Below are 72,089 nucleotides of genomic sequence, written 5' to 3'. Positions count from 1 at the left end.
GATCGCTCGCTAACTTTCGCAACTCGAGTGGGATTGCTCGAGGGTGTGTGAGAGTGAGTTTTGCCTCAGAATCGATCGATCCACTCCCCTTAATAACGGATCTTTTGCGTCGGCGCACCGTCTTTTTCTTATTCTTCTGTACTAAATGCCATGCATTATCATTGAGTGGTCCCGAGCAGTCGATGACATAACCGGATTCGGTTGGATGCGTGGACTCTGGCTGATCCTCCACATTGTTGTTGACAGCTACTTGTTCCGGAGATTTTGTGGCCCCACCGCGATTCGGTAAACGGCGGCTCAGGTCGGGAGTGCTCACTGGTGACTTGGTATCACTAACTACCCTCTCGCCGATTGCTTTCTTAGGCTTAGAATTAGAAGTAGAATGTTTAGTGGTAAATGCAGCACTCGCCTTCAAACGAGCTTGTCGAACGGGTCGCTGAATCGCTGGTGGAATGTCAGTTATCGCCGTCGTAACTTTAGTGTTGGTGGAAGTTGGTGTGTCAGCGACTAACGGACACAACTTTTGAATTACGGATGTTTGGTTGTTGATTAGTGCAGTTTGCTCACTTATTTGTTTCTCTAGGAGATCCACTTTATCGGTAAGCACTTTCACTGACTTTAACACATTATTTAGAACACTTTCTAGGGCTTTTTGAGCCATATTTGGATTTTTAAAATGCCAATTACTACGGGGTAGCTTGAAACACGTCCGTTTACATGTTATAGTTTACAAACATCTTTCATGATTACTGAAATGAATTCTGTACCTCTATCAGTTGCTATTTCGCAAGGTATACCGTATCGTAAAATAAAATTGTCAACAAATGATCGTGCTACAGTTTCGGCTTCCTTGTTTGGAATTGGGTAAGCTTCGACATATTTAGTTAGTTCACATTGTAGAGTCAAAATGTATACATATCCATTTGCATCTTTATTAAAAGGTCCTACTATGTCTAAATAAACTTTTTCAAATGCCGTAGATGCTGTAGTTGTGATACACATTGGTTGTTTGATATTCTTATGATATTTTTGTATTTGACATTTTTCACACTTCTTTACAAATTTCGCTATATCATTATCCATGTTTGTCCAATAATAATGTCTCTTAATATTGTTCGTCATTCGCCTAATACCTGCATGGCCACTGCTAGGTAAAATATGAAAATCATTCAGTATAACTTTCTGGTCATCTGTATTATCTACTTTTTTAACACCTTGTATAATACACAATCGTGGTCCCTGCCACTTACTTTCTTCTTTTATTTTCTTAGCTAGCTCTTTTATAATTTTCTTATTATCTTCACTGCGAATTATGCATAATTCCTTTATTTCTAATTTGTTACAAAATTCCTCTAGTTCTTTCACGACGAAAACTCGTTTCAGCCATGATCCAGAACTGGGATTTATAGTAACCATTGAGTTCATAGGTGTGTACATAAATGTATCATTTCCGCTACGTATTCCTTTGCCACATAATGCATTCTTTTTATATTCATTTTTATCAAAACTTAGTTCTATATATTTTTTAGGCTTTCTTGTTAATTCTACGACTCTTGGGTGATCAGTCCAATCGTCTGTATCATTGCCTTTTATTTTTTCGGTAGTTTCCTTGTTTCTTCCATTTTCTATCATTTGTCGCCGTCTTCGTGTCATGACCATTATAGTATTGATTTTGTTGTTCATTGATTTTAACTCTGAAAATTTGAAAATCCTGCCTGTAAGGAGCGATTTTGATTTTTAGAGTTAGTTTGATAATTTGGTTTTCCACGAGTTGCAAAGTTATGAAATCCTCGTTTTAAAGGTCTTCCCCTAGTCCAAAACAACTGTCCTGTTGATGAGGAACCCGTGTTTACTTCTGCATCTTTTGCCCCTTGAATTGCGTCTTTTAACGTTTGGTAATTACGTGCTGCTATGATTGTTCTTAATTTTTCATCTTTCAGCCCTTCTGCAAATTTATTAATTGCCTGTTTTTCATTTAGTGGTTTCAGAATATTATAAGCGTCAGCTTTCCCATCAGCTTGTGAAATAGTTAGGTCAACAAACATCTGTTCAAGCTGTGAGCCAAATTTTTCAATAGTCCAATTTCCTTGATAACAAGTTTGCATTTTCTTCTGTAGCGCGACATCTGATTTAGTTGTTAAGAGATGTTTTTTCATATCAGCAATCATTTCTTTAACACTTTTATAGTTACTTCCTAGCCTTAACTTTGCTACTTGGGACAATCGTGTCTTTAACACGAATTGTACAAGGTTTGATTTACTTTCTTCAGTAATCATTGTAGAATACAATTCTATAGCATCTATCAATTGTTTCGTAACTGTTTCTGAACCATCCATTACTGGTAGTAATGAAACTGCTGTTTTTAATTCAAATTCAGCGGCCATGTTTGTCTTATTCATTAACCTTTCTATCTCTAAATATTTTATGTTTATTTCCTCTATTAACTTAACGGCGTCCTCTGACTATTTTACCTTTTCGTATAATTTTAATGCTATTTCAAAGTTTGCAAATGTTTTCCTAGCTTCTTCTAGTTTACTTTTAGCAGCATCACTTGTTACACGTTTTTTACCAAATTTAATTAGGTATTGTCTTATATCATGCAATTCCGTGTGAAACTTATAAAAAATGTTTTCTGCCATGTGACATTAAGTACTTGCTAACCATAGTAATATATATTATTTATATGCTTTGACTTATTACCACTAAAACAATTATCTCAAAACCAAATTTAAGTATGTGATTAAATATAAAGTAATAGAAATTATTTAATTACACTTACAGTACATTTTACTCTGCTCTGCTCACTACTTCTTCACTTTTATAACACTTTAACCAACACTTTACTTACTGATCACTCACTCACGTTTACTGTTGATGTTGTCACACTGATAAACGTTGCGATCGTAGAACTGCTGCAGTGGATTGCCGCTCAATCTTCTTGGTTAATCGTTTATGCAATTTTTTGTAGATCATGTAAGCTAATATTATGGCACATATTACCACAATGGCAATGGTAAGATTGTAGGTATCTGCTGTTTTTTCAAAGCTTGGGATGCTGTTTGGAGCAAAGTTATTTTGACCACTTTGGGTGATAATCACTTCTTCTTTTTTCTCCTCCTTTGACTGCTGCTTACCCATTGCTATTACTTTACCAATCTGCATAAGTTGAATCTCTCTCCCACTTGATCTTCCATAACCACAAAAGTCTTCCTGCATTCACTAACTGAAGATCTGCTATGGCTTTCGTTCCCTTTGGAAAATCAATGTCCAATTGATTTTCTACTACCGCTTTATGAGCTGGTGTTATTGTTTTTGGACATAAGTTTACGTGCCCTATATGTCCCTCTATGTACGCCGAAATAACGTTTCGACCGTCTTCTGTTGTGAACTTCAAGTCCAGAAGTACTACTTCGTTTATCTTGCAGAACGTACGTAATCTCCTTTTAATAATGTCTAGGTACGAGAAAGTGTCCACCAAGTTGACGTTGATCTCGAACTCCATCTTGAAGCCTCGAATACGACTGACCGATTTCAATTTGTTTCTCCATTATTAGAGATCAATTAATAAACAATCTAAATTACCGACGCATTCCTACAGATCACTTAACTCAAACTCGACACTCTCGTGCCAAATATGGGAGGCGTTGGATAGCCGACACTTAACGCGAACGCGAACGCACTGGCAGGGTCGCCATGTGATGCGGTGGGTAGCGGTTCGAAATGAAAGGCCCAAGTGCAGATTAAATACTGAATTTATTTGAATAAATGCACCCTATTTATAATGGGTTGTATGACTAACATTCTTATGATAAATTTATATTGGGTTACAATGTTATGTTAAGGATCAAGTTTAAGGTATCTTATAACTAATCTCATTATCCGTAAATGGTCATAGAATATGGTCATATAATATTTCTTTCCTCTTGTTACGATCAAAACAAACCTTATATGGTATACACGTGTACCGACTCTTCTTTCTTTGTTTTTCTTATATATCTACCTACTCCTACACCACAGCGGGCAAGGGTCAGTATCGGGATTAATCGTTGTAACCTTCCTGTCGGTAGACTGACGATTACATTCTTTGTTTTGTAGTCGAATATCTGGGTGTGGTGAACGGTAGTCGTCAAGTGCACAAAGAAATGCCTCGTAAAGTTCATCCGGTCGTTCACATTGGAGTGCTCTCGCGTTTGGTTGTAATGATGGCGGTAGACCTCGAATGATGCAGGAAACGGTAGCGGCGTCAGATAACTTGCATCGAAAGCACATGGCGACTTTATCTTGATAGTATTTCGTCATAGTTTCATGGGGCAATTTTCTTCTTTGAATCATCTCTTCTAATAAGCTGCTGTAGTCACGATGTTTAGGAAATGTCCGTAAAAGCATTTGTTTCCATTCCTGCCAAGAATGGTCATAGTCTTCTAAGCGGCTGTACCATTTTCTTGCTTGACCTCGTAGTTTATCTTGCAGATGAAACGACTTTGTTTTGTCGTCCCAATTATGAATTTCACCAAGTTGGTCGATTTCTTAAGCCATGATGTCACTGTGCACTCTTCAGTATCGGGGTCAAACTCGGGAATCAAAGATGCAGCTCGATGTTCTTTATCTTTACTAATCGTAGGAGTTTCTTCGCTTAACTCGCGCAAAGCCTGATCGATTTGTTGCTCCAACAAGGATTTTAGCAGCTTCTTAGCAGGTGGTTGCGGCTCGTCGTCTTCCTCTTGAACACCGTCTTCGTTTTCCTCGTCGCTGCATGAAGAGTTTTGGTCGGACGCGGGTGGGCGTAGCCGATGTTTCCCGCTCTCGTAAAGTTTACGCTTCATGACTCTTCTGTTAATCCCACTTCTGATTGAAGCAAGGGATAACAAATAAACACGGTGAAAAGGGCAATTATTGTACTTTTAATCAGGGAATAGTTATTTCGATACACAATCGGGCAGAGCTTCGCCTTATCGAATGGTTGGTATCAAATGGCGTAAGAAAATGAGCTTGCAGGCGTTTATAAAGGCTCGGCAGCGAACCTCCACCCGTTAGCAATATGGCAGATTCGGAGTGGGGTGGTAGGGTGATGACGTAGTGGCTCGTGTTGATAATCATTGTAATAACATAGACAATGTCTAGCAGTCGCTCTCTATTATTTTTTGTCTGTGGTTTAATGGCGTTTGATAATTGTTAGTTAAAATATAGATACTTTAAGAGTACTGTGGGTTGGGTGTTTTTTACTTAATAAATAAAAGACTATTAATAATAAATAAGCCTATATTTCATTTATCTTCTGGTTATGGGCCCAGGCCACTAGCTGGATTGAGAGGTGAATGTAGGCTTATTGTGAGTGAAATACTGTGCACGTGTCGATCGACCTCTTTTGGTGGTTATACACATCTCGCCAGGAAGGAATTTTGAAATTACTTGTTCGGAGGCAAGGCAGGACAACCTACAGGAGGGATACTATTATGGATACACAGAATGTGATGAAGCTAGAGGGTTCCAAGAACTGGAATATTTGGAAATTTCAAACATCAGTATTGTTGCGTGGGCAAGGATTGTTTAAGTTAGTGGAAGGTACAACGGTAAAACCTGAAAATGAAACACTACACTCTCAATGGGAAGCTCAGGATGCGAAGGCCCAATCGCTGATAGTAACAAGAATGACGGAGGATGTCATGCTTCACATCATCACGTGTGATACTGCGGCAAAGATGTGGCAAAAGTTATTAAGTGTTTACGAACAAAAATCTGAAACTAGTATACACATTGTACAGCAACGGTTCTTTCAGTTCAAGTATGAGGAAGGGTCAGATATGTCTGTGTTTTTGTCTAAAATACAGGAGTTACAGAGTCAATTGAAACAGATGGGGGAAGAAATATCTGACAAATTTGTAATAACAAAGGTTTTAATGTCGTTGCCGGAAGATTATAAACATTTTATATCAGCTTGGGAATCTGCTCCAGACGAGAAACAAACTTTTGAAAACCTAGTTGCAAGATTGCTAATAGAACAGGAAAGAATTAAAGGAAAAGTGGAAAGTGTGCAAACATCTACAGCTTTCGTAGCTAAGAAAACAAACCAGAAAACTGTAAAGTGTTTCAATTGTAACAGAATAGGACATTATAAAAGTGAGTGTACGGACAAAACAGTGAAAGACAGTCGTCAAGATATGAGATGTTATTATTGTAAGAAACCAGGACATTTTAAATATCAGTGTCGTTTTAGAAAGAATAAAGAAAACAGTGAGCAAAAAGAAAGTAACGCTTTTGTAGTAGACAGTGCATTTGGTGAACATTTTCAAAAAACAAAATGGTTGGTGGATTCGGGTGCAAGCGAACATATGTGTTGTGATTACGAACTATTTACATCTTACTCTATGGTAAAAAATAAATCTGTAATTGTGGGAAACGGAACGCAAATTACTGTCCGAGGCTGTGGACAGGTGGTGGTATATGTTTGGAATGGTAGTGAATGGGTGGATACAACCATAGACAATGTACTTCATGTTCCGGAATTAAAAACAAACTTATTCTCTGTCAACTGTGCAATAGACAAAGGTTATGTTTTGGTAACTGGTGATAAAATGTGCAAATTTTATAAGCAAAATAAAGTGATGGCAGTGGCTGAGCGTTGCGGCAGCATGTATTACCTGGATTTTCGCTATAATAAGACAGGCGCCGCAAATGTCGCTGATGTTAGAACGACAGATTTGAATGAATGGCACGAAAAAATGGCACATCAAAACATGGGTTACGTGAAAGACGCGCTCAAGAAAAACAATATAATTCCGAGCAGTGCCCAATCCTCTACGTGCGAAAGTTGTTTAAAGGGCAAAATGCATCGTCTGCCCTACCCAAGGAGCGAAAACGTCTGCACAAAGACTGGTGAAATGATTCATGTTGATACTTGTGGACCAATGCAAACAATGTCTGTTGGAGGTTCTAGATACTTTGTCGCGTTTAAAGATGACTATTCAAAGTATAGAAAGGTGTATTTTGTGAAAGGAAAACATGAATTTTTTCAATAGTTCTTATCACGCGAATCAATTAGGTTGTACTTACTAGGGTAAATAAAACGGTATATAGAAATAAAACCAAGTTTATTGACATTAAATCCCTAGCAAGTACATAGATCGGATCTCTGGGTCGCAGGTAATTTGATACTGGCTGAGCACCCTTGGTGCAGTAGGAAAACTACCACTTCCCTGTAACTCTTCCCACGACGACACGGGGTACACCGGCGCGCGCAGCAGGGCAGCAGAAACGGTGGGGTAAGTACAGGACCGAAAGTGGATCCAGCGGGTTGTAGAACCCGAAAGGTGAAGCGGTAGAGGTAAGTACAGGACCGGTAGTGGGTCCTGCGGTTGTAGAACTCGAAGGGTGAACCCTGGAACCCGGAATTAGTCATTTCAAGAATTGTCCGAATTCCCAGTCTGACTGCCACATGCCGATTCCTTAGCTTGATTGAAGATGGGAAGTGGATAGCAAGCAAGCTTAGCAATCTAAGATGTGGCTGTCAGCAAATTACACACAATAAAAGTGAATTTAGCAAAATAAATTTAGAAAAAGAACAAGATAAATTTATGGTAGGTAGTTGTTTTTAAAAAGCTATCTAACAAAATAGTAAAATTGAATATTTTAAGCTGAATAATTTTAATAGTAACGATATTAAACGTATTTTGTACATTATTATTGTTCCATTTAAGAATTATTTAAACAAGGAAAGTACTTAGGTACAAAGATAACTTTACGTTGGTTAAGTAGAATTAATTTAGAAAAATTGACAATTTAAATGTTGTTTTGAACATAAAAGATTGCTAATTATGATATAAAATAAGCACTAAAGCGTGAAAATACATTTACCCGATGATTATGAAAAATTACAGTCATGCAATGAACAAAGAAAGCATGTACTAGTCTACGTTGATATTTAAACTAATAAAAATAGTAATTGCTACACTTACCCAATTAATGGGGATAACACAACACTATAAATTATTATATCGTAGACAAAATTAGTAAAAAAAAGTATTTAAAAAATATACGAGTAATCGAGGTGTTCTCGCTACAAAGGCAGAAAAGGATTGTGTCGAACATCCGATCGGAAGAGTAGCGGCTCGGCTGTGGAATGTAGGTACGGCTACCTACGCAATGTGATAATTATTAAAGTCGTACAATATTAACGGAATTATTTTGTAAATAGCTATGTTTTGTTAAATTAATTAGTATAAGTTTATTTATGTAATAATATTTTAGTTTTAAGCAGTAGTTTTTAAGTGTTTTCAATGATAACTTTTTGATAGTTCCTAACAGAAAAACAAGAGCAATTACACTCAGTAGTAAAACGCGGCAGGCGTTACATACCCCCCTTTTTTGGGTAGGATTTTCGCTAAGAAAATCCGCTGACTAAAATGTAAGCTAGTCTGTCCTTCTTACTATTGACCATTCTAAAAATTACGTGGTACACATTCATTTCAACCCTTCCATTCACCCCCCTACTTTCTTTCATCCCTTTCACACACAAACAGTTATCTTATTTCGTTTTAAGTGACTGCGTCCTTTCCAAAAAGAGTACTAGACTTTTAACCGCAGCTTAGTACTCACACGTAATCAATAGGAGATTTAAGGTAACCGTTTTTTTTTCTTTTTATAGTATAATTTTCTTATCTTCGGGGTAGGGCCGAAGATAAAATAAATAGAATGTCCTAGGGGTAGGGCCTGGAGATTCAATATTTTTTTTGTAAAAAAAAAAATTAGAAATACTATATATAAGTAAATATATTTAAGACGGTAGGTAGTTTTAGTAAGTAAGACATTGTTTTAGGCTAGTTTTGGATTTTTTAGTATAGTTTTAGTAAGTGTAGTTTTAGTTTTTTTTTTAAGGTAGTATTTAAGGTATTTTTAGAGAATATTAGAAGATATTAGAAGACGCATGCCATGCTCAAGATTTAAGTTTTTGGCAGGCCTAAGGCGTTTGATGGTATTACACATCAATCTCTTGACTGACTCTTACAGTCTGCTCGAGAATTAGTAAGCAGCTGGGGGATTCTATGTTTTTCTCTCACTTCCATCCCAGCAAGGAAGTTTTGTAAATATGGAAAGTTTTATTTTAGTTAGGTATTTTTTTGTTTATTAAGTTTAGATATAATCATTTAGAATAGTTTGTAAGTTTAATATCCTTGACATGCCATGTACCCAAACTTACTCCTCGTTCGTCCTCTAAATCATAGACCAACGGAGATCTTTTAGCAATAACTTTGCATTTTATGAATTTAGGTGCTAGTTTTTTGGAAAATCTATTGTCCTTGTCGCTCTGGTAATAGGTGCGTTTCCATACGGTGTCTCCCACATTGAATTCTACGTTTTTACGACGTAAATTATAGTAGCCACTATTTCTTGAGTGTGCTTTTATTAGAGAGGCTTGCACTTTTTCAAATATTTTACGAAGCGCACCTATGTTTTCGGCATACTCGTCTCTGGGGCTGAAAATCAAATCTTCCGCAACGACTGTGTCCAAGTAATGAGACCCGCAAGTGACGAGTTCTCGCCCGTATACCAGAAATGCAGGTGTGAATCTGGTAACTTCATTCACAGAACTATTTAGGGCAAATTGTATTTTTGCAATATTTAGGTCCCAATATCGATGGTCGTTTTCAATAAAGCTTGATACGGCAACCATAATCGTTTTATTGTACCGCTCGACAGAATTAACTTGAGCAGTATACTTAGGGCAGTACTGAACATTTGGTATCTTGTAATTAGTAAACAGTTGTTTCAAAGTATTGCTAACAAACTGTTTACCATTATCCATAAGGACAGTACTTGGAACTCCGTGAACCAGAAAGACCTGCTCCTCGAGAATCCGTGTTATAATATCAGCAGTAGCACGACGTATGGGGAAAATGAGTGTATATTTAGAGAAGCAGCACGTTACCACAAACAAGTAAGAGTTTTGACGTCTTGTTGGGGGTAGGGGTCCAACGAGATCCATGCTGATCATCTGAAAAGGTCTGGAACAATCTTTGGGTCGACCCATGACACCAAGGGTTGCGTGATTTGCATGTTTGTGAGAATTGCATGTATCGCACATGTTAACGAAGTTGGTGACGTCGCGGTGCATATTTGGCCAGAAATAGTTTAACGAGAGACGTTTGTTAGTCTTGAAGATACCGAAATGTCCAGATGTGGGTTCGCTATGATTTTTTGTAATGATGTCCTTACGCTGTTCCAGAGGAATAACCTCCTTCCACTCGAATTCTCTAGTCAAAGGGTTTAAACTCTTGACAAATCGAAACAGCTTGTTATCAGTTACTCTGTAATTTAGATAAGAAGATGGTGTATTTATGCAACCGTTGAAGATATTTAAGTACCAACTGTCCGATGTGGCAGGAACAAGGTCGTTGGAGCTGGAAGGATCCGTTGTTACCGCCGAAATGGGTACAGCACGGGAAAGAAAATCTGGAACGACATTGTCCTTGCCACGTCGATGCTTTATTTCAAAATTATAGGCCGATAAACGTACGCCCCAGCGAGCTAGTCTACCGGTAGGGTTATTTAGATTTAAAAACCATTTTAGGGCGGAATGGTCTGTGAAAACAGTAAACTTCATTCCGTTTTCCAGATAGCATCGCCAATGTTCTATGGCTATCAAGACAGCGAGCGCTTCTCTTTCAGTCGCGCTATAGTTGCGCTCCTGGTTAGATAAGGATTTGCTCATATAAGCTATGACTTTCTCCTCACCATCTTGTCTCTGAGTCAAGACAGCACCAATGCCGAAGTCGCTTGCGTCAGTATGGACCTCGAATGGCTTGGAGTAGTCAGGGCAGGTAAGTATAGGGGCAGATACTAAACTACCCTTTAGTTTTGAGAAAGCTGTATTGGCCTCCGAAGACCAAACAAAGGGCGGGACATTCTTTCCCTGCGAAGTCAATTTATTAAGAGGGGCTGCGAGAGTGCTGAAATCAGGGATGAACCTCCTGTACCAAGAAGAAGCACCTATAAATCGCCGAACTTCCTTGCGATTAGTAGGTGTTGGATGGTTCACAATGGCTTCGACCTTTTCTGGGTCAGGATGAAGGCCGTTAGAGTCCACTACGTAGCCCAAGTACTTAAGTTGGCTCCTGAAAAATTGGCTTTTCTTAAAATTTATCGTCAGATTAGCTGACTTAAGTTTCTCGAGAACTCTTAGCAGAAGAGAGATATGCTTCTCAAAGGTTGGTGAGACAATAATGATGTCATCTACAAAAACGAAGACCATATTTTCAAATTCAGGGCCATAGAAGAGTACGTCCACCAAACGTTGTTGGGTAGCTGGTGCATTTGTTAGGCCGAATGGCATAGATTTAAATTGAAAGGTTCCCCTGGATGGTATGTAGAATGCCGTCTTACACCTATCTTCCTCCTTTATTAAAATTTGCCAAAAGCTCTTGGACAAATCTAAACTAGTAAGATACTTCGCATCACGCAGGTTGTCCAAAATTTCGGAGATGTAGGGAAGTCTGTAAGCGTCTTTCTTGGTGACAGCGTTTAATTTCCTACTGTCGAGACAGAAACGCAGCTCTCCATTCTTTTTAGGAGTCAGTAAAACGGGAGACGACCAAGGGCTCTCACAAGGCTCGACAACATCCTCCCTCAGCATTTCATCAAGTTGCTCTGTTAAGAGCTTTTGCTTCTCAGGTGACATACGGTAATATCTTTGACGAATGGGGGCAGCATCCCCAGTATCAATAGTATGACAAATTAAAGAAGTACGACCTAGTCCTCGTTCCTCGTAAGATATGTTCTGAAACTGAGAGATGATGTTATCTGCAGTAACCCTCTGGGCGCCTGTGAGACTATCATAGGGGCAGATGTGTGCCTGGTTAGCGGCCACATTTGCAGAAGTCAAGTCCAATTCTTTAGATAGAATGACAGAATGTAGATGTTTGGGGAAGATTCCGAACACAGTCCAGAAGTCCATTCCAAGAATAAGCGTGTTTTGAATGCTTGGAACGACGTAGATTTGCAGTGTATGAAGTTGGTTTTGAAAAGTAATAGGAAGATACATGGTGCCAATAGCATTCAGTTTATGTCCACTTGCTGAGATGAAATGTAAGGGATTATTGTGTAAAGTTAATTTGAAGCCTAATTTCTGAAAATGTAAGTGGGAGTCGTGTCCTAATATAGAAACACACGATCCACTATCCAGTAAGCCAGTTATAGTAATATCAGATATAGTTACGGTCGCATAAGGCCGTGAGTTGATATTCATATTTCGGATCGAAGTGACAGTGCAGAAGGAAAAATATTTGGAAATGTAGTCCAACCATTTATCCCAATCTTCTTTAGATTGTTTCGAAGTTGCTCCGCGGTCACTACGATCCCAAGTATTTAGTTTTTTGAATTTCCGGTATATTTGTGGCAAACAGGGCATTCGGGATATCTAACATCTTTCTTGCCGCATTTAAAACATACTGGAAAATGTGGTTCCTTACATTGACGTAGACTATGAGTTGATTTACGGCACCTGGGACAGAACACGTTGCGGGGAGACACCGCGTCAACATCGATAGAAACTGCGTTAACCGATACCGCATTGTGCTTGTTTATTTCGTGTTTATTATTATTTGTAGCATAACAGTTGCGATAGTAGTTGTTGTTTGTTGGTGGATTTTGATTATTATACCTATTTTGATTATTATAATTATTCCTTATGTAGCTCCCAGGTGAAGTATTAGGCTGATCATAAGCAAACTCAGGTGCTAAAGTATTTGAATTTGGTTTTGGTGGTTCACGAAATTGTTTCAAACAAGATTGAACGTCTTCGTAGTTGCGACAACATTGTTTTAACGTCTCCAAATCAGTTATATTGGAAACTGCAGCAAGCGTGCTAGCGTAACAGGGACGAATGTTATGGCGAATTATTTCTAATTGGTCCTGTTGAGATAACGCTTTATCCAATCTAGCGAATAATCCATGCATTATTGATAAGTAAATTGTGATATTTTCATGTTCGCCTTGCGTACGAGCACGTATTTCAGCAAGAAGACGGTAATCGTAATCTTTTTGACCAAAGTCATTTTTCAATAGAACTACAAGTTCGTCCCATGACTCAACACGGTCTTTTACGCAACGAAACCAGTGCAGTGCATCTCCAGTAAAAATCTCGTAGGCAAATGTCAGTAATTTTTATTTGCTAATATTTCTGACCTGAATAAATTCGTTAACCTTTTGAATGAAGGAGCGGACACAGGTTTTTCCAGAGTATTTTAGATTTGCTAATTCTGCATTTGTGGTTTTATCACAAGTGACCACAACTGCACTAGATGTGGATTTAATTTCAGATACATCGGATGTAGTTGCAGATGCGAGAGTTTTAAATTCCGAGTACTGGACCAAAAGGTTTGAGTGACATAATTTATATATTTTATCGACTTCATCAGGCACATTTTGAATTCTATTAAGACGGTGGTAGATATGATTGAGCAGATTTTCTGTTCGTAGGTATAATGTTTTATCCATTTTAGCTTTCAGATTAGCCAAATACGTCTGCGACTTTATCATAGAAGCCTTGACACCAGCCAAATCCTCTGGAGCTTCCAAATGAGACTCCAAAATGTCTTCGGCGGCCTGCTCCTTCGCCAAATCCACGATTAGCCTGCGAAGTTCAACAACCGAACTGCCACTCTTACCGCGCAATTGAACTTCATAAAGGAGTTCATCTTTCTGAAGCGATAAATATTTAATTGGACGAGACATCTCTATTACTTTATGTTTAAATTGTAATTAGTTTAGTTTTATAGTTATTTTTTGAGTAAGTGTTGCAAGTACCTGAAGTCTTAATAACTAAAACACAGGAAACGGCAGAAGGAAAATAACAAGAAAACAAATGCTACTATCAAAAGTACACAACAATTAAAACACAGGGATAGACAGAGGTTGGCAGTGCAAAATCAAATATTTCCTTCTGTGCGATGTGGTAGGTTCGATTTTGAGTTTTTAATTGTATGCAATCACCTTGAAAGAGAAATAGTTAGGTATTCCCACAAAGCAACCACAGCACACAAAAGTTGCAGTTACAATTCACTTAAAGCTAGACAAAATAATCAGACCAACACCAAAGATGACCAAAAATGCTAAAACCAGCAAAAAGGATACTCAGCTCAGTATTTCCTTAGTTGGGCGCCATTGTCACGTTCTTATCACGCGAATCAATTAGGTTGTACTTACTAGGGTAAATAAAACGGTATATAGAAATAAAACCAAGTTTATTGACATTAAATCCCTAGCAAGTACATAGATCGGATCTCTGGGTCGCAGGTAATTTGATACTGGCTGAGCACCCTTGGTGCAGTAGGAAAACTACCACTTCCCTGTAACTCTTCCCACGACGACACGGGGTACACCGGCGCGCGCAGCAGGGCAGCAGAAACGGTGGGGTAAGTACAGGACCGAAAGTGGATCCAGCGGGTTGTAGAACCCGAAAGGTGAAGCGGTAGAGGTAAGTACAGGACCGGTAGTGGGTCCTGCGGTTGTAGAACTCGAAGGGTGAACCCTGGAACCCGGAATTAGTCATTTCAAGAATTGTCCGAATTCCCAGTCTGACTGCCACATGCCGATTCCTTAGCTTGATTGAAGATGGGAAGTGGATAGCAAGCAAGCTTAGCAATCTAAGATGTGGCTGTCAGCAAATTACACACAATAAAAGTGAATTTAGCAAAATAAATTTAGAAAAAGAACAAGATAAATTTATGGTAGGTAGTTGTTTTTAAAAAGCTATCTAACAAAATAGTAAAATTGAATATTTTAAGCTGAATAATTTTAATAGTAACGATATTAAACGTATTTTGTACATTATTATTGTTCCATTTAAGAATTATTTAAACAAGGAAAGTACTTAGGTACAAAGATAACTTTACGTTGGTTAAGTAGAATTAATTTAGAAAAATTGACAATTTAAATGTTGTTTTGAACATAAAAGATTGCTAATTATGATATAAAATAAGCACTAAAGCGTGAAAATACATTTACCCGATGATTATGAAAAATGACAGTCATGCAATGAACAAAGAAAGCATGTACTAGTCTACGTTGATATTTAAACTAATAAAAATAGTAATTGCTACACTTACCCAATTAATGGGGATAACACAACACTATAAATTATTATATCGTAGACAAAATTAGTAAAAAAAAGTATTTAAAAAATATACGAGTAATCGAGGTGTTCTCGCTACAAAGGCAGAAAAGGATTGTGTCGAACATCCGATCGGAAGAGTAGCGGCTCAGCTGTGGAATGTAGGTACGGCTACCTACGCAATGTGATAATTATTAAAGTCGTACAATATTAACGGAATTATTTTGTAAATAGCTATGTTTTGTTAAATTAATTAGTATAAGTTTATTTATGTAATAATATTATAGGTAAGTATACCTACTAAGTATAAGTAACTACGAATGTATGTGTGAAGTGTATCGATAATTGCTAGCTGTGGAGTTTGGAATAAAACAACTGATTGCGATGAGTGAACAGGAAAGACTGAAGTAATTTATTGTAAATATATTAACATTGATTGTGATCTCAATAAAGTTCATTGACATGAGCCCACATTAGTTCCCCCTTTTGAGAAAGAAAAATCATAATACGAAATTCAACTTAACTAACAATCGATAGGTATAAAACACTTTAAAATACGTAATTCTTATTTCTAAAACATTTTTTATAAAATTGTTCCTGGATTTTCTATGTTACTGTTCACTTTTTAGGTTAATTTCTTCATACGGTTTGATGGCCATGGTTGCTGCAACATTTCTTCATTGTTGGTGCTGGGGCGGTTTCCTGCGCCCTCCGGTTGTCCACGTGACGTAGTACCTTTTTGTAAAATCTCTTCCTGCACTGTTTGTATGAAAGGAATGCCAACACGATGATGAATATTACGAACATTATTCCAATGCCGATGTTGGTTATTGACGCGTTTGATCCGCCCGCTCCAGCGGCGGTTTGCGCCACGACGATCTCTTCCTTTCCACCCCAATTTCCCATTTTTCCTAGGATAGCAATGGTGGCAAAGTTAGTGCGAAGATAAACTTGTAGTCGCTAGGCTGGATTTTGTTGTAATGGTATTTTGCGCAGCCTTTTTTGTGGATTTGGTTCTATTGCGAAATGTACGACTGGGCGAACGACCCGGCCCGATCGCGTTGTCAGCGGTGGTGTCTTATTACAGCCTGTGTGTTCTACTTTCTGGTTGTTGTTTTCTCGAGTTTTGTTAATTTTTGTTGGTTCTAAAGGTTCATTTACCTCTTTTTCTGTAATAATGTATGCAGGTTTTAGTCTGTTGATGGTAATTATTGCAGTTTTCGTTGGTAGTTGTATTTTGTAGAACTTTTCGTGTTTCTCTAGAACTTTGTATGGGCCTTCGTATGTAGGTGTTAGAGGTTTTCTAACGGCGTCGGTTCTGACAAATACATGTTGACAATCTTTCATATGTGGATGTATGTACGGATTATGTTTGGTGGCGTTGTGTTCGCTGTTGAATGGAGTTGCTTTTGCCATAGTGTTTTGAAGTGTCTGGGCGTAACTATCTGGTGATAAATCTTGCTTTTTCGGCTCGATTATCATTCCTGGCAGACGAATATTTGCTCCGTATAACATTTGGGCTGGACTTATGTTTTCTTTTGAGCGTAGTGCTGCTCGTAATCCGAGTAGTACTATGGGCAATTCCTTTGACCAATTTCCGGTGTTTCCGCGAGCGATGAGCGCGGTTTTCATTGATCTGTGCCAACGTTCGACTAAACCGTTTGCTTGTGGATGATAGCTGGTTGTCCTTGTTCTTTTGATTCCTAGTACTTTGGTCAAATCGTTAAATAAGTCTGACTCAAACTGTCGTCCTTGGTCCGTTGTTATGGTACTTGGGCATCCAAATCTTGCTATCCATGTATTTAAGAAGACTTCTGCTACTGTTTTTGCGGTAATATCCGAAACTGGTACAGCTTCTGGCCATCTGGTTGATCTGTCTATCATTGTGACGATGTATTTATTTCCGTTTGATTCCGTTAGCGGGCCGACTATGTCTATGTGCACGTGATCTAGTCGTGTTGTCGGCGGAAACGTGCCGATGGGGAGTACGTTGTGCCTATTGGTTTTGCTTTTTTGACATGCCTCACATGCTTGTGCCCACTTTCCTATATCTGTGTTCATTCGTGGCCAGAAGTAATGTTCTGTAATCATCTTCTTAGATAGTCTGACGCCTGGATGCGTTATGTTGTGCATAGTGTCGAAAACTTGTTTTCGAAGTGTTTTCGGCACGTATGGTCGTGGGTTGATTTTTGTGTCTTCACAAAATAGTTGTTTTTTCTCATTCAATCTGATAGTTTTCCAGCTGAGGTTGTTTTTCTGTAACAGCTGAGTGAGTTCAATATCACTTTGTTGGCTATCTGCCATCTCGCTCCAATCTATGGGAGTCGGGCAATCTATCTGTTCCACTCGCGATAGTGCGTCGGCTACCGGGTTCAAGTTACCGGCTAGGTAACGTATGTCTGTCGTGAATTGCGCTATGAATTCGAGATGACGTAATCGTCGCGGGGATGCCGTTTTGCTGGTAGTGTTTTGCTTTGTTGTGAACGCATGACATAGTGGCTTATGATCGGTGTAGATTATCAATTCTCGCCCTTCTAAATACGGCTGGAAATGAGTTACTGCCATGTATATAGCTAGTAATTCTCGATCATATGTGCTGTAATTTGACTGTGTCTCGCTTAGTCCTTTTGAGAAAAATGAGAGTGGCTTCCAAGTTCTGTTTTCTTTCTGTTGCAATACAGCGCCCACGCAAGTCTGTGACGCGTCTGTCATAAGCGATAGTGGTGCATGTATTGATGGTGACGTCAGAGTGACGGCGTTACTTAGGCTTGCCTTGCACCCTTCGAATGCCTCGATTGCGTCAGGTGTCCAGTTTATTTCTGACTTGTCGTTTTTCTTTGAGCCGATTAGATATTTATTTAAGCGTGCTTGATATTGTGCTGCTTTGGGGATGTTTCTTCTGTAAAAATTTATCATGCCTAAAAATCTTCTCAATTCTTGTACAATTTTGGGTCTCGGATACTTGTTTATCGCTTCAACTTTCTCTGGTAGTGGTTTGATGCCGTCTTGTGTTATTTGATATCCAAGGAATTCTATTTCGTTTTTACCTAATTCGCACTTGGCTCGATTTATTGCGATACCGTGCTCGTCTAATCGCTTGAATACTTCGTGTAAATGACGTCGATGTTCTTCTTGCGATTTTGATGCTACTAATATGTCATCTATGTAGGTGAAGATGAAATCGAGTCCTGCTAATACTGCGTTCAGGAATCTCACGAACGTTTGTCCCGCGTTGCGTAAACCAAACGGCATTCTAGGAAATTCGAATAAGCCGAATGGTGTGATTACTGCGGTTTTTTCAACTTCTTGTACTGGGATTTGATTATAGGCCCGTTGTAGGTCGATTCTTGAATAAATAGTTGTTCCGGGTAGCAGGTTGACGAAGTCTAAAATTCTTGGTATCGGATAGCGATCTGGAACTGTTATGGTGTTTAGTCTCCTGTAGTCACCACATAATCGTAGTTCGCCATTTTTCTTTTTTGCAACGTGTAATGGGCTGGCCCACGGGCTCATTGATGGTCTACAAATGCCAGTTTGTAGCATGTGTTCTATCTCTTTTTTTACTCTCATGTATCTATCGGCTGGTAGTGGTCTTGACTTGCTAAATACAGGGTGTCCCTCAGTAATGATTTGATGAACCACGTTGTGTTTTGGCTGTATCAGTGCGTTTAGTGGCTTCAATATGTTTGGATAGTGCTCCAGTATGTCTGCGTATGGTTCAGTTAATTTCACAGTTCGGAGTGTCGGTGCACCTGAGTTCATTAACTTTGCGTTTGTGAGAAGCCCAGTTGTGCCGTCTATCAGTCGTTTGTTTCTAATATCCACTAAAATGTTGTGCTTTTCCAGAAAATCGGCTCCCAAAATTGGTTGTGTAATATCTGCGACGATGAAAGTCCAAGTATAAGGCCGTCTCAAATTCAAGTTTAGTGTCAGCGTTTTATCACCATATGTTTTGATTTGTGTACCGTTTGCCGCGTATACTTTGTACATATTATCGGCTAGTGATTTGTTTCCTTTTTTGGGTATTGCTGATATATTAGCGCCGGTATCAACCAAGAAACGGTACCCACTTTTGCGGTCGGTAACGCATAGGCGGTTTGATGGTAAAATAGCGCTGACGGCCGCCTCTGTCAACGCCGAACCTAGTTTTCCGACTGTTTTCTCCAATTGCACGGCGATTCGCAGTTGCGTGCACGATGTCTGTACCGCAGGTGATATTTACATAACCACTTGGGGTTGTCAGGCGTTATCCTTGGGCGGGAGATGGACCTAGGGCGTGAGCGACTTCGGTTGCGCCCGTAGTCTCGATGTTGCTCTCGTCGGTGCATGTTTGACTTTAGGGCTGCTACCTCCATGGTTAGTTTACTGATTTGATTCAGCAGCTCTGTCATAATCTGTGGTTGGCCGGCGGCTATTTCTGATACCTCGGCTGATCTTCCTTCCATTATCTTGTCGGCTATGGCTGCCAAATTGTCAAGTTTCTGATCTTGGCTTACCATCAAAACAGCTCGTACGTGATCTGGCAGTCTCGATATCCAGAGGTTATGTAGAGCTTTCTCAGTCACGTGACTATTTCTCGCCAGGTCTCTCATACGTCTCAACAGTTGTGACGGTTTCTGATCGCCTAGCTCTACTTCACTAACCAACCTCTGGAACTGCCGCTCAGCCGATTCTTCATACACAGCTAGGAGTCTTTCCTTTATGGCGTTATATTTATGTGTGGCCGGTGGGGAGACAATGATGTCCGTCACTTGCTTTACCGCATCCTTGCCGAGTTTGGATATGACAAGGCCGTACTTTGCTTCGTCACCTTGTTTTTGCGGAGCCATAATTGTTTCGAACTGCGCGAACCACACCCTTGGCATTTCCGTCCAAAACTCTGGGAGCTTCGACGTGATGCCTAGTGCTGCCAGTTCGGCGCCTGCACCGGGACAGCCACCGTTTCCTTCGCCGTCGCAATCTACTGGCATAGTGTCGTGAAGGAGACTATGTGCCTCTTGAAAACCAGATCAGGGATTTCCGCTTGTGGAAGGCTGATTAGGTTGTGCAGTGCAGTCTCCGCGACACTAAAATCACACGCAACGGTAACACGCGGCGCGAACAAAAATATCGGGGTCACCAGTTATAGGTAAGTATACCTACTAAGTATAAGTAACTACGAATGTATGTGTGAAGTGTATCGATAATTGCTAGCTGTGGAGTTTGGAATAAAACAACTGATTGCGATGAGTGAACAGGAAAGACTGAAGTAATTTATTGTAAATATATTAACATTGATTGTGATCTCAATAAAGTTCATTGACATGAGCCCACAATATTTTAGTTTTAAGCAGTAGTTTTTAAGTGTTTTCAATGATAACTTTTTGATAGTTCCTAACAGAAAAACAAGAGCAATTACACTCAGTAGTAAAACGCGGCAGGCGTTACACAAGTTGTGCATCAAGAAATTTATTGCCCTGGCCGAGAACGAGACTGGAAATAAGGTAAAGATTGTCAGAAGTGACAATGGCACAGAATTTATAAACAAAGAGGTTCAAGATATGTTCCAGGAAAAGGGAATAGTACATCAAACGTCGGTACCTTACACTCCAGAGCAAAACGGGAGAGCCGAGCGTGAAAACCGAATTTTAGTGGAGGCAGCCAGAACAATGCTTTGTGCTAAAAACCTACCGATCAATTTATGGGCTGAAGCTGTTAATACAGCGGCCTATGTCATCAATAGGACTGGGAAGAGCTCTGTTGAAGGAAAGACGCCCTATGAATTGTGGGCAAATAAGATTTATGATATTCATAACCTACAAATATTTGGTACCCCAGTATATGTTCATATCCCTAAAGAGAAGCGTATGAAATGGGATCCTAAGGGAGAAAAAGGAGTGATGGTGGGGTATGGTGAAACTACTAAAGGATACAGAGTGTATTTTCCAGATAAGAAAGAAGTGGAAATTAAAAGAGATATAGTATTTATTAAAGAAGAGAGGATGAGACCAAGAGAGACAAGTGAAGAGGAAGTTCTGACTGACACATGCGCTGAAAAAGAAGAGGCTGTTCAAGAAACCCAAGTATGTGAAGATCATCAGTCACCACACACCAATTCTACATCGGACTTGGAGTCTAGTGCTCATAGCGAGTCCGAAGGCAGTCTGTATGAACCAAGTGACAGCGACGAGCTTGTTGATATTGGAGAATGCTCTGTAAGTCCTAAGGAGAAGCGTGTAAGAAAACAAACAAAATTCTACAACTGCAACAATGTGATGGTGGATGACCAAGAGCCTAAGACATATGAGGAGGCCATGAGAAGCCCGAATGCCTGTAAGTGGCAAAAGGCCGTACAAAGGGAACTTCAAACTCTTCAAGAGACTGACACGTGGTATGTATGTGAACCACCATGTAATGAAAAAGTGATTAGTAGTAAGTGGGTGTTTAAGGTCAAACAAAGCAATGGTTCTATACAGTATAAAGCTAGATTAGTTGCCAGGGGATTTGAACAAAATGATATATTAAATGTTGACGAAATTTATGCACCTGTAGCAAAATTAGCAACTTTTAGACTATTTATGGCTGTAGCATCTAAATTAAACTTACCTGTTTTTCAGATGGATGTGACAGGGGCCTTTTTGTATGGAGATATAGATGAAAATGTGTACTTAGAACTACCAGAAGGGGCTTATAATGGGGACAAGAGAATTGTTAAATTGAATAAATCCTTGTATGGCTTAAAAAAGTCTCCCAAATATTGGAATGAAAAATTTAATTCTGTTATTACGAATTTAAAATGAAGGATATGGGATTAGTATCAATTTTCTTAGGTATACATGTAAAACAGGATTTTGAAAATAAAATTACTGAATTAAGTCAAAAGGAATATCTTGAAAATGTTTTACATAAATTTAAAATGTATAACTGTAAAGAAATGTGTACCCCTATGGATGTAAACTTTAATGCTAAAATATTGTTAGAGGTAAATAATGGGTCTGTAATTAACAAAGAAATTGAAAAGACATGTAGACAAATTATAGGTTGTCTGTCATATGCAGCATTAGGAACAAGACCAGATATCTGTGTTGTTTTATCTATTTTGAGCAGATATCAGAATAAAGCTAATAATATGTTATTAACAGCCTTAAAAAGAGTTTTAAGGTATGTTAAACACACTCTTAATTATAAATTAGTATATAGATGTAATAGTGACATGTTAATTGGTTTTTGTGATGCAAATTGGGGAGGAGACCTAAGTGATAGAAAGTCCACTACGGGCTATTGTTTTAAGTTTGCTAATTGTTTAATTTCTTGGTGTTCAAAAAGGCAGGCCAGTGTTAGTCTGTCTTCAACAGAATCTGAATATATAGCCGCTAGTATGGCGTCATGCGAAGCTTGTTGGCTTATTAATGTTTTAAAAGATTTTAACATTGAAAATGTTTGCCCGGTTACAATGTTTTGCGATAACCAGTGTGCAATAATAGTTGCAAATACTGATAGTGTTAAGCGTTTGAAGCATGTTGATATTAGATATCATTTCATTAAGGATTTAGTTAAGAAAGGAACTTTGTGTTTAAAATATTTAAAAACTGAAGATCAGACTGCAGATATGTTCACAAAGCCGTTAAATAAGCATTTACTGTTGAGATTTCTAACTAGTTGTGGTGTGTATGAAAAGTAATTTTGTAGTTCTGTATGTATTACTTAGGTATTTAAGTAACTATTGTTGTTTGGACTGTAGTAATAAGTTTTTTCCTGTTATTACATTGAGGCGGGGTGTTGATAATCATTGTAATAACATAGACAATGTCTAGCAGTCGCTCTCTATTATTTTTTGTCTGTGGTTTAATGGCGTTTGATAATTGTTAGTTAAAATATAGATACTTTAAGAGTACTGTGGGTTGGGTGTTTTTTACTTAATAAATAAAAGACTATTAATAATAAATAAGCCTATATTTCATTTATCTTCTGCTCGGCATTGGCTGGCTTTGGCTGAGATGACAGGCGCATGGCGGTGGGCTCTGGCGTAGCGTTACATTATATCTGTCATTTTCTTATCCGCCGAAAAGAAAAGGGACGGGTAATCGACAAGCATAAAATTTATGGAACACACGTCAATTTTAAGCACAAATCTAAACCAACCGTCTAAAAATTTTACATCAGTCAATAACCCGACACATTCATTTACTCATTCTTCCTAAAATTAAGAGCTGTGAATCATCCGTCCCTTTCCTTTTCGACGGATATGAAAATGACGGATATAACTTAAAATAAAATTAGGCGGTGTCTGCAGGAATCGGGGCCAATATCTCATTAAATTCTAAACTGATTCAGATAATTTTTGTAGTCCTGACAAGAACTATTTCCCCACACATGGATTTAAGTAATATAATTTAGTTTGATTACTGTTTGATAGTTGAAATTATCATAAGAAAATTTGGAACAAATGGTTGAAACAGTGACATTTTGCATTACGATTTTTCTATAAAATACTTAACGAATACAAAAGGTATTTATTAATTTCTTACCTGGCGAGTGAATATTTTATAGGATACATTATAAACATCGTCAAGAAGTCTTCAATCTTACTAATTATTGTAGCTAAAACCCGTACGTTGCATCTTATTTTGTCTTCCTTCCATTATGATTCCCACTATTCTGTAGTCATATTAAACACGATCTGAAAGGTTTCATAATTATATTTAACACAAAAAGTACACTAATTGTCCAAACAATACAAACCACACTACTTGATTCAAGTGTTTTGTTTAACTGTGAGAACGAATGAAGGATATGTTCAGTTTACGTCACAGGAATACATAGATTATAAAAAGGTATACGAAATTTTAGAGTTTGTTAATTAGGATTCGTAATAGGGTTGTTATTTTGAAAGAATATCTACGAATTTGTGGAATAAAATTATTTAAAATACAAAAATTGACATTAGGATAGTTTGAATTTTCGCGGGAGAAGCAAGCACCCATAGGGTGTAGATGTAAAAATATATGAATGAAGGGTTTTGAGCTGGTATATTTTACAAAATTGAAAATAATAGCTATATTACGTAGTATTTCTTGTTGAAATTGATTTATAAAGCATACGAAGTTCGTACCTATCGTTTAAAATATTATTCTAATTTTTTAGAACTGTAATTCGCGAAAATTGAAAAAAATCATGGAAAAAAAGTAAAACTAAAATAATGCCAAGTGTGAATCGCATTATTTTGAGGGGTTCCATACCTACAATTGAAGGAACATTTAGTGATTAAAAACATGAACGTGAGTTGCTCGTGAATTTTATATTGCTAGTATGTTGTCGTTGTTAATGACAAGTCAAAACATGCATTGGTGGATCGGGTTTGTAGAGTGGGGATCTTTTTAAATGTTTGATTTATTGTGTTTCTTTGAATTTGTAGTTGTGATGGCAATGGAGATGCATTGTTTTTGAAAGTTTCAGCTACCTAATTGTCACAGTTTAAGAGATATAGAGGAATTTAGGTATTATTCATGGATTTTGTCTCCAAAAACGGACCCGTTTTTGGATTGTTGACAAGATGTTGTATTGTACGCGTTCTAGACTCTAAAATAGGTGTTGTGCAGAAGTCACGCCACTTTCGCGCAAACAGAGAAACAGCCAATAAGGTTGAGGAGCTTGGTTTGTGTAGATTATGTAAATTAGAGATGTGTGCGAGAAACGTCAGGCAAATGCTCGAGCGAGTGTTTTGCTTTTTAGAAATTCTACAAAATTGGATATATTTTTTATATTATAATAAGAAAACATGTATTAATAAATAAATAATTATAATCATTTTTTATCTAAAATTCTGCAGTTCTGATTTGATAAATTAAATAGAATTTGATTAAATAAATAACATCATTAGTATTATAGTCTACTTAAGAATAAAAATAAAATTAAATTAATATTTTTATGTCAATAGGAAGTATGAGATTTTCAATATATACCTCGATTGTCAATGTCGGGTAAATGTCATTTTGATGTTTTTGGGGCGCTAGTGGTAGGAATATCGCGATTGCCTGAGAGATGAAACGGAGAATAACGGGTATAAAAGGGTTTTGCACGAATTTTTGAGGAACTTCGCTCGGAGCAAGAACAGCAGGAGGTGCTGCCGGTTTTAGAAAATTCAAGTCGGACTAGAGTTTCTGTAAGTCGGTAGGGATCCGTTCTGCTGGATTACCTGCTGTCGCGACTTTTGAGAGCTCCGTAGCTCAGGATTACAGTGCGCGATTGCTATTTTGTCAAATTATGTAAATTTGCTCTTTAATCAGCTATTCGAACCTTCTGTGGTGTAGCTGATCGTCTACCGCGTTAGAATAGGGATTAGAATTAGCTTCCGTGCGTAGATTACGTGAAATATTTAGAGTTTTGTCCGACAAAAGTCCGCGGAGTGCGCTGTAGGGACCCTGTTAGGTTTAAAATAGGAAGTGTGGTGTACTAATTACCTTTTTCTTACAGGCATCGTTGGAAACAGGTCTGAGCTCATCAGATCTCAGACGACAGGTACAATTTTACGCTAAAGATAGGGCCCGATAGGAGTAGGATGTGTCAAAAGTGTGTAGGGAAGCTTGCGAACGTAGGGACCGTGTGCTACTTGTGATTGTTTACCTTTGTTTGTGTTTTGTTATTATTTATGTTATTTTATGTAGTTTATGTATGTTTATCTATTTATCTTTTTGACTGACACTTTACTGACGCGTAGGGAATGACTGCTTGCGATATATTCTGACTGGATTTTATTATCTTATTGGTTATGTTTGGGCTGTGTGTCAATGTTTACAATGAAAATTGTACATATTGCCGCATAGACTGAACAAAAATGTTCTTCTTGTAGTTCTGTGTGTTGCGGTTCGCATTTCGAGGTAATATAATTATTGCCTGGAGATGGGGGGATCAGTATGCAGAATGAGGTATCCTTGTTTTAGAGGTAACCTCATGGATTTAGATTTTTACCTTATATTGTGAACCTAGACCGTTGGTCCAGGTTGGATTGTAATCTTGCTGTGTTTTATTGTAGTTAGAATTCCCCTGAGGATTCTATTCGAAAACCAATCTGACGTTACACTGGGTGAACCTTTATGGTTTACGGCCTGCTACCTCACTGTGTCAATGTAGAATAATTGTAGGAACAGTTGTTGTTACCACTGTAACATGGTTCTGGATTGTTCTATAGTGGTGCTTTGGGAGATACAGCTATCTACAGGAGTGGGGCGGTGAGATATTATAACCATGACCATCCATGACCTTCTTTCTGATATTGGGACAGGATGACCATCCGCCAATATGAGATGAAGCTACGTATAGATAATCAGTATCGAGCCAGCTCTGCGACTTGGATAGTCAGGTTGGATTGCCTCCTCCTGATGAGCGGTGGTGCGTGGCGATGCTTTCGAGTATGAAGACTCTAGCCGATGCCATATAATCAGTATTGTATGGTATGGGTCAACTTTGTCCTCTTGTGTTATAATGTAAATTTATTATGACCCACTCTGGACCTATCAGCTTATTGTGGCTTATTAAGCCATGTAAATAATATACTAAATTTCAAATTTGAATTGAATTATAAAAGTCTGGATACCATGAGATGAAGGTAATGGTATTGATAATGGCTTTTGAATAAACTTATATACTCTGAATCTGTGTTGTTATTTCACCTATGTGACTTTACATGACTTCTTATATACTTACTTACTTGTATTGTCCGGGCCTGCCTGGCTTGATTACACTGATATACAAACCAATTCAACACAATTTATTTGTGTTATTTTATTACTATTCTTCTACCTGATAACACCTTAATGTCACTGCTGCCAGTTAGTGACATACCTAACTTTACAACCTATACCTTGGCCTGATTTCACTATGCAACTTGTTTGCTTACTAACATGCAATATTATTGCAATAATGCATTTATGTAAAGGGTCAGGTGGCCCTTTGTCAGGTAGATCTGTCATCGTAAGACGTGGGCGTTTGTGGGTTAACGGGCAAGGAAGCAGAACAAAACCACTAAATTCAAATTGCAATGAACGTCACTTTAATCACTACAGTAATTGGGTAACTTAAACAACATGAACACTTCTCAACTCTTATCTAATTATACTAAGGACGCAAATTTAATCAACTACAGCACTCAATAACACTCGCTTAATAACTACACAATCTACACGGTGTATCTCGCATTAAAGAATAGAAACACGACGTTCCACCCGATACGTGGTGTTCTTTCGTGCCAAATCGACCAAAACAAAGTGAGTCCGTTGTCCACTTGACCGTTCGTCTTGCACATCATAAAAAGGGCGCGAACAAACACCAATACCTGGCGTTACGTCAGAATGAATCAAATGGCAACACTTCATTCTTTTTTTATAGATCGTCGGACTGTCGGGTGACTGATAGTTCGGTCGATCTATCGTTGGCGCCGTCACGGCCAGCCTGACTAGCGCACGTCCTCGTGCGAGCTCAGCAGCTCGCCTGACACGACGGTGATAGATCAGTCTGAAAAGAAACAATGTTTAATTATCAATGCCTACACACATATCACGCTCGGCCTTTTCTGACAAAGAATAAACTACAGAAGTATCTAAAGTCAGCTACTTAAACATAGTAACGTGGTTCTGTGTGATACTGTAGTTTCATACATTCCGTATACAGAACAGTAACATGGCACAGATATGTTATGCCCCATCAGCCAGCTACTTGCAGTCCCGGCGAATAGTTACATGCTACCGTACTACTACACCAGCAACCAGAACTCTCAAAGGGCAATAGGGAATAGTAACGTGGCCCGGACGCGAAGTCCCTTCGACCAGCTACTCACAACTACATAGCAATGGGGAATAGTAACGTGGCCCGGACGCGAAGTCCCTTCGACCAGCTACTCACAACTACATAGCAATGGAGAATAGTAACATGGCTCGGACGCTAAGTCCCTTCAACCAGCTACTCGCAGTCACAATAGCAATGGAGAATAGTAACATGGCTCGGACGCTAAGTCCCTTCAACCAGCTACTCGCAGTCACATATAGCAATGGAGAATAGTAACGTGGCTCGGACGCTGAGTTCAAATTCAAAAATATCTTTATTCAGTAGGTAACATAGTTACACTTTGAATCGTCAATTTTACATAACGAACGTCTCGTCCGCCTAAAACTACTGCAGCTTCTCACAACCTGTATAGCCGGGGAAAAGAAGCTGCAAGAAAAACCTCGGCACAGGGCCCTAGACGTTCTTTAAAAAAATAAAAATAAACATAAAATATTGGTATACAATTGAGTAATTTAGCTGCCTAATATCAGTTCTCAGACAGTTAATCCCATGCATTCATATCTTCTAAATAATCACTAACTTTATAATAACCTTTTTTGTAAAGTTTTTGTTTAACTACTGTCTTAAAACAGTTGAAAGGCAAATTCTGAATGTCAATGGGAATCTTATTGTAAAAACGTATACATTGCCCCTTAAAAGATTTAGTAATCTTATGTAATCGACTGACTTGTAAAGCAAGTTTATTTTTATTCCTGGTATTAACAATGTGCCGATCGCTATTTTTTGCAAATAATCCTATATGTTTTTTTACATATATTAGGTTTTCAAAGATATATTGTGATGCCAAAGTTAAAATATTAATTTCTTTAAATTTATTTCTAAGTGACATCTTGGGTCCCAATTTGTAAATCGCCCGAATGGCTCGCTTTTGCAGAACAAAAATGCTGTTCATATCTGCAGCATGACCCCACAGCAAGATGCCGTACGACATTAGACTGTGGAAGTAGGCAAAATAAACTAATCGCGCGGTTTCTACATCGGTTATTAAACGAATTTTTTTGACCGCGAATGCTGCTGAGCTGAGCCTTTTGGACAACTTATCAATATGAGGACTCCATTGCAACTTAGCGTCCAAAGTAATTCCCAAAAATACAGCAGTATCCGTGAGGTCCAATTCCTTATTTTTTACAATAATAGAATCGAGGGGCCTACTAACATTCGATAACGTAAAATAAACATATTTTGTTTTATTTTCATTAAGTAGCAGGTTGTTTACAGTAAACCAATCCACTACCTCTGAAATGGCGTTGTTTACATCGTCAAAGGAATCTTGTCGTCTCTTTACTTTAAAAAGTAAGGAGGTATCATCTGCAAACAGCACCACCTCATGTTTTACAAGACTAGGTAGGTCGTTTATGTAAACTAGGAATAGAAATGGACCTAGAATTGAGCCCTGCGGGACGCCTATAGTGACGTTAGATCCACACGATCTGCAGCCATGCACATCAACCCTCTGAACGCGGCCACTAAGGTATGACTCCAAAAGAGCGATGGCATTATCAGTTATTCCATAGTGACGAAGTTTCGCGATCAAGATATCATGACAAACGCAATCGAAGGCTTTGGAAAGGTCGCAAAAGACACCAATAGCATCTTTGGACTCCTCCCAAGCCTGAAAAACATGATTTATTAACTCAACACCAGCATCGGTTGTTGAGCGACCCTTTGTGAAACCAAATTGTTTATTAGACATTAAATTGTTTAAATTGAAATGTTGAAGTAATTGCAGTAATAAAATTTTTTCAAATATTTTACTAAGCGTGGGTAGTATAGATATTGGTCTAAAATTAGTAGGGTCAGAAGTACTACCAGCTTTAAACAATGGAATGACTTTACTGTGCTTCATTAAATCTGGAAACACACCATTGTCTACACATTTATTAAATATACATGATAGATAGGGAGCTATGCAATCAATCACGGAGTTAATGACTTTAACAGAGAGACCATGAAGATCTGCAGTCTTTTTGATTTCTAAAGATTTAAAAGCTCTTAAGACGTCCCTAGGACTCACGTGTGTAAATGTTAGTTTATCTACTTTGGACGTATCTATGTGCTCCCTTACAAGTGATTGAGCGAGTGCAGGAGATGACTTCAAGTCCTTGGTAGTCGAAAATGGAATGTCAGTAAAGAATTTTTCAAAAGCTTCAGCAACTTGCTTATCATTTGTGAGTAGTTTACCGTCAATTTGTAATTGATACTCGAGATCGCGTGCTTTGACTTTCCCAGTTTCGCTATTAATAACTTTCCAAGTCATTTTAATAATATCTGAGCTACCTTTAATTTTACTGCTAACAAACATTGCCTTCGCGGTAACGCAAACACGTTTGAAAACTTTTGAATACTGTTTTACATAGTCGTGAAAAGCTACGCTATGATTGTATGTTCTTTCTTCGTAAAGTTCATACAACCTGTTTCTACTCTTATAAATTCCTACCGTCGCCCAGTCACTAAAAATTGGTGTGTCTGCTTTCTTAATTGTTTTTGCCTTAAATACTTTATTAAATTCCGATTTTGTTAGATTAAATAGGGAGTTATATAACAAATTTGGGTCATCACAGTAAGGAAGTTCTGGTAGTTTGTTTGACATATTATCTTTGAATTGTTCTAAACGACTACTTGATATGGGATTGCATGTAACATCCTTTTTCAGTGAGCGGTCAACAAATAAGTTGAAAGATATTTGTTGACCACAGTGATCTGACTTTAATTTATTAATTATTAATTTATCACAAGGTTCTAAGTTACTAAAAATATTATCGATACATTTCGCGGACTGTGACGTGATTCGGGTTGGTTCTGAAAAAAGATTTACAAGATTATAACACAGAAATAAAGATTTGAATGTAGTACTTAATGAGCAATTTTCCAGAATATCAATATTAAAATCACCGCAGACGATAACATGTTTGCTTTTATTACATAATTTGCATAAAGCTTCATCAATAACTTTCTCAAATAGATCATAAGATGAAGCGGGGGGTCTGTATACGCTCAATACAATAAGCCGGCTGAGTTCAATACAGGCTAGCTCAACAGTTCGCTCAACTGAGAGACTTACAATATCCGTTCGTTCCTTATATTTTAAACAATTACGTACTAATATTAATGAACCGCCACGGATAGCCGTCTCCCTGCTGTACGAGCTGGCAACCTGGTGATTATTGAAGCAAACGAACTCATGTTTTTTTAGCCAATGTTCAGTTACGCACATAATATCAACATAATTACTGTTTAAAAAAAGTTCAATTTCAAGTTCCTTGCCCAATATTCCTTGTATGTTTTGGTGTACCAGGTTGATTACATTTGTATTTTTCTTATTGCATTTTATATTTAATATGTCCTCATTTAACTTACTACAGCCAAAGTTTTTCTCTGTTGTCATTAAATTTAATTTAAATTAGTTTTTTTTTAATTTAAATGATGTTTAATGTAAATTAAATGATGTTTAATTTAAATGAGTCCCTTCAACCAGCTACTCGCATACACAAGAACACAACACACACCATGTACATACAATCGCGATGAACAGAACTGGTTAACTACTCACTATTAACGTTTGCATGGACCTGAGCCTCATGTGATATTTCCTCAAAATTATTTTCACAATCAGAGTTAGAGTCTGTGTTATCAGAATCGGCTGTTATTGTGGCGTCTGTGACAATGGAAGCGGTTTCACTAGGTAGTATTGTGCTTTCGCTGTTAATAGATACAGTATCACTATCGCAATCACGCTGGCTTTTACACATTCCCTCCCTATTAATTGCCGCCGTCACGACATCATGACTCTCGACTTCATCATCCGACATACTCTCAGCAATATCTTTAAGGCCTTCGAAGCCTTTAGGTACCGATCGTAAATGTTCGTGGGCATACTTGTAAACGCGGTTAGTACGGTTGAGAGATTTTAATTCGTAACGATCATTGTCGAGCACACGTTGAATCATAAAGGGACCTTTGAACTTCTTTGATAATTTTGTCTGGTTACGTTCGGAGCATTTAATGAAAACGAAATCTCCTTGAGAAAACGGTTTTACGCGAGCACGTCCGCGATCGAACCGTTTTTTATCTGTCTGCGCAGAACGTTCGATGTTTGTCGCAGCGTCAGCTCGAATTGACTCTAAGTCGATAGGAAGTTGCGTTTGTGAGTTGTGAGAAACTTGAGCTAAACCCAACGATTGGGCTTTGATTCCAAACATCAACTCAGTCGGAGTGTATCCTGTCACTCTGGATCTGGTCGAGTTAAGTGCGAGTTGGATTTCTCCTAATTCATCGCGCCACACTTTCGTCGAGTCATTTTCGACAATTGTTAGCAAACATTTCAGAGTGCGCATCACTCGCTCTACTTGACCATTGGCCCTGGAAGAGCCAGTAGCAATGAAATGGAGGTCTATGTTATGGTCGGAACAGAACTGTTTAAATTCTGTGCTAACATAGCACCTGCCTTGGTCAGCTATAATCCTCTTTGGGGCCCCAAATAGGGACACCGCTTTCTTTAAAGCTTTTACAGCGCACGAAGCGTCTACTGACTAGGTATATTCTAACAGGGTGTACTTGGTAAAGGCGTCGATTATAACAGACACATACTCCTTCCTGTCACTTTTGCCGCTTAATTTACCCGTCAAATCGATATGTACTGTGTGCCAAGGTTCAGATACCTTGGGTATGGGATGTAACCTGACCTGTTGAGCTCCCGATGGACCTTTAGACGCTTTACATACGATGCAAGAGTTAACAAATTTGCGTACGTTTTTTGCCATTTCAGGGAACCAATACCGCTCGTATATTTTGTTCAGAGTTTTATCGGGACCTAGGTGTTTAACCTCATTGTGGACGTGACTTATGAGGGTCCATATAAGCGAACGCGGTACTATAGGTAACCATGACGAAGTTTTATGACGTTCGACTTTTCTATACAAGACGCCCTCTTGGACATCATACGTGTGTAAGACTGTTTCTGGCATATCCTTCGTTTCAAATTTATTAATTATATCTCGAATTTCCGAGTCGCGTTGTTGTTCAACGTGCAACCAACTGTCATGCAGCTCTACGAAGTTGACATGTTTGCGGTGGGCGTTAGGCGTATCAATTTTTGGGTCATCGGTGACTTCGTTGGGCAAGGCTACTAGATTTCTCGACAAGAAATCAGCGTGTCTCATATTGGAGCCTTGATTATAAACAATATCAAAGTCATAAGCCTGTAGGAACGCCCACCAACGATGAACGCGTGGAGACAGATCAACTTTAGACTTCGACTCCTTGAGTGAGTTACAGTCGGTGAACACCGTGAAATGTTGTCCGTATAAATAATGGCGGAAGTTTTCCACGGCGCGTACCACTGCCAGCGTCTCCAGTTCGTAGGAGTGGTACCTAGATTCTGTGTCAGTGGTATGACGGCTAAAGTAGGCAATCACATGGAGCACTCTCTCGTAACGTTGAATCAAAATAGCTTCGTATCCCTCAGAACTCGCGTCTGTGTGAAGCTCTATTGGAAGGTCGGGGTTAAATATGGTCAAAACCGGTTCTGACGTTAAAATCGCTATAATTTTCTTATGAATCGCATTGTGTGTGTCCGTCCAGGTTATAGGTCCTCTTAGTCGTGTCAGAGGATAAAGGGGACCTGCTAGTGTGGCGAACCCAGGAATAAAGCGCCTGAAGTACGACGCGAGACCTAAAAACTGCCGCACCTGCGTCGCGGTCTTCGGAGCCGGTATTTCTACCAACGCTTAGATTTTTCGTGGATTTGGGCGAACTTCACCGGCGTTGATGACATAACCCAAATAATCAATTTCCTTCTTTAAAAATTTGCATTTGTGCATATTTACCGAAAAACCAGCTTCAGATAAAGCATTCAGAACGGCATTCAGCCGTTCAATGCCTTCCGAAGCTTCTTGTGAGAAGCAGAGGACATCGTCCATGTAGGCGAGAGCAACCGTATCCTTCAATGATTTTAGAGCTTTGTTTATACACCGTTGATAGACGGATGCCGCGTTCCGTAACCCGAAAGGCATAGCTAAATATTCGTACTGGCCCTCCGGGGTCACAAACGCGGTTCGTTCGACAGATGCTTCATCAACGTTGATTTAATGGTAGCCGGAGGCCATGTCGAGGCACGAGAAATAGTGCGCGCCATTCAATTTGTCGACTTGCTCGTCAATACGTGGGAGTGGATAATGTTCGGGTCTGGTGTTTGCGTTCAATTCCCTATAGTCGACGCACATCTTATCGGTTCCGTCTTTTTTCTTTACTAGAAGTATAGGGCTCGCGAACGGGGACGAGCTCTCGCGAATTACGCCAGCATCAAGCAGTGTTTGCACTTTGTCTTTAACAATCTCCTTCTCAGCCGGAGATAACCTATACGGGCGGCGTTGGACGGTTTTAAGCGGATCAATCAAATCAATTTTTAACGTACCGGTGGTGACGCGACGCGTTGGTACACCCTCAATAAAAATGCTCTCATATTTCTTAAGAACTGCGATAAGCGCCTCCTTTTCAGGACCTTCTAAATCCGTGTCAACTAGGTTATAATTGAAGTTACCCGAAACTGCTTGACAAGTGTTAACATCTTTGCGCAAAGAAAATTTAATCGAGTCCGAATTTAATTCAACGTGTACACCCATATCAAGTATTTCACGACCGATCAAAACTGCATCTGTCATCGCATCATCTGGTACTACATGAAAAATAATTGAGACAGGAATATCATCAAGCATGACCGTACACTGTATCTGTCGCGTGCACTTAACATCATTTTTCCCTAAGCCAGTTAACCGAACATGATTATTAGTTTGGACTCCCAAAAGCTCAGAAGCTGCACTACTCTTTACTAAAGAGCAATTGGAACCGCTGTCAAATAAGAAAGGAATTGACTCACCGCGTGACGTCGATAGGGTACCTCTCATCTCCTTGCGCTCGCATAGGTTGACCTCCTTGCGGGAGGATGACGTCTCTGCTGGCTTCCTGTCTGGGCACGTTGTGGTCACGTGACCCTGTTTGCCGCACGAAAAGCAGGTGACCATCTTCTTATTCTGGCCTTGCTTTGATCTGACAGGATTTTCCTGGGCTTGACGCTTCCTGCACTCCGAGATCTTGTGGCCATGAATGCCACAAAAGTGACAGATTCCAGAGAACGGGGTGGCCATTCGTCGAAACCGTTTGACGTCGCCTTCACGGTCTTCGTTATCCTTGTGTCGTCTTTTGAGCGAGATACCCCCCAAAATCCTAAACAGTTGCGCCCTAGTTGTGATTGCGTGAGCATTTAGTTCCCTACGTATTAGTGCACCCCGCTGGCAAAGTACGGAAACTACAAATCCGGTCATAAGGTCCTCTGCCATCTCTAGCTTAGGAACCCTTTCAATTAAGTGCCACAGGCGCATCCCTGCTTCGCTAGCCGTTTCCTTGTTACCCAGTTGAAACCTCAGTATATTATCAAAATGATCCTGGATGAGCATAGGTTTGCCAAATCTAGCCAAAAGAATTTCTCTAATATGAGGCCAAGTGATATTAGACGACTGCACTTTCGTTAAGTATCTAGCTGCACGACCTTTAAGCGCCTGGGTTAATGCTACTAAAAGATCCGCTCCATGTAAGTTCCTGCTACTCACTATGATATCGGTAACATTACACCAACCCTCTATATCCGCATCTAAATCGTCGGGGTCGAACTTAATTAGCTGCACTGGCAAAGCGGCTGGTGCGGGCAGCGAAGCTTGAGCCTGCGATGCGGCTAGTAAGCGTGTTAACAAAGCATCCATGTTCTCGATCAAACTGCTTGGTTGCTTGTTCTGGTCGGGTTCAGTCTCCTTATCTTTCGGCCCTTCACATTCCACTTCTGATAAAGGGTCAGGTGGCCCTTTGTCAGGTAGATCTGTCATCGTAAGACGTGGGCGTTTGTGGGTTAACGGGCAAGGAAGCAGAACAAAACCACTAAATTCAAATTGCAATGAACGTCACTTTAATCACTACAGTAATTGGGTAACTTAAACAACATGAACACTTCTCAACTCTTATCTAATTATACTAAGGACGCATAATCAACTACAGCACTCAATAACACTCGCTTAATAACTACACAATCTACACGGTGTATCTCGCATTAAAGAATAGAAACACGACGTTCCACCCGATACGTGGTGTTCTTTCGCACGAAAGAACACCACGTATCGGGTGGAACTCGACCAAAACAAAGTGAGTCCGTTGTCCACTTGACCGTTCGTCTTGCACATCATAAAAAGGGCGCGAACAAACACCAATACCTGGCGTTACGTCAGAATGAATCAAATGGCAACACTTCATTCTTTTTTTATAGATCGTCGGACTGTCGGGTGACTGATAGTTCGGTCGATCTATCGTTGGCGCCGTCATATGCATAACAATTACATCCAGTTTGACTGCATATATTCTTGTGATTCATGGTTGGTGTCATATTCATGACCATCCATCTCACACTCATACTTATTCCTATGGCTGGTGTTATTGCAATGCCGCTGAAGCCATAGTAGGGACGTTAGGGACATTTTTGCTTAGTATACTCGGGGTCAATCCAGTTCGGTAGTCTCTGCTTCTGTTGATCCTCTTGCACTGAGGTGTATTGGGGGGAGGACAGTGATGAGTAGCTGCGTATTGCCTTCGGTTGCTAAGTCGCTCATTCGTTTTGTTAGGGACCTTTTGCTTAGTATATTTGGGGTCAATCCAGTTCGGTAGTCACTGCTTCTGTTGATCATAGTCATAGTCATAGTCATTTATTGATAATAATAATTACACGTCACAGATATTACAAAATTCAATTAAATTAAATATTACTACGGAATTCAATTACATTAAAATATATTCAATTACAGGTCGTCAAAACTATAGAATGCCTGCTCAATAAGCCATTATGTTTCACAGCTTCATTCTTAGCGATTTATTGTTTACATGGTGTAGGTTCGCCCCCAAGCTTTACCCCCGCACGAATTTTTAAAGATTGGTAGATTTCAGTTTTTAATATGGCAACACTACCATCCGTCATTGATCTTTCCTGCGCCCGTTATTTTAGTTCTTGTGTCATTCTTCGTCTTCGTGCTCAAGCCTTCGCACGCTCTATCTGTGCCCCGAAGTAAAAATACTGCCAACATGGGAAAACGGAAGTCTACCAATTTGGAAAAGGAATTGAACAAAAGATTTAAACAATTAAAGGAAGATTTATTACGAAATAGCCTACCTCGTCGTCGAGTTTTACGTTTGTCTTCGTCTACGGATAGCGATACTGAACGTAAGTAAAAAATATATATATTTTTTTCAAAAACGTGTGATGCGTGCTGCTATTATTTGGGTTGTCACTATCACCTCACTGTGTGCCTTTGGCAATACGGGCAACTATAGTTCGGGTTGTCTTCTTATACTTATGTGATACGTACTGCTTTACTTTGGGCTGTTACTGTCACGATGATATTAAAAGGCTTCGTCCTTTTCAGCGCACTCCATCAACGTGTCCAATGAAGAGTCCCCGCGAGAACGCGCTAACATGCCACTCATACCACGTGGATCACCACGCAGAAGTCGTTCCCGCCAGAGAACAACCTCGCGCCGAGACTCGCACACAGCCTCGCGGTCACCACGTGGCGAGGTGCACGAGTCACACCTGTGCTCACCTTCGCCAACAAGGCAAAGATCTACTTCGCCAGAATGTACCGAACTGCCTACCACGTCGAAGATTACTACAACAGCAGATGTACACAGAGAACCAGGTACTGATGAAATAGACAAGTCTAATGAAATACAATTAGATGAAGAAATTTTGCAGTTGCTTGGAGATGCTCCAAAAACCGATATCACACTCGGTAATCCTATTCACAAAGATATTGCGAATAGATGGCAAAATGTACTGTCTAAAGGCCTCACAAAAGATGTAAGAGATGCGCTTTTACAAGAGTATTTAGTGCCCAGTAACTGTGAGCTACTTCTCGCACCTACTCTCAACCCGGAAGCTAAAGCAGCCATATCTGATATGATGGTGAAACGTGATTCTGCTTTAATGTACACACAAAGACAGCTTGGCGTAGCAATATCGGCACTTGCAGTGGCTACTAATTTGATTGTTTCAAAGGAATCATCTACACAGAAGATATTAAAACCTATAAGTGATGCTTGTCGCTTGTTGTGTGACATTCATAGATACGAAACACAAAATCGAAGGAAATTTGTAATATCTTCAATAAATACAAGTCTGAAAGACGCCCTCGTCGAATCAGCTAGAGATAAGTATTTATTTGGAGAAAATCTGTCCGAAAGGTTGAAAGCCGCAAAAAACATCCAGCGATCTGGAGATGATCTTAAATATGTAACGCAAAAAACTTTTACTAAAGCAAATTTTGCAAATAAATCCCAAAATAGGAGCCATTTAAACTGGAAGCCTCAACATCGCAAGATGAACAACAAGCCATCCAACGACAATGTCCGCTCCCGGTCCAACCTGCGAGCGCCACAGCAGCCGCGAGGCAGCGGCGCAGCCCAGCAGCAGCAGCATCCGCCGCGCTCGCCGCCGCGGAGGACCCAGCCACAGCGGAGGCGATAGCTTCTGATCATCAGGTACATTATGCTGGACGTCTTCAATATTTTGTTCAAAAATGGAAGGACATAACACAGGACGTTATATTATTATCATGGATTAAGGGCTATAAAATTCCTTTTAAGTCTACTCCGTATCAATCGAATCAGCCTGTGACATGCCCAAGAACGCATAGATTTTGAAACCTGTATCGGTGATTTAATTAATATAAATGCCATTTCGGCATGTAATCACGTGGAAAACGAATTCATTTCAAGTATTTTCATGGTACCCAAACCGAACGGTAGTCAGAGATTCATACTTAATTTAAAATGTTTAAATAAATTCATCAAAACGAACCATTTCAAAATGGAAGACTATCGTACAGCATCAAAATTTATAACTAAAAATTGTTTCATGGCTTCTTTAGATCTCAAAGATGCATATTTTCTTATTCCCATTCATAAATCTGATAGAAAATTTCTCCGTTTCAATTATGATGGTCAGTTGTATGAATTCAACTGTTTACCGTTCGGTTTATAATAATAATAATATGTTATTTATTTAGGTAAAAACCCATCATCCACATTACAACAAAATAAATACAATAAAAAAATACAATAAAAATATAACATCATTATAAAATCATTATAAAATTGGTTATTATGTACCATCATCTACCGTTCCCGAGCCGGTGCACCCTCGACCAGTGTTTTTTAAACCTCTCATCGAGGTCATCATTAATACGCGACAATATCTCATTCTTGGCACCACTCACCCGGACCCAGTGTGACGCAATCCGAGAGCGAAGAACTGCAAAGAAGTCCGGGACCCTGGCAGACGCAAACATGCTTTTTGCGCTACAAAAACGGGGGTGTTTCAGCAAGATCCGGAAAGCATCGTTATATTGCACCCGTAATGCGTTATACGAACGCTTAGTGTACCTTGTCCATAATTGGCACGTATAAAAGCATTGACAGAATGCTCTGAACAAGGTCACCTTCACCGCGTCCGTACAATGTGCGAACCTGCGAGCGAGCATGTTGCAGCGCATCGCGAGAGCCCGGCGCTCCCGTTCCATGTCATCATCATCTGTCCGTCTGTCGTTTATTATGTGGCCGAGGTACCTAAACCTCTTCACAACCCGAACCGGCAACCCGTTCAGAAAAACTGGCAAAACCCTCTCCGGTCCCTTTCCAGCCCTAAAGACCATCATTTCGGTTTTTTTAACGTTATAGACAAGACCATTTATTTTACTAAAATTTTCACAAATTCCCAAAAGTTTGTTGAGACCATTTATTGAGGGGCTGAGAAGTACCATGTCATCAAATCAAAAATCAAATCAAATATACTTTATTCATGTCATCTGCGTAGCTCAAATTGTTAACACACACGTTACCAATATGGCAACCGATGCCGGCACCTCTCAACTCCTCAATAAGGTCATTTACATAAAGGCTAAAAAGGTCCGGAGAGGTCAGCCCACCTTGGCGAACACCACAGTCTAACCTGAAGTCGCTAGACAGCGTGTCACCCCACCTTACATTGTTAGTTTGATTCCCGTACCAGTACCTCAAAAGATTTACCACATCGCTAGGAATACCGGCCTTGGCCAACTTATCCCAGAGGAGACTATAGTTGACAAGGTCGAAGGCGCGGCTAAGATCTAAGAAGCATGCGTATACCGTCGTCTCCCTATTAACATAATAGTCGACAGCATACTTCAAGCTCATTATTGCGGAATCAGTTGACAGCCCTGGTCGAAAACCAAACTGAGCGTCGTCAATTTTCAATCTCTTTGCAAGTTCGGGCTGCAACAGACGCTCAAATATCTTTCCAATAGTGGTGCCAAGAGAGATAGGACGATAGTTACTGGTGCTGGATAAGTCTCCAGTCCTATTTTTGGCAACTGGAACCACCACGGTCTTCATCATGTCGTCGGGTAAAATGCAGTACCGCAGACAGGAATTAAAAAGCAATGCCAGGACACGATAAACCTCATCACTCGCAAAGAGGATGTGCTCAACGGTGAGCCCATCGTGACCCGGTGCCTTGCCGTGCGCCATACTGCGCACCACCTTAGACACGTCCTCAGAGGTGAAACGTACGGCAACCTGCACAGCAGCCGGCAGGTCTGACGATGAACCAGCGCGTTGCACACCCTCCACCAGCAACACAGGTTCCACCCTGAAATGGCTCGCAAACAACTCCGCTATCATTAACGGATCCTGCACCCCGTTTACAGCCACAGGGAGAACGTCCCTAGAATTCATTGCTTTCGTCGTCTTCCAGAATTTCGGAAAGTTCTTTTTGGAATGGTGCAGAGCTAAGTTATCACACTTAATTTGCTCTTCGTTACGTTGGCACCATTTTACTTTATTTTTGAACCGTTTCCTACTGTCACGCATATCAATAAATACGGGCCCGTCTGTAGGCATGCCACAGTCTATCCATATTCTGTGGCGCATCTTGGCGATCTCATGTGCCTCCATCACGTGGTGGTTCCAGCCAGGCACCTGCCGAGCCTTGCATACACCGGCTCGAGGACGGGAGCACGTTGAGCTAACGCTGTCAATAATATTAATTATGAGCCTATATGAATCGTTAATAAAACGTTTGTGAAAATGGTCATCTTTACAATTACAATCTAAAGTACAATCTTTACATTTGTCGCGACGTTGGTCGCGATGTGTAAATAGTGTAAATATTACAAATAGCAACATGGCGCAAGTTCCGAAGATTTGTCTATGGTGAGTTAGAATTTGTCAGTTTTTGAATACTTAGTGAAAGAGAATATAAATCACTATTTCTACTTAATGGTTGTAAGAAGTGTGCTGAGATTGTGTGGCGGGACTTCAAATGACTTAATCCACTAAAGCTAAGTATTTAGGCTATGTATCTCGCTATGTGTGTACTGTTTATATAATATTCTTATTACTAAATATATACCGCATTGAGGAATCATACCGAGAGTCAGTGAATCGACACTCCCAACTTTGGTTAACACTAATGAGATATAGAGCGTCTGCCCCTAGCGAGCAGGTACGCTAAGACACCTGCCCATGTGTGTAGGTTGAGCCAACTAATATGAGAACAGAGCTTCTACCCCTGGTGAGTAGATATGCTGAGGCCCCTGCCCAAGTGTGTAAGGTTGAGCCGATTAACATGAGAACAGAGCGTCTACCCCTGGTGAGTAGATATGCTAAGGCCCCTGCCCAAGTGTGTAAGGTTGAGCCGATTAACATGAGAACAGAGCGTCTACCCCTGGTGAGTAGATATGCTAAGGCCCCTGCCCAGGTGTGTAAGGTTGAGCCGATTAACATGAGAACAGAGCTTCTGCCCTGGCGAGCAGATACGCTAAGGCCCTGCCCATGTGAGTAGGTAAGCCAATAAGTAAGAAAGATAAAGTATCTACCCTGGTGAGCATGTTAGGCATAAATGATAATTTCTAAACTGACTAAAATCCTTTGTTTATGTCTCAATATACAGTTTCGTTATAACTGCTAAAGTTTAATACTCTTAGGTCCAATTAGCCAAATGTGATCACACCCCCTAACGTAATATGCCTTGAAGATATATTATTCCCTTCAAACGTTACATTACAAACTTTCTATATAGGTAGATATATCTCTATATTTAATGACATAATAGTAGTACTTACAATTATACTACAGATGTGATGGTGTCATTGTGTTTACAGCATGGAAGGGCTGATCAAGCCTATCATGTGCCCGAGTCACCGAGAGTGTCGGTGTCATCGGGCATTGTTTGTAACTCTACAGAAGGTGGACTGGTAGACGTGTCTCCGACCAATTAACAATATGAAACAAATGAAGTCTCAGAATTCTAATCTCACTGGGAAATTAAGAGGTCAGTTATAATTTGATATCTTTATTTTCGATTAGCATCGCTATGTGTTGGCATAGCGACAACATTGACTAGCATCGCTTACCTCCTTAAATCTATCAAAACACAATTTACCATATCGTAGACAAGTCTCGTTATTCCACAACATTCTCTTTTTAGTTTTCGACACCTGTATCACAGTTGTTTCTATAACTAAATCTATATTAATCCCCACGTATAATGGGTAATGGTCAGACCAACAGACTTCATTCTGAATCCTGGCACTGCACACCGAGGAAAGAGCGGCCTCCGTGACGAGACAGTGGTCCAGCCAGCGGCGGGCCCCGGTCGCTTCACACGTGAATGTGTAAGCGCCGGACCCCGCCCCAAGCTGCTCCACATCCACGCACACGTACCGTTCCTCATTACAAAATGCGGACAGATGGCTAGCAAAGCGCGTACCAAGATTTGCATTGAAATCCCCTAGCACGTAGGCGGCTTCAACACCACTATCATTAATAATTGCATTAATATCGGCTAGACAATTCGAAAACTCCACAAGACTATCATCCGTATTTTTATCATAAGGTAAGTATACACTAAAAACCAAGAAGGTGCGATTATTACAATTAACTTTTATAGCTATAATACGGTCATGGTTACATTCAATAATTGTGACATTTTTAAAATAAGACTTACGCCACAGTAAGGCTAGGCCCCCATATGGTCTCCCCCTTAATACCCCTAGCGACGTGTCAACTGAAGATTTTGAGTACGAAGCAAAGTCACTGTCAATCTCATTTACAAAATTCACATCACAAGGGAGCAGCCATGTTTCTTGTAGGGCTACGATACCTACTAGCTTACATATTTGCCTAACATGATGTAATGACCGCTTTATAGACTTGCAATTAAATGAAGCGAACGAAATTATATTTAATTTAATCTTGGTATCCATAATTATTTATTAGAAGTTGCGGTAGAAGTACGTTCCTTAAAAATACGAAAGACAAGACCCCTAGGCCAGAATGATTTATCTAAAAACTTTTCAGCTTTGCTACTGTCAAACACAATTTTAAATGAATGAAAGTCAACCTCACGAAATTGTTTTAACAATTCCACACTAAAGCATTCTTCACCCATGTCCTGGATATGGTTTAAAATGTCTTGTTCAGTCATACATTTTTGTACCCTAGAAAGATACATGGACAATTTGGGCGAACTAACTTTAATGCGACATGTTTCTGTGTTTTCCATTGAGCCACGCATATTTCTCCGCACAAGTTTTTTCTTATATGACACAGTAGTAAATCCATCGTTCTCAGTCACATTCATACGCTTCCGTTTTGCCTTCTTGCCTATTATGTTGTCCGGTCCTTTATTCAGATGATTATCGCCTGTCGGAGCTATAGTCACACGGGTCACAGTCGCGGTACGCACATTACGTTGCGGCGGGGATGCATTCGCAATATCACGATACGATAGTGTTCGCTCGGGCTCCGACAACTGGACAATAGCCTTGTCTTGTGGTACAAACTCAAGCGGTAGCAACAATGTATCATTGCTGTTTACATGCTTAGGAGTTGATGACTTTCCACGTGAAGGGTTTTGGCACTTGTTATTCGTTGAACATGCGTCAATTTTTTTAACTTCGGAACGAAGATCAGACAATTCAGAGTCAAAATTGGTTTTTAAGGCGTCGATATCCTCCATCTTCACCGGGTCGCGACGGATGTTCTGCATCTCAGTTTTCAGGATAAGTATGTCCTTCAACAGACGGGAGACGTCAACATAGTCGAAACAAACCGGAGGGAGCCGATTGAGGTTTTTTGCAACGAAAACTGGTTGCTGTGTCACAGGAGTCTCCTTCAGCTGTTTAATTACATCCTTAACGTTCTTCTTTGTCTTCTCCTCGCCCTTACGCTGAGTTCGTCTCACTTCGGGGAACGCGTCAAACAGTATGGTTTTACCATTTTCAATCTCGGCATCCGTGTAATTCGAGGCACAAATTTGCACTATAGCGAGCTCGTCTAAGATATCCACCTTATTCTGCACAAAGGCTAAAAACTCATTCACAATGAGTTCACCCGCCATCTCTTATGCGCAAAGGCCACCGTCGAACATTGCAAAAAAAGAAAACATTAGGTAAACCACTTGAACGGACACGATTAAGACGTCTGTGAGTGATCGCTTACCGAGGAGGACTGATTTATGTACAGCACCGTTAGTATTTACTAAACTACTTAAACCAGTTATGGAATACCTGAGATCTAATAATTTTATATCAGTCGTGTATTTAGACGACATGTTTTTTATTGGAAAGGATTATTATGAATGTGAAAATAATGTAACCACCACTAAACAACTATTACAAAATCTTGGTTTTATAATTAACTTCGAAAAAAGCTGTTTAACTCCAAAAACTTCTTGCAAATTTCTTGGATTTGTTTTCAATTCAAAAGACATGATTATGAAGTTACCTGACGAAAAGAAAATAAAAATAAAACATACAGTACAATATTTTTTGTCAAAACATAAATATAAATTAAGAGATTTTGCTAAACTATTGGGTTTATTAGTTTCTTCATGCCCTGCAATAACATACTCATGGCTATATACGAAAGAATTAGAATATCATAAATTTGTACATTTGTCATGTAACGATAATTATGACCAAGTAATATTTTTGTCAGATAACGTAAAAAATGATTTGTCTTGGTGGATAGATCACATTGATAATGGTTTAACACCTTTAAAATGTAATCGTTATCACATTGTAATTTATTCCGATGCGTCAACCACTGGCTGGGGCGCTTATTGTGATGGGGATGACAGTTTCGGCTATTGGAAAGATGATGAAAGATTAAAAAACATAAATGAGTTAGAATTAAAAGCAGCTTCACTCGCTTTAAAATCTTTTGCAAGCAACTTATCTTATTGCGATATTTTATTAAGACTTGATAATGTTACAGCTATAGCGACTATTAATCGAATGGGAAGTGTACAGTATAGGCATTTAAATAGAATTGCTAGAAAAATGTGGAAATGGTGTGAAGAGCGTAATATAATGATATTTGCATCTTATATCAACAGTAAAGACAACTATGAAGCCGATTATTTATCTCGTAAAACGTTCCATGATACAGAATGGGAATTAAATAATTGTGCATTTAATAAAATAACAGACGTGTTAGGTTTCCCAGACATAGATTTATTTGCTAGTAGATGTAATTCTAAGTGTCATAAATTTACCGCTTGGAAAAATGACCCTGACGCCTGGGCTATAGACGCATTCACGATTTCTTGGAAAAACATGTTATTTTACGCTTTTCCACCATTCTCACTCATTACGAGAATGTTACAAAAGATTATAGATGAAATATCTGAAGGAATAGTCGTAGTACCATACTGGCCAACTCAGCCATGGTTTCCTATTTTTCAAAAATTAGTGTCATCCGAACTTATTCATTTTGGTCCCAATAAAAACCTTAATTCTCCTTTCAGGAATCAACACAGTCTGCACAAAACGCTGAAACTAGTTGCCGCGAAATTATCCGGCAAACGTTATTGAAGAGGTCCTTATCACACAGATCTGTTGAAATTATGTTAGCTTCTCTGTCGGATAATACGTACAAACAATATGACGGTTGCATAAGATCATGGTTAAATTATTGTGATTTGCATGAATATAATTACATGAACCCTTCAATACCTGTTGTTATTCATTTTCTGACTGAAATTTTCGATAAGGGCGCCAAGTATGGTACTATCAACTCCTATAAATCGGCATTGACGTTATTGATAGGAAAATCATTAGATGACGACCGAATTAAACGTTTTATGAAGGGAGTTTTCAGACTGAGACCGACAAACCCAAAATACAACTTAACATGGGACCCTAATATTGTTCTAAATTATCTGGCACAACAGTGGCCTAATGAGGATATTAGTCTGGAAATGCTTTCTAAAAAGACACTAACTCTGCTGGCGTTGGTGTCTGCACATAGAGTGCAAACATTCTCGTTGATCAAACTTTGTAATATTGTAGTTCATGATCAAGTTGAAATAATAGTAAAAATTCCAGATTTAATTAAAACATCAAAACCAAATACTTACCAACCAGTACTTAGATTACCATTTTTTAACCCACGGCCTGAAATATGTCCGGCAAGATGTCTGTTAGTTTATATAAATAAAACTGCCTCATTTCGCAATAACAATAATGTTTACTTGTTTATTAGTTTTAGAAAACCTTACGCAAAATAAATTGTCATCACAAAGACTTAGTCACTGGATAAAAGAAACACTTCTCGCTAGTGGCATTGATACCAGTGTATTCACAGCGCATAGCACTCGTCATGCAGCGACATCCACAGCCAGTAGACTTGGTGTTAATATAGATGTCATACGGCGAACCGCTGGATGGAGTAACACGTCTTCTGTTTTTGCAAAATTTTACAATAAAGAGATAGTTTTAGATTCCAATCAATTTGCATGTTCCATACTTTCAGGGGAGAACCTGTAAAAATAAATGATATTTTTTTTGTTATTATTAATAATTTTGCCTGTATCCAAATCAAAAATACAAATTGTTCAATACTTACATATTTTGTTTAATTTTCACATTATTTTTCTTTCCTCTTGTTACCATCTCTGAACATCTACACCATGTAAACAATAAATCGCTAAGAATGAAGCTGTGAAACATAATTAGAGATCAAACGAACTTACCAAGTGAAGTTCGATCACAATTATGTGAACAGCTTCATTCGACGCGATTTATACACACCCTCCCAATAGCAAACAATCTAATTTAACTAACCCAACCCTGTCTTTACACTACAGAATCAGACAAAAAGTAAAATAATGTTTTGCTTTAAAATAATGACACAAGAACTAAAATAACGGGCGCAGGAAAGATCAATGACGGATGGTAGTGTTGCCATATTAAAAACTTAAATCTACCAATCTTTAAAAATTCGTGCGGGGGTAAAGCTTGGGGGCGAACCTACACCATGTAAACAATAAATCGCGTCGAATGAAGCTGTTCACATAATTGTGATCGAACTTCACTTGGTAAGTTCGTTTGATCTCTAATTTTTTAAGTTTAAATTTAAATATAGTACAATTCTTTGCTTGTATGATATGGTCAGGCAGTTTGTTGTACACTCCCGGGGCCATGACATGCACAGTTTTCGCGCTCCTCCGGAGCCTATGAGGCACCCTGTCGAGTATATGCGCGTGCCGAGCATCGTGTCCTCGTCTGTCACCTCTGCAACTGTACAACTCTCTATTGTTGTACGCATAAAGAGCAGTCTGGTATATTAGTAAGCACGGAAACGTCATTATTTTAAATTTTATAAAGTAAGGACGCGCAGACACATCGCTACGAATACGCGCGATAATACGCACGGCTCGTTTTTGTATACGAAAAGCACGCTCCCAGTCAGCCGCACGACCCCAGAGATCGACCCCATACTGGAGGACTGAGTGCACGGTTGCGAAGTAGCACGTACGCACCGCGTTCTCCGACAAGGAATGTGCAAGGCGGCTCAGTGCAAAAATTGATCTTCCAGCTTTAGTGCAAAGTTGGTCGATATGCGCTTCCCAGGTGAGGCCTTGGTCTACGAGGAAGCCTAAAAACGAAGCAGACTTCACTTGCTCAATACGCGTTCCCTCAATATGAACGTCAATAGAGCGGCATTTTCGTCCAGAAGATCCTCTTGCACTGTGGTGTATTGGGGGGAGGACAGTGATGAGTAGCTGCATATTGGCTTCCGGTTGCTAAGTCGCTCACTTACTTACCTTTTAGTGCCATGGCTATGGTGCTAGCTATGCACCACAATGAGTTGTGTTGTTAGATTGGATGTAAATCTGTCTAACTTAAATAATTTTATTACATATGTGAAATTGGTGTTGGGATACTCTTCCCTTTACCTACAAATTATTTACCTAATGCTCCTGATATGTCACATTTATGTGCTTATCATTGAAACGTGGATTTTTGGCTATCTATAAGGAAAGGTAGGTGTAATAGAAAGTTGTTAAGAAACTACAGATATGTTTCAGAAATTTATAGGGGTGTTTACCTGAAGGGCACAGCTAGATGTTATAGACCGGTGAGCATGAGACAAAGAAAACTCCCTTTGAATTTGTACAATGTATAATTTTAAATATACAGTTATAATTAACCATAGGTAGGTAAAAACCCTATGGAGGGAGACAGGTCGCGCTTTGGTCCGTCAGGTTAATTATCACTCCGTAACAACAATGGGATATCACTATGTTTAAAAACACTGTCCGTACACCTGTAGGCACCTCACTTACTCGAGGACCTCCGACTATCAGGCCTACCTGAGGCGTTCCGGAATACCGTACAGGTGATGAGTTGAGGCCGGCTCAGGCCAGGGCGTGCTGGACGATGGCGGCGCAGCGGGCCAACTGTTACGCAGCTGGCGGGCTGCACGTCCACTGGTCAACCTCGCAGACCTTCACCGGGCCTTATCCGGTGTGTTGACAAAAGGAGAGGCGCGGCACATCCACATGCGCGCCGCACAAAGGAAAGCTTCGACGTGCAAACAACCAAGGCAAGCTCCGCCGAAATGAAGCTTGAAATAACTTGCAAACGCAGAAGAAAACAGTAGGAATCTTCATTCACAAAATTTGTTGAAATAGTCTGATCCAATCATAAACTTCTTCATAGAACTTAAAAACGTCAGAAAATTAAACAAAACTTTAAAGACGTTAAAACAATTAAAACTCAAAAACTTTAAAAACTTTAAAACAATTAAACTTTAAAACTTTAAAAAAAACTTTAAAAAAAAACCCCATCTGCAACAAGGAATGGCAATGATTAGCATGTGGTTCAGCTGACAGCGTGGCAAGGCAACTCACGAGTGTAAAACAAAGAAAATAACTTACAGGTTCATCCGGGATAGTTGGGCATCGCTCGGATGAAACCTAAACCCACCCACTGGACCTTCGGCGATGGGATTTCAGTGAAGTTGCTGAAAACAAGGACCTCGAGGTTATCACCAAGTTGGTGCAAAAATATGCACGAAGAATTGCGAGGACTCACCATCTCGGTTAAGTTGTTTATTTAAATCGAGACATCGGCTCTTGATGTCGCCGATAAATCGTGGCTTTTAATTTGCCCACATTATAGTTACGGCAGTGGAGTCTCCGGCGCTCTCGCGACGTCCCCACTTTCCAAAACCTGTCTCCCAGCTCAGCCAGCTGTCAGTCTGACACACGAACCAACAATGTTGCCAACCAAAATAAAATCTACCAAACCATAAATTCGCCGAATCAACGACAACAATCGATCGACTTGTTTGATCCCAAAATTTAAACAATATAATTATAATATATCAAAAATAAATGTTGCAGATAATTTTAATATACCAAATTTTGAAGAAAATAAAATAATTAAAAATATTCGGGCCCATCGATAACCCTGCAGCGCCATCTGTGATTTCTTGCGGGTAAAATATAAAACAACGATATATCGCCAGAAACCACAAGATGTCGCTACAAGGCTCGTTGGTCCGAAATGCTTCGTTACAATACCCCCCTACCCACGAGAGGTTTCGAACTGGGTGAGAAACACGGCTGCCCTCAGCCATAGAGCCTGGAGCGCACAACCAGTCTAAATTTAAAAAACTGTCTCTAAAGACGAAACGACAAAACAATTTATAAAAAAAAACGTAACGAAGCACAAACACCAACATCTAAACAGCACAACCCTAAGCACAACAATTACCCCGACCTGTTATTCATCACCATTCATTGATCACCTTTCACTTCTTTCATATAGTAGCACCCAGTATCCATTTCACTGGATGTTACCCACAATCATACCCCTGATGAGCTGACGACTCTCTTAGTGTCACTCGATACCCCAATTCTAAAGACAAAGACAAAAAACAAAACAACAGTTGCTAGAGGCTTATTTAAGGAGTCACTACCCGCTCCGTCGAAAGAAAAAAAAAATAAATAATAATAAGTAACCTAATAAGGTTCCCTAACTAAACTTAATTTACAACGGCTACTATAATGCCCATTATAAAATTTTTTGTTGACACGAGCAACGTGAAAAATAAAAAACTATACTAAATATTTGGCTATAACCGCCTAAACAAAAAACATAAACATATGAAACGCTAAAGTGGGCGTTCATAAAAACGCTGCGTTGCAGACGCTAGTGTGTATGGGCCTTTATCAGTGCACACATAAACACAAAACCACATAAAACATTTATTTGTAAATCTAGTGATTTTTAAATCAAAAAGACTACAAAAAAAAAACGTGACAGTATAAATAGGTTGTTACTAGGTCTATTACGACACAAGTAAGCACACCAGTTTTATTTATTCTAAAAACAAAATGTTCTGAAAGCTAATTATGAATTATATTTCGTTGCTTCATTCTTCAGATATAATAATAACCAGGTAGTCCTTTTGACCTACAAGGCACCTATCGCACGTAATTTAGAGAAAATCGATGAGGGTGTCGATTTATTTTTTATTTCAAATCTACCCACCCATTCCCCATATACTGCCAGTCTGTCCGATATCACGTCATTCTTTTTTCGTGCGAGGCACAGTAAGCACGTGCTCTAACAAAAGTAAATAAAAATTTAGTGTCCGTGAAAAAAAAAAAAAAGTGTAAAACATGCCGAAAAGAAAAGCGCAGAAGAGAATAATAGATCGCTACCGCGAAAAAATAAGAATTTTAGAAGAGAGTGAGCAACGCAAACGCCGTCGAATAATTTACTCAGATGATTCTTCGGACGAAAATAACTCCGGTAAGTAAATTGAAATCATATCAAATTAACTTTTTTCTTCTGTGAGTTATTTTAAAAATTAGTGACCGTTACGCACCCAGAGGTTGACTGCGGGTCAACACAGTGGTAGCTACAACTTTGCCTAGAGGTTAACTATAGCACAGACTTAAGGTTAACACAATGGCTTTTTATAGTACTGTAAATTTACAGTCTATTTTGAACATTTTACAATGTATAACCTTGAGAACGACTGCGGGTCGTTACAAGTGTAAATTCGAGTTCATTAAAATTCTTCTAAATTCATTGTAATGATAAAAAATACAAATGTACTTGTGGAGGAGGACTGCGGGTCCTCACATGCATGGTTAAATACGGCAATTCGTCACTGTTGGTCAATACCTATACTCCTATATAAAAATAATATCAATATACCTACATTTTTCATAATCTTTCTTTTAGATAATGAACAAACGGTACAAACGGATCAGGTCATCGAAGAGATCTTACAAGAAAATAAACCTGACACTGAGGAGTCGGCAACTGGCAACGACCCTCAGGAAGAACCTTCAGAACCGGAGCTCGATTTGGAAATACTCGCAGCTTTAGGTGACGCCATAGATGACGCACCCAAATTCGGCCCTAAAGTTCACGACAAACTGGCCCGCTTATGGCAGCCTATATTGAAGAAAGGTTTAGACAAGGAAGCTAAAGACAAATTGTTAAAGCAATATCTCATTCCTGAGAATTGCGCTTTATTGCAGGCGCCAAAGCTTAACCCCGAGATTGCTGCCGCAGTGTCGGACGCCACACGAGCGCGCGACAAACGTGTTGAAAGTGTGCAACAACAGCTCGGAATAGGCATTTCCGCTCTTACTCAGGGCTTGCATCTTCTTCTTGACGATGACGGTAACAGGCTTCAAGCTATAAAACTCTTAAGTGAAAGCTGTCGTGTTCTGTGTGACCTACACTACGTGGAGTCTGCCGCCAGAAAGAAATTTGTTACCACCGGGTTAGACAAATCCTTTCTTAATTTAATACAAGAGGTGGACAGGGATGAAATGCTTTTCGGAAACAAGCTTTCAGAAAAAATAAAAGCATCAAAATTAATAGAAAAGCAGGGATTGCTCATTAAGAAGGTCACTCAAAATGTCAAGCCCACAAACTCAACGGCGCAAGCATCTACTAGCCGCTCACGCCAGGGAAACTGGCCGGGCCCTCCTCGGTATCCCTCATCGAACAGGGGGGGGAGGGGGGTGTTGGATAACTGAGATTAGTGATATTTTTGAATCTGAAAAGTAGACTTGCCCATACAAAACACCGACCAAAGGAAAGGTACTTACAGGATTGTTGAATTTGCTTTCTTCTGACCCCGGGGTGCTCTGGAGACTGCTAGTGCACTTTCAGATTAAGTTTAAACAGCACAACTTGAATTAATACACTTTTATGTTATTTTAGAAATTTCTTGTATAGAAACGCGCGACGGCGGTAGTCGAGTCCACTTTATTTTCCTTTTTCCTGGCTTGGGGTGGCGGGAGTTTTTGGCGCGAACCAAAGGAGTTTTTGGAAGGGATTCATGGTCGGTGTCCTAACATTTACCCCCCACCGAAATCAACAGTGATTTCAAAATAGGTAATAACATCACAAGAGTAGAATTATTAAATATACTACTTATAATGTACTTTATTGTTGACAAAGAAAACTAAGTTATATATTTTTATAATAAGATAAGCTAATGGACTGTATAATAAATAATTAAGTGTATGAATGATATTATTATGATAGAAATAAATAACAAAGTTATTGGTCCTGCTCTTTTGGGAGAGGACTCAATTTGGAAACAGGCCGTTGTAACCGTGAATTTTGTGTACGTAATGTAACAACGCGAACTCTACCATCACGTCCAGGGTGAATCTGTTCTACACGACCCAAACTCCATTGTTGACACGGTACGTTATCGTTATGAATTAAGACCAAATCGTTTACGTTTAAGTTAGGTGTATCAACAAACCACTTCTGCCTTTGTTGCAATGTGTGCAAGTATTCCGACTTCCACCGGCGCCAGAAGTGCAGAGCGGCCTGCGTAATGCATTGCCATCGTGTTAAACGATTCAACGGTATATCTGAAAGATCGTAATTGGGAGCCGATACCAATTGACGACCGACTAAAAAGTGTCCTGGCGTAAGGACGTCGAATTCACTCGGGTCATTAGACAAACTACACAAAGGGCGCGAATTTAAAATCGCTTCTATGTTAGCAAAAAGAGTACCCAACTCTTCGAAAGATAAAGCACGAGTACCTACTACGCGCTTCAAGTGGTACTTTGCCGATTTTATTCCGGCTTCAAAAATGCCCCCAAAATGACTACCTGTCGGGGGGTTATATTTCCATGTCACTTTTCTGACTGTAAAACCGTCAATAAGCTGCCGTTGACTTGCATTATAAAATTGAACGACTTCGTTTAAGTGTTTACCGGCCGCGACAAAGTTTTTACCGTTATCCGAATACATGGTGTGTGGAAGACCACGCCTAGCCGTAAACCGATCGAATGAAGCTAGGAAGCATTCAGTAGTCAACGCCGAAAGGACCTCAAGGTGAACCGCACGAGTCGAATAACAAACAAATAGACATAAGTAAGACTTTGAGATTCTGGCATTGCGTCTATTTGTTTCTTTTGTATAAAATGGACCTCCAATATCGACACCGACCGTGTGAAACGGGTAAACGTCCTGTAAGCGGCACTTAGGCAAAGAGCCCATTTTAGGTTGATTTACAGTGGGCCTATTTCTGAAACATGTAACGCATTTGGAAAGGCGAGACCGTATAACACAGCGAGCGGCTATAATCCAATATTTTTGAACTAATATGTTTTGTAAAGTCCTAGGTCCGACATGTAAATAAACTTTATGATAATAATCAATTAAAATGTTCGTAAAATGACATTTTTTCGGTAAAATTAAAGGGTGACGTTGAGTAAATGGTAAGTTTGCGTGTGAAAGCCTACCCCCCACCATGAGAAGACCACGGCTATCAATGAACGGGTCGAGTTTACGTAGGCTTTGAGAGCATCGATTACCTCGTTTTAATGACTCAATGTCATCACCAAAATGTTCGGATTGAACTATTTGAATAAGTTTATCGTGAGCTTTATTTAACTCTGCGGTGAGCAATGCGCCCCTGATTCTATCAGGCCGAGAAACCCTGGAATTGTGTAAGAATCTGAAACACCAGGCGACTATGCGCTGCAGTTTGTTAAAATTCGAATATTTATTTATTATATTATCAAAGTTATTTTTTAGAGAGACACCTTCAGTGAGTAATGACGTACTTTCCTTTACAGGTTTTAGTTCCAGGGGTTCTCCTTTGAACTCAGTTAGAGACCTCACTGGCCACATATGTTGTGGATCGTACAACCACTGTGGGCCGCGGAACCACTGATCAGCGATGTGCAGCAACTGGGCCGGCGTGGCGCCGCGCGAACATACATCGGCAGGATTGTCAGTGCCGTTGACGTGATACCATTGAACACCGGCTGAACATTCAGTAATCTTAGCCACACGATTCGCAACAAAAGTTTTTAATTTGAATGCAGGTGTATTGATCCACGTCAACGCCACTGAGCTGTCGGTGAAAGCCAGTACTTCGCTGATCAGTACTTCCTTGGCTAATATCGATACGACATATTGTAGGGTTTTCGATAACAAATGAGCGGCCATTAATTCAAGACGCGGAATCGATACTGTTTTTAAGGGCGCAACCTTAGATTTTGATAACAGTAGGCTAACCTTGACATTGCCATGCCCGTCCTGACTGCGAATATACACGACGGCAGCGAAACCATTCGTCGACGCGTCACAAAAACCCACAATTTGAGCTGTAATGTGATTTTTCACAAAAACATGTCGGTCATGTTTTAGTTTCGATAATAAAGGTATTTGAAATGAAAACAAACGCCATTCATTGAGAAGCGCATTAGGCAGCGCGTCATCCCAACCTAAATTGGCGCACCATAACTTTTGCATAAAAGTTTTAGCGAGAAAAGTACAAGGCGCAACGAACCCCAAAGGGTCAAATAACTTAGCTATTTCCGACAACACGGAGCGCTTCGTCACGTTACTTTCCATCTGTGTGGTACGGAAGGAGAAAGCGTCTTCTTCAGGTAGCCAGTGCAGGCCGAGAATCTTGATAGCCATAGTTTTGCCGTCATCGAACTGAACAGGTGGTTCGAGTTGATCACTAGGCAATTTATTTAAAACTTGAGCACTATTACTCGACCACTTGCGCAATTCGAAACCGCCAAGCTTTAGCAATTCTACCAACTGATGTTGAAGTGTCAGCGCGTCGTCTACACTATCCACTGACCAAAGCAAGTCATCAACGTAAAAACCTTCACGCAGAGCACGGGCGGCATCAGGGAAACGATCGCCTTCATCCGCGGCTAACTGCTGTAACGTGCGAATCCTCTTCCCCCCGCGCCTTTGCTCGAGAAAGACGTATCGCAGTGTTCTCTTGAATTTTTATCGAAAACAGTGAAAAAAGTGTACATTTAGTTGTAAAACTTACACCAAAAGTTTCAGAACGATTTTCTCCAGAGAACTGTCGCAGTGATACTTTACAAATAATAAAATTAGTGTAAGAGATAAGCTAAAAACTAAAGATAACTGACGGTAATTCTGTGGAATAGTGCGTTTGTGTTACTGTGACTCACCATACCAACTCGAGTTAATAGGTACCTAACAGTCGTTGCCTAGCGTCTCGCCGACAGGATTGAAAGTATACATCCACTTTTTCGTCGCTGCCGGCAACGACTAACTGGTCGAGTGGCTAGCGTCGGTGAATTCTACGCCCCAGCGCACGAAGAGCCTTGGGTTCGCATCCCTCCGCAGCATTAGACTTTTTGGTTTTTTGTTCTGCTCTTTTTTTTTTTTTTTTTTTTTTTTTGGACATCTTTTTCAATATTCCTCTTTCTCCCGGACCGCCCCGCTGAGTACAGACGTGCCTACTAAGTCATATTGATTATGTTTAAAGATTTTGAATACAAAATAAATCAGCTAAAATAATAATACGTTAACAACCTACATCAGCTGCACTACCTTATTATTATTAATATTTTCTGCTCGCGTGGTACCTGGAAATGGAGAACAAACTTAACTTAAATGTCTTTGACCCGGACATGTCGATTTGTGCCTCAGAAGAGGATAAATCTTCACCAGATTATGTTACGCAACGCCCACATAGGGCTGATTCTGGAGAGGCTGGACTAGGAAATGACCAACTACGAGACTTTAGGGAGGAAATGAGAAAACTGATGTCGTACTTCACTAACGCTCAGAAGGAAGAGATGGCCGACGTCAGGGCTGCCCTTAAAGAGATCCAGCAAACCAACCTTAACATCGAAAATGCTGTTACTCTACTTACTTCGCAGAATGAAGAGTTTAAAAAACAAATCTCATCCTTAGAGAGACAGGTGAACGAAGACAGGCAGTATATTATCTACCTCGAGGACAAACTGGAGGATATGCAAAATTCGGGGCGGAAATCCAATTTTGAAATAAAAAATGTTCCTAAGAAGGCCAATGAAGAGAAGAAAGACTTAATAAACATTGTTATTCAACTCTCTGAGACCATAAATTCAAGAATAAGTAAATCCGACATTAAGGATGTTTTTAGAGTGCGTGGCAGAAATGCAGATCAGAAAAATACACCGATTGTTGTGGAGCTCACTTCAGCCTTGGTTAAAAATGATATACTGAAAATGGCTAAAACCTTTAGCACCACAAACCAGGTAAAATTATGTGCAAAGCACCTGGGACTAAAGGTTGATGAAGAAACACCCGTCTTCCTCTCAGAACACCTGACAGCCAAAGGTTCCAGACTGTATTTCCTGGCCCGTGATTTAAGGAAATCTAAGCAATACAAATTCTGCTGGACTTCCTACGGAAAAGTTTTCATACGAAAAACTGAACAATCCCCGGTAATATTAATAAAAAGTGAGGAACAAGTGCAGCATCTAATGCTCCAAGACTGACTAGCCTTGTCGACTCAAAGATTGCAGTGCGCCCTCTTTACCTTGCTGTTTCTTTGTCAGTATTATAGCGCTTCTTTGTTACTTATTTCATGTTATTTTAAGTTTTACACTAAACAATATACCTCCACACACACACACACTCGCCACGTCCACCCACACACTCTTTCACCAACACACAAGAACATAAACACCCAAATAACCTGTTATCACTCTATTATGACACACCCTAATATTTTACCTCTCTTTTATTACATGGATATGTCTCTTCGCACTAAAAAATATAACGACTATCTTTCTAAACACATGCTTAACAAAGATCTTATACTAAATGAATGACACAATAATAAACACTATGAATGAAATTGATCGCCTTGATATTGCACATTCTTTTGAATGTGATGTCAACGATGTAGAAAAATATATATCTATTAAGAAAAATGACTTTACTATAATTTCACAAAATATTAATAGTATTTACGGTAATTTTGATGATTTCCTGCTTACTTTATCACATTTCACACTAGATATAGATGTGCTTGTTCTAACTGAATGTCGACTTAATTTAAATAAACCCTTGCCCATCTTGTCTAAGTATGACTCGTACCATACAACCCACCAGCTCAATCAAAATGACGGCGTAGTTGTCTATATTAAAAAAACATTAAGACATAGTGTGAAAGAAATAAAATTATCTAAGGCATCTTGTCTCCAACTTAATATACTAAATAACACTATTTTTTGTATTTATAGGTCTCCATCTAATCCCAATGCTGAAACTTTCATTGACTCACTTAGTCTGCAGCTGGAAACTCTAAATGCGTCTACAAATAATATTATTATTACAGGTGACATTAATATAAACATTGCTTCTAAAAGGTCTGAACTATATTACGAGCAAAAAAACAGGGTTAAATACTTAAACATGCTTTCCATGTACGGTTTACTTGCTGGTCACACCATACCGACCAGGGGAAAAAATTGCTTAGACCATATAATATTAAAAATAAACAAAACTAAACATCTTGCAACAATAGCTATCTTACATACAACCACGACAGACCATTTCACTACGTTTCTGTCTATATCAAAAATTAAGGATCACACACCTGTCCAAAAAACTAAAAAGGTAATTAATTTTGAACAAGCATTAATTCAATTAAAAAACAAAAACTTAGCAGAATTACTATATTGTGATGACCCCACAGATGCAGTTAATCGTCTGATATTTTACATAACTGAAACACTTAAAGATAATACAGAGACCATAAACATTCCTTCTAAACTCCGTACAATAAAGCCGTGGATTACACCAGGAGTCTTACGATGTATTAGGAACCGAAACAAATTACAGAAAAAGACACGAAATGATCCATTTAATGAAATAGTTAAAATGACATATATTAGATATAGGAAATACTGTAACAAAATTATAAAGCATGTAAAAAGAAAATATGATAGGGAAGTATTAGCAAAATCTGTTAAAAACAATAAACAGCTATGGAAGAATATTAAAAACATTACATACACTACTAAAAATAAAAATACAATTACTGAATTAACAAATCTAAAAGCATCCCCTACAGAGTCAGCTGATTATATAAATGAATACTTTTCCAGTATTGGTATACAACTCGCACTACAATCTCAACCTGAGGCACGTGAACTACAAGAATATCTTGACAGTTTACCAGCTCAGTCGAACTCTTTTGTTCTTCTGCATACTGACATCGATGAGGTTCATTCTATATTGATGAACCTCAAATCAGAGAGTGCACCAGGTCATGATTGCATCCCTACATCTTTCCTAAAGATCGCAAAATCTGAAGTCGTGCCAATAATCGCCCATATCGCAAATCTGTGCTTTGACAAAGGTACCCTCCCAACTCCACTTAAGCAATCTGTAATAACGCCAGTGCATAAGGGCGGGGACAGAAAAGATATCAGTAATTACAGACCAATCTCTGTATTGCCTGCGATCTCCAAAATTTTAGAAAAACTACTAAATAAACGACTTCTTAAATATTTAGACAAATTTCAACTCCTTTCAAATTGCCAATTTGGATTTCGCCAAGGAAAATCGACAGAAGATGCAGTATCCGCGCTATCTAGTTTAGTCATTGAGCAACTTGACAAAGGTAAAAAGTGTTTGGCGGTATTGTTGGATCTTAAGAAAGCATTCGATACCGTTTCTCTCCCCGTCCTTATACATAAGCTAAATATGATTGGATTGAGAGGAACCCCGTTAGACCTATTTACAGACTACTTGTCTGGTAGAAGACAGAAAGTAAAACTGGAAAATGTCACTAGTGAATACGTGGAGGTGTCGTACGGCGTGCCGCAGGGGAGCGTTCTTGGACCCACTTTATTTTTAATATATATCAATGATTTGTGCAATATGCAAGTCCAGAATGCAAAAATTTTCTCGTACGCTGATGACACCGCCGTCGTGTTCACTGGGGACTCCTGGGACCTAGTCAGAGCCGAAGCGGAGTTTGGCTTAAAACGGATAAATAAGTGGTTACATAATAATATTCTGACTCTAAATGCCACCAAAACAAACTATATCTGTTTTAGTATCTACAATAATACACAACCTGCAGACAACTTCAATATTCAACTACATAGTTGTAACAATAATAATGACCTACTAGGTACTCAAAAATGTATGTGCCCCCGATTACAAAAAGTTACACACACAAAATATTTGGGCATATTTCTGGATCAGCGACTATCCTGGTATCCTCATCTTGAACATGTCATGGTAAGAATAAGAAAATTGAGTTTTATTTTTAAAACGTTGCGACATGTGATCCCAGGAACGGTCGCGGTACCAGGGAAAAATCATCCTAGAGATCTCCTTAAAGAAATCTATGTGGCCTTAGTACAATCGATTATAACATACTGCATTACAATATGGGGTGGAGCGACAAAAACAAAGTTTCTTGAGGTTGAACGTGCGCAACGTGGACTAATCAAGGTCATGTATTTCAAGAAAAGGAGATTCTCTACTGAAAGACTATATATTCTGTCTGGATTACTGTCAGTAAGGAAACTGTATGTTCTTCACTCAGTATTAAACCTACATAAAAAAATAAAATACTATCCTCTCAGCACAACAAAAAGAAGGAAAGAGGATCCTGTAAAAGTTCCTAGCACAAACACTGCTTTTGCTAAAAGGCAATTTAATAAAAGTGTCGCCGTGATATACAATAGGCTCAATACTTACTTGGAAATTTATCCCAAAAATTACTATTATTGCAAGGAGAAAATAACCACGTGGCTTGAGGCCAAAACCTACGATGAGATCGAATCCTTACTTCAATAATAGTAGGTGATGGATTAAACACACACGCACGCACGCACACACACACACACACACACACACACACACACACACACACACACACACACACGCACACACACACACACACACACACACACAGTAGTAATTAGATAAGATAAAAAAATACACTTTGTAAATAAAATGTAAACTCAGATTATTAGATATAACTGGGAGTGAAGAGCGATGCCTCCTAACACAGACTTTGTAGTCTAAAAGGAGTCATCATCATGTAAAATAATATTGTAACTCTGTTTTAATTAATAAAGACATTTTCATTTCATTTCATTTCATTTCAATGGCTAAAAACGGGCTGCTGACTACCCCGTAAGTGACTGTGCACAACTCGTACATCTTTATAGGCTCGTTGGGCGAATCTCGCCACAATATGTGTTGAAATTGACGTTGTGATTTGTCAATTAATATATTACGATACATTTTTGATATGTCACCGCATAAACAAACGTTACGTAAACGGAAACGTATTAATAATTCCACAAGATCAGCTTGCAGTTTGGGCCCCGTATATAAAACGGAATTTAAAGATTGATTATTTGTAGTTTGACACGAGGCATCGAAAACTACGCGAAGTTTTGTCGTACTACTATCAGGCTTATGAACGCAGTGGTGGGGAATGACATACGCCGATTCCACTTCCGATACGTCACCGACACAGACCATATGACCGAGCGACGCGTAGTCGTCCATGAACGTTTTATATTCGCCCCTTAGATCGGGTAAACGAGATAATTTGCGTTCCAAATTTTGATATCGTTTTAATGCAATTTGTTTAGAATCGCCCAGTTTCGCGTCAGGTTTGAATGGGTAGCTCACAATGTATCGACCGGTATTATCACGCTTATGGTCACTGACAAACATCTGTTCAGCGATGACGTCATCTGGATTTTTAGGTACGTCACAGGATAAACTTTCGGTTTCCCAGAAAGATTTAATTAAATCGTCCACCTTAACTGTGCTACTAGTGAACATACAAGTCGACACACCGTCAGCACCGGTATTCACTGACAGCTGGCCTGTAATGACATACCCGAAAATGCTACTTAACGCGAGCGGTATCCCTTGACGTGACGGATGATACTTGCCACCATCATAAATGAATGGAAACACGTCACTGGCAAGCAACATGTCAATGCGACTCGAGCGATAGAAAGTAGGGTCAGCCAACACCAAATGTTTATATTCGTTGATTAAATCCTGTGACAAAGTGACAGATGGCATATCGCCAGATATTTTCGGAACGATCACAGCTTTTATATTAAAAACAGGGTCATTAGACATGGTCGGCTTTAAAGTGCAGGACACCATACCGTGATCGCGAACTACTGTTCCGCCTAGGCCCGACAATTGAGTGTTACACTTCTGACGTGGAAGCCCTAATCGCTGTGCACAATCATTTGTGATAAAACTGGTTTGAGAACCACTGTCGATCACTACGCGCACGGGTTGATATTTGCCTGAAACATCCGTAACGTGTACAACCGCAGTACCCAGCATAACTGTCGACCCAGACGAGCATGACGATGCCAAGGAGACCCGATTCTGTTGATCGTTATTAAAGTCGTTATCACAACTGTCATCAGAGCCCGTGCTTATCAAAGTTACATTGGAATCTAAATGCAACGTGTGATGATGTTTGTTTTTGCACACCGTACATGTTATCTTCGATGGGCACTCATTAGATGTGTGACCTTGACGCAAACAATTTTCGCATAAACGCAAATCTTTTATTTTTTCAATTCGCTGCTTAGGAGACAGCGCAATGTATTCGTAACATTTATAAATCGAATGAAATGGCTTATTGCAATACAAACATGCCTTCTTAGAATTATCAGGGCCCGCATTGCTCGCCAAACAGGTTTTTGAATTGACATTTTTTGTAATAGGTTTACTATTATTATTAGTTTTGTTTTGAACCGCATTTAGAATGGGTTTATTTGAAACGGGCTTTGAAACAGGAGGATTAGACATTTCCAACATACGCGCCTGATTCGATACAAATTCGCTTAATGTTTTAAAAATAGGTATTTCCTTTATACCGATTTTTTGTTCAAATTCTCGTCTAGAAACCGGGTCCAGGTTACGTAAACCGATATAACAAAGAATAAATCCCGCTAAATCATCGATTTTTAATAATTCTAACGCTTGAACGCATTCTTGAAATGTCTCTAAAAAGGAATTCAATCCGCTAACAGATTCGTTCGGCAAAGGTTTGAACGCGAACAATTTATCCAAATAGCGGGTAGCTATAGCACGCTTATTTTCATACCTGTCCGACAGAGATGACCAGACAATATTATAATTGTCACTCGATACAGGCAAACTTTTCACTATTTGAAGTGCTGGCCCGGTTACTACGGAAAGTAAATAATGGAACTTCTCGACATTACCTATCGAATTATTTGTATGAATCAAACTCATAAATGTATCGCGAAATGTAATCCAATTCTCTAACCTTCCGTCAAAATGAACAAGTTCAATTTTAGGTAAGCGAGGCTGAGAGCCGCCGCTTCGCTCATATTTGAATTCACCGCCACTTTTTGACGTATTCGAAACAGTTTCGTATTGATGAAAAATACGTTTAACTTCGTAATACAAGTCATCGAAAGCCTTTATTTCCTGGTCGTTAATTATATACGCCGGGTTACGCTTTAGTTCCAGCGCAGAAATATCATCAACAATTCGTTCGAATGATTCGCGAGAAGATTCGAGTTCACTGACCCGCTGTAACGAAGCATTTCGGACCAACGAGCCTTGTAGCGACATCTAGTGGTTTCTTGCGATATAACGTTGTTTTTATATTTTACCCGCAGGACATCACAGATGGCGCTGCAGGGTTATCGATGGGCCCGAACATTTTAATAATTTTCTTTTCGTTTTTCTAAATTTGGTATATTTAATTATCTGCAACATTTATTGAAATTATATTATATTTAGGTTTTGGATCAAACAAGTCGATCGATTATTGTCGTTGATTCGGCGAATTTATGGTTTGGTAGATTTTTTCTAGTTTGGAACTTTGTTCGTGGTTCTTGTGTCAGACTGACAGCTGGCTGAGCTGAGACAGGTTATGGAAAGTGGGGTGGGGACGTCGCGAGAGCGCCGGAGACTCCACTGCCGTAACAATAATGTGGGCAAATTAAAAGCCACGATTTATCGGCGACATCAAGAGCCGATGTCTCGATTTAAATAAACAACTTAACCGAGATGGTGAGTCCTCGCAATTCTTCGTGCATATTTTTGCACCAACTTGGTGATAACCTCGAGGTCCTTTGTTTTTCAGCAACATCACTGAAATCCCATCGCCTAAGGTCCAGTGGGTGGGATTAGGTTTCATCCGAGCGATGCCCAACTATCCCGGATGAACCTGTAAGTTATTTTCTTTGTTTTACGCTCGTGAGTTGCCTTGCCACGCTGTCAGCTGAACACATGCTAATCATTACCATTCCTTGTTGCAGATGGGGTTTTCTTTAAGTTTTTGCAAGTTTTTTTAAAGTTTTAGAGTTTTAAAGTTTTTTGTTTTTGTTTTCTTTAAGTTTTTAACGTTTTAATGTTTTAACGTTTTTGCAAGTTTTAACGTCTAACGTTTTTGCAAGTTTTAATCTAAGAAGAAGTTTATGATTGGATCAGACTATTTCAACAAATTTTGTGAATGAAGATTGCTACTGTTTTCTTCTGCGTTTGCAAGTTATTTCAAGCTTCTTTACGGCGGAGCTTGCCTTGGTTGTTTGCACGTCGAAGCTTTCCTTTGTGCGGCGCGCATGTGGGTGTGCCGCGCCTCTCCTTTTGTCAACACTCCGGATAAGGCCCGGTGAAGGTCTGCGAGGTTGACCGGTGGACGTGCAGCCCGCCAGCTGCGTAACAGTTGGCCCGCTGCGCCGCCATCGTCCAGCACGCCCTGGCCTGAGCCGGCCTCAACTCATCACCTGTACGGTATTCCGGAACGCCTCAGGTAGGCCTGATAGTCGGAGGTCCTCGAGTAAGTGAGGTACCTACTAGGAGGACGGAAAGATATTTTTATACATCAGTGCTAGCACATGGTATGTTACAGAGAGATATTTTACCTAACGGCCCACTTCTCTGTATTGAATGAAGTCCATTCTATTGGAATTTAAAAGTGTTTCAGTGGCGCCCTTCTTGGTGAAATTGTCGCTCTGTACAACCATTTAGAATATAAGTGGTGTTGGCATAAACTTTAAGATTTTTTAGTGAAAACAGTGTATTTTTTTTAATTAAAAAGTGATGGGATTTTGTGTGAATTGTTTGTGTTTATGTTGCATCTTAAGTTAAGTTGTGTTTGTCTTAGTATAAGTAAAGTTATAGGCCTTCTATTGAGACCTAACTTAATCACTTATTTTGTTTTGTGTTTTATTATTTACAATAAGTTTAAACCCAATTTTATAACCTAAATGGTCTAGGGCTTATTGTCATTTTTAGTACTACATTTGTTTATACTTTTTTTTTTAACCTTGTTTATATAAATTACAGGTTAAAACCAATTTTGAACATTTTTTTTGATGCTTACTAGCAATTTTTTTTTGAGTATTGAGCTTTTTGGTAAAAAATAATTTAATAATAAAAAAAACAAACAATTTCACATTTAAAAACAATTATATATTACTTTCTAGTAAATTCTTTTTCATTTATAATAGGACATTGGTTGGCAATTAAAACTTTGTAACTTAGTTTCATCATCATATTGTTAGTTGTGCCGCTGCTTGGCAAACATTTTGCTTATTTGTTTTGGAAATAATTTTATAGAACTGTCTGTCAATAACAACTTTATTGAGAAATATATAGTAGTACACTTGCTTTACAATCTTTATATAATTACAACAATATATTTACTTGAGAATAAACATTTAATATATAGTAAACATAACCTTAAACAAAATTAATATAAAACACTGTTGTTTCTTTTATTGTTTTGAAAAATTATTTGCAGGAATAGACTGAGAATTGATGTTGTGTGATAATTACACTTATTTGGTTTATATTATATGAAAATTTAGTACATATTTTAGAAATTAAGTTTTGGAGGCAGACGGGTACATTTTGAAACATAAATTTACTTCAGTTTACTTCAAACCTCTTTTCAATCTTGAAAATATAACTCTGAAACACAACCATGGATATCCAAACTGTTTATTTACATTCACTGCTCCGTGATGAGTTAATATATGAAGTGAGTATTCGTGCAGAAGCACCGGCTGATACTGTTCTCAATTTGAAGAAACAGCTTAGGGAGTTGATCACTGGTTTCTCTCCGGATGAAATAATGGATGATGAACGAAGACCACAGGCAGAATTCCCAATCATCACCGAAAAGCTGAAGGAGCTGCAGGCAAAACTTGATTTAGCAGTGAAGTCTAGGGAACGTCATCACCTTATGCGTGCTAGGGCTTTATATAATCATCTTCGTCACCGTCTTGAGCGTGTGGTATGCACGGAGTCTGTCGATAGGGACATAAAATTGAAGCTGAATAAAAATCTTATAGCTTGCGGTCACTCATTGGAGAAATTGTTGTCAACAAAAAACGTCATCGACCCAGAAGAGGAAAACAGGGGAAAAGGGACAGATGGTTCAGCAATTAATTTAATGAAGTGGAACATTAAATTCGACGGCCGTACGAGTCCACATACGTTCTTGCAATCGATAGGTGAACGCGCCTCAGCGTTCGGAGTTAGTGACAATGTACTTTTGAGTGAGCTTTTAGTCCAAGAATTCGCACCCGTTGATTTTGATTATCGTTTGCTGGGGGAGATTAGAGCTCGCACCCAAGGACAGGATGAACCAACACACATCTATTTTGCAGTCATGAACTGTATGTTTTCACAATTGAAACGACCACTTTTGGACAGTGACAAATTTGAAATTTTAATACATAATATTAGACCCATTTTTAGAGAGCAGTTAGCATTGCACGAAGTAGCTACGATAGCTGAACTTAAAGAAAAATGCCGAAAAATAGAATCTGCGCGACAAATGACACAACTGTTTGTCGAACCACCTAAGCAGTCTAGTTTAGACAATGATTTCGTTTATAAAGGCAAAGCAAAACCTATAATGCCCGTCAGCGAATCCGCCGATGTTAGGGAAACGGAACAGGTCTCGGCAGTTCAGCCACCAATTCAGGCTCAAACTTTTAGACAACCGCCAAGTAATCAAAAGCCTGGTAGTTATAAAACTAAAAATGCGGCTAACAACTCAGCATTTTGCAAAAGATGTAAGGTGTCTACTCACTCAACCGCAAGGTGTAGGGACAAGACAGTTAAATGTTTTAACTGCGGTCATTTAGGGTTTACGGTGAGGTCGTGCCCTAAATGTAAACTAGGTTGCTCGGACAATAACGCCGATCCTCCATCGAAGGTCGAAGATGGAGATTGGAAACGTTGGTTACAGGTAGTAACTAATTATTTTAAGCTGAACAACGTAGCTTCCGTTTTGTTCGAGCCCAATGATGATGACGTTCGACCATATTTGAAACTTAATGTCCTGGATTTGTCAATATATGGATTGCTGGACTCAGGTGCAGCAATTTCAATTATAGGAAATGGAGCACATGCATATTTTGAATCTTTAGGTTTTACAGTGCAATCTGGGAAAGAAACTAATGTTACTGTTGCGGATGGTTCCCAGTGTAACTCAATAGGATTTTTAATGTTGCCCATTACATTTAATGGTGTAACCAAAATATTGAAGTTTTTTATAATACCCAGCATTAAGCTAAATGTTATTTTAGGCGTAGACTTTTGGCGGGCATACAATTTAATGCCAGAAATTTTTGAAAGTGTTTCCTACATGAGAGGTCCACAAAAGTTTTTAGAAATGCCAGTCAACTCTATACAAGCTTATGACAGTCTTCCCAACGACCACAAGGAGTTAGCGGAGCTTATGATAACAAAATTTCATGACATTTCTTTTGAGCGCAAGGGTTTAGGTAGGACGCATCTTACTCAGCACGTCATCGACACTGGGGTTGCGCCACCGGTCAAGTGTAGACCTTATCCCATGTCACCGGAAAAGCAGAAGGAACTACATAAGGAGTTGGACAAGATGCTGGAGCTGGACGTTGTCGCCCCGAGCGAGAGTCCTTGGAACAATCCAGTCCTTATGGTTCCTAAAGCTGACGGTACATGGCGATTTTGTCTGGACTGCCGGAGGCTCAACTCTGTGACGAAAGGCGATGCTTATGCCATTCCCTACATACCCCAGATATTGGATAGCCTCAAGAATGCCAAATATATCAGTTCTGTGGATTTTAAATCGAGCTTTTGGCAAATTCCACTCGACCCTAGCTCACAGGAGAAGACGAGTTTTACAGTGCCTGGTAGGGGGTTGTTTAAATTTAAAGTTATGCCATTCGGCCTATGCGGAGCTCCTGCTCGCCAACAACGGCTCATGGACATGTTGTTTGGACACCCTTTCTGCAGTGACGTAACTAAAGGCATGATATTCGTGTACATCGACGATATTATAGTAGTTGCTGAGGATCTAGAAACGCACATACTTCTGTTAAAAAGGCTTCACGAAAGGATACACAGCGCCAATTTAACTATTAACTTTGAAAAGAGCAAATTCTTCCGTAGCTCTTTAAAATATCTGGGTTATGTAGTGGATGAGTTTGGCCTTAGAACGGATCCCGATAAGGTTCGTGCTGTTCTGGAGTTCCCGGTACCCAAAAGTCCGAAAGAACTAAAAACCTTTCTAGGTGTTTGTTCTTGGTACCGTAGATTTATCAGGAATTTCTCCACCATTGCGGCACCCTTACACGCTCTTACCAGCTCAAAAACTAAATTTATTTGGAACCAAAACGCAGAAAATGCTTTTGTCACTTTAAAAAACACATTAGTTTCAGCTCCAATTTTAGCCTGCCCTGATTTTAGTAAACCATTTTCAGTTCACTGCGATGCATCAAATTTTGGCGTAGGGGGTGTGTTAGCGCAGAACATTGATGGCCATGACCGCCCTATCGCTTATATCAGCAGATCCCTTAACAAAAACGAACGTAACTATAGTGCTACCGAAAGGGAGGCGTTAGCAGTTGTGTACGCGGTTGAGAAATTTGAACCATATTTAGGTAGTAGACCATTCACCGTCGTAACAGATCACGCTTCGCTTAGGTGGTTCATGAATTTAGAGAATCCTACAGGACGCTTAGCTCGTTGGGGTTGTAGGTTATCCCAATTTAATTTTACAATCGAGCATAGGAAAGGGAAGGATAATGTCGTCCCTGATGCCCTCTCACGATTGCTGCATGTGGATGCCATCGATGCTCCAAATGCAGGAACCGGTGATGAGAGGTATGATAAGGTTTTCTCTGGTTGTACGGCTTATCCCAAAAATTATCCCAATTATCGCGTCGAAAATGGTACTCTTCTACGATACAGCAAGGGTAAGTATGCCCTGACTCAGGAGTTTGATTGGAAGATTGTTGTGCCAAAGTCAAACCGTCTGCAGGTCATGTCCGAAAACCACGAACCACCGACCTCGGCACACCTCGGAGTGTTTAAAACGCACCGTAGGTTGTGTTTGAGGTATTTCTGGCCAGGAATGTACCGCGACGTGCTTGATTTTGTCAACAAATGTAGTATTTGTTCCGCTTATAAGCACAGGACCAAACTCACTCCTGGGATCATGGGTCAGCCTAAGCAGTGTTATAGGCCGTTTCAAGCTGTATCCGTAGATTTGGTAGGACCTCTTCCACGATCACGTTCGGGTTACATGCACCTTTTAGTAGTAACATGCTGTTTTTCAAAGTACACCATGTTATTTCCACTTCGTCGAGCGACTAGTGCTGCAGTAGCTAAAAACTTTGAGAATTATGTGCTTCTAGCTCACGGTATTCCTGAAACCGTAATTACCGACAATGGGGTTCAATTCACGGGATCAGAATTCAGTGGCCTTCTCAAGAAGTACAATATTCCACGAGTTCACTACGGGCCTAGGTATACGCCACAGATTAACATGGTGGAAAGGTATAACAAAACAGTCATGACAGCTGTTTCGTCTTATGTAGCTGACGATCATAGGACATGGGATCTCAATTTATTTAAGGTGCAATTTGCAATAAATAGTGCAGTGAACGAAACGACTGGTTTCAGTCCATTCTTTTTGGTCCATGGCCGGGAACCAATTATTAACGGTTCTTTTTATAAAAATGACGACAGGGAATATGAGGTCTCTATGCCAAGGGACGAGTATGCGGGTGAATTTGGGGTCCTTCGGGATATTTTACAAAAGGTTCGGGATAATATCGAGAAGGCTCACACGACGAACGCGAAGTACTACAACCTGCGACGCCGTAACGTTAATACTTTGCGCGAAGGTCAAGTGGTGTGGCGGAAAACGTACGTACAGAGTGACGCCGCAAATTTTAAAGCCTCGAAACTTGCCCCAAAATACGAGCAGTGCGTGATTAGAAAGGTCTTATCACCCTTGGTGTACGATTTGGTTTCATTTAGTGGCAAGAACTTAGGTTCTTGGCATATAAAAGATTTAAAAATTTAATTTCCAAATTGCCCTGTGTTCCCCTAGTCATATTTTTTTTAAAAAAACATTTTACCGGCTTGGATCTTTGTTTTGGCTCAATTTCAAAATTAACGTTTATAAAGAAAGCTACAGATTTTTTTCTTATTCATAATTAGCTTTCAGAACATTTTGTTTTTAGAATAAATAAAACTGGTGTGCTTACTTGTGTCGTAATAGACCTAGTAACAACCTATTTATACTGTCACGTATTTTTTTGGAGTCCTTTTGATTTAAAAATCACTAGATTTACAAATAAATGTTTTATGTGGTTTTATGTTTTTTTTAGTGTGTTTATGTGTGCACTGATAAAGGCCCATACACACTAGCGTCTGCAACGCAGCGTTTTTATGAACGCCCACTTTAGCGTTTCATATTTTTATGTTTTTTGTTTAGGCGGTTATAGCCAAATATTTAGTATAGTTTTTTATTATTCATGTTGCTCGTGTCAACATTTTTTAGGCTTTATAGTAGCCATTTATTAGAAATTCATTTAGATAGGAAACCTCATTAGGTCGACTATTTTTTTTTTGTTTTTCGACGGAGCGGGTAGTGACTCCTTAAATAAGCCTCTAGCAACTGTTGTTTTGTTTTTTGTCTTTGTCTTTAGAATTGGGGTATCGAGTGACACTATGAGAGTCGTCAGCTCAACAGGGGTATGAATGTGGGTAACATCCAGTGAAATGGATACTGGGTGCTACTATATGAAAGAAGTGAAAGGTGATCAATGAATGGTGATGAATAACAGGTCGGGGTAATTGTTGTGCTTAGGGTTGTGCTGTTTAGATGTTGGTGTTTGTGCTTCGTTACGTTTTTTTTTATAAATTGTTTTGTCGTCTCGTCTTTAGAGACAGTTTTTTAAATTTAGACTGGTTGTGCGCTCCAGGCTCTATGGCTGAGGGCAGCCGTGTTTCTCACCCAGTTCGAAACCTCTCGTGGGTAGGGGGGTATTGTAACGAAGCATTTCGGACCAACGAGCCTTGTAGCGACATCTAGTGGTTTCTTGCGATATAACGTTGTTTTTATATTTTACCCGCAGGACATCACAGATGGCGCTGCAGGGTTATCGATGGGCCCGAACATTTTAATAATTTTCTTTTCGTTTTTCTAAATTTGGTATATTTAATTATCTGCAACATTTATTGAAATTATATTATATTTAGGTTTTGGATCAAACAAGTCGATCGATTATTGTCGTTGATTCGGCGAATTTATGGTTTGGTAGATTTTTTCTAGTTTGGAACTTTGTTCGTGGTTCTTGTGTCAGACTGACAGCTGGCTGAGCTGAGACAGGTTATGGAAAGTGGGGTGGGGACGTCGCGAGAGCGCCGGAGACTCCACTGCCGTAACAATAATGTGGGCAAATTAAAAGCCACGATTTATCGGCGACATCAAGAGCCGATGTCTCGATTTAAATAAACAACTTAACCGAGATGGTGAGTCCTCGCAATTCTTCGTGCATATTTTTGCACCAACTTGGTGATAACCTCGAGGTCCTTTGTTTTTCAGCAACATCACTGAAATCCCATCGCCTAAGGTCCAGTGGGTGGGATTAGGTTTCATCCGAGCGATGCCCAACTATCCCGGATGAACCTGTAAGTTATTTTCTTTGTTTTACGCTCGTGAGTTGCCTTGCCACGCTGTCAGCTGAACACATGCTAATCATTACCATTCCTTGTTGCAGATGGGGTTTTCTTTAAGTTTTTGCAAGTTTTTTTAAAGTTTTAGAGTTTTAAAGTTTTAAAGTTTTTTGTTTTTGTTTTCTTTAAGTTTTTAACGTTTTAATGTTTTAACGTTTTTGCAAGTTTTAACGTCTAACGTTTTTGCAAGTTTTAATCTAAGAAGAAGTTTATGATTGGATCAGACTATTTCAACAAATTTTGTGAATGAAGATTGCTACTGTTTTCTTCTGCGTTTGCAAGTTATTTCAAGCTTCTTTACGGCGGAGCTTGCCTTGGTTGTTTGCACGTCGAAGCTTTCCTTTGTGCGGCGCGCATGTGGGTGTGCCGCGCCTCTCCTTTTGTCAACACTCCGGATAAGGCCCGGTGAAGGTCTGCGAGGTTGACCGGTGGACGTGCAGCCCGCCAGCTGCGTA

At 39.5% G+C, this 72,089-nt stretch overlaps 1 protein-coding gene across 1 annotated transcript; it reads right to left on the bottom strand.

Annotated features, from left to right (window-relative positions):
* Nucleotides 1–34,005: 34,005 nt before the first annotated feature.
* LOC126381399 (uncharacterized) lies at nt 34,006–35,796 on the bottom strand. Its single transcript, XM_050030881.1, has 2 exons — nt 34,797–35,796; nt 34,006–34,595 (listed from the first exon to the last, which is right to left on the bottom strand). The coding sequence occupies exons 1-2, from the start codon at nt 35,794–35,796 to the stop codon at nt 34,006–34,008; spliced, it is 1,590 nt and encodes a 529-aa protein (XP_049886838.1).
* Nucleotides 35,797–72,089: the final 36,293 nt, after the last annotated feature.

The sequence above is a fragment of the Pectinophora gossypiella genome, unplaced genomic scaffold, assembly GCF_024362695.1.
Source record: "Pectinophora gossypiella unplaced genomic scaffold, ilPecGoss1.1 Pgos_49, whole genome shotgun sequence".
Taxonomy (NCBI): domain Eukaryota; kingdom Metazoa; phylum Arthropoda; class Insecta; order Lepidoptera; family Gelechiidae; genus Pectinophora; species Pectinophora gossypiella.
Note: the sequence above shows the minus strand (reverse complement) of the source record. Positions and strands in the feature narration are given on the sequence as shown.

Coding starts and splice junctions, on each gene's coding strand:
- LOC126381399 (XM_050030881.1), bottom strand. CDS start 35,796: ATGACAGATCTACCTGACAAAGGGCCACCTGACCCTTTATCAGAAGTG. Junction 34,596..34,796: donor TACCCTATCGACGTCACGCG/GTGAGTCAATTC, acceptor TTTTTCATGTAG/TACCAGATGATGCGATGACA.